The sequence below is a fragment of the Erithacus rubecula genome (assembly GCF_903797595.1).
Source record: "Erithacus rubecula genome assembly, chromosome: Z".
Taxonomy (NCBI): Eukaryota; Metazoa; Chordata; class Aves; order Passeriformes; family Muscicapidae; genus Erithacus; species Erithacus rubecula.
Window position 1 is genome coordinate 6,009,861 of NC_136661.1, and position 53,933 is coordinate 6,063,793.

A 53,933-nucleotide genomic window follows, 5' to 3' on the forward strand; every position below is an offset into this window, starting at 1 on the left:
GTCTGTTGTGTAAGAAGCCAGCCAATACATTTACTTCATATTTGAGATGAACTCACAGAACCAGCTACAGTCAGGCTGCACATTTCTACTTTGATAACACAGAAGTACAAGCATACCTGATTTCTAATTGCATGCCTATTTAATAACTACTGAACTCAAAGAAGGGAAATTTGGGTTAGATATATAGAAGAAATTCTTTACTGTGGAGATGATGAGACAGAAGGACAGGTTGGCCAGAGATTTTTGGATACTCCATCCCTGGAAGTGTTCAAGGCCAGGCTGGATTGGACATTGAGGAATCTGGTCTAGTGGAGGTGCCCTTACCTATCACGGAGAGATTGAAAGTAGAAGATTTTTAAAGTTCCTTCCAAACCAAGCCATTTTATGATCTTTTGTCCCTTTAGATGTAAATGTAGGATATATTTTAAATTTATTGCTCACATTCAGTGTATGAGGGACTTCAGCAGGAGGTGGATAACCTAAGCTTTTGAAGTGTGATTTTCATGCAATGATGAGCTAAATTAATCTAAAGGACACAGATCTAGCTGATTTTGCTAGCTTGAGTAAAATGTATGATATACTGCCAGACACAGTTTCCTACTTATCTGAATCTTCATGACATTTGTTATCAATTATTCATTCTGCAAATATTTTCCTTAAGTCATTCATCATTCATGATTCTCCCCTTTGAGACTTAAACTTCTTAATCTGAATATGAGACCATTTGTGCCTCATTTGTTTTATCCAAAACATTTCTTGTTTTCTCTCAAATTTCAAGGGATTTTCATCCACCATCAAGTCCCACTGTATCTTTTCTCTTGCAATTATGGTGGCACTCCTTTTACTGTTCTTCATATTAATTGAATTTGAGAATCATTTATCATTAATACTTGCCATCATCATTATTGGGTATGTTCTAGAAAGTACATTTTTATGTGCTTCTATACGTATATGTATACACTTAAGACACAGTAAACAATAAGTTCCACTAGCAAATGGATAACTAATCACCACAATTGTTTCAGCTATCCATTATTTGTAACCATGCTTTTTATCACATTACATGCAAGTCACTTAAAGAGTGTGGTAACTCACTGCCAATCCTGCTCCTGGGATCAAAAAGAGCACCACATTCAAGTCTGCAGGCTAAAAAAGAACAACTTCCAGCTCACAGATCAGATTTATCTGATATATCTCACTCCTTGGTCTAGACAGTTCCATTTAAAATTCTTCATCAAAATCACCTTTGAAGGCATAAGTGCATGGGTTGCCTGTGACATTTATACAAATAAGCTCTGTGGTCACATATCAAAAACCGTCTGAAGGGTAGAGCCACATGTGCCTTTGCAGAGCTGACCTCTTATAATAGAGCCTAAGTGTACCAGGAAGCTGGTGAGGTTTTTGCAGCTGTTCATGCAATTTACAAATCTTACACACATCTCTGCTGAGAAAAATCTCTTTGCTTTCATCCCTACTGCAGGGAAAGTTCCTTTACTTCTCGATTTACACGGGCTGGACATTTTGGCAGAGAAGAACCTTCTGAAACTCAACGAAGGTAAATGCAGGATCCTGCACCTAGGGAGAAATAGCCCTACGCACCGTTGCAGGCTGTGGGCTGACCTTCTGCAAAGTATCTCTAAGAAGGAGCTGGGGATCCTGCTGCACAATTTTTATAAAAACTGATAAAAATGAACTCTCCTTAACACCATTGTAGTATTAAGAAACTGGCATTCTTTATTCAGATGCACAAAGGGTCGTGTCCTCTGAAATATTGTGCAAGCTAAGTACAGCAAAAGCTCCTGTTTTGCATAATATGTATTGATTTTCCCAGAATAAACATACATATGATAGTCATTTCCCTAAAATCATTAATATATGTTCCCTCTCCTTTCCACTTGTGTTCTTCTTTCATTGGGTTTGGTGTTCCCTGCTGGTCACTGACCCCAGTAGTACCTGGCCACCTGGTGAACTGGTAAAAAGTTGGCACAACCAGGCTGGTTGCTTTCCATTCTTCTTCCTACAGAATAAGTATTGCGCAGTTTCATAGGCCAGTGGTTTTTGAAGAATAAGCATTGTATTAAACCACCAGGTACAAATGATTTTTCATCTGGCAACTTTCCCACCCTTTGAGGTTTGTGAAGCTTGTCTTCCCATCAAGCCTTCATAAGCCCCACCTCACCTTTTTACTAACATCATGTAAGTTCCTTGTCTTGCATGAGGAATCATGGTTTTTTCGGGAGCTTAAAACAAATATCATAATCACAATTATTAATATGATTGTAATTATACTTTGGAAAAGAGAGGCCCACCAACCAGTCAGAGAAAAATCTAAGTCCTTTATGTATGTAATTCAACCAGTTTCTTTCTAATCCTGCCCTTAATTCTCTTCTAGATGCAGCAATATTATAATTTTTGTCTGATCATCCAGTTAAACAGTAGCATTTGGAATGTGCACACAACATTGTTTAAATTCAAGCAAGTACATACTTTGTATAACAGCAATAGGTCTAAAGCCAATCTGTTTTGTATGATCATTTTAGCGGTGGCTTGCAATGGTTCATTTATTTCAGCAAACCCCAGGTGAGTTGCTTTTGTTAAGGTTTCCATTTGTAGAGTCAAATTATGTATGACTACTTTATTCCTAAAGGCAGATAATTGAGGAGTAAAGATAGAATCTGAAGTCCATCTCATTATAGACTGTATACTAGGGTGTTTCCAAGTTACATCATGTTTGACTTCTCTCCATAGCTGGGTTCCCAATGGTGACTCCTTCCACAAGGGACATAATGTTAGTACTCCTAATGTCCACTGTGCTCTTGATTCTCCTAATGGTAAATCTGTGGTCCAAATTCCATTATTTCCTACCTATGTTGTGAGTCCTAATGATTTTACGATATCCTGCAGACAGTCTATATCTCTCCAAGTCTCATTATTTGTTAGGTGAGACTTGATGTCATTAAGAAAGGAGAATAATTTCTAAAACGCATCCCAGCCTTGCAATCTGGGCCACAGGCATGAGCTGCTGTACCTCAGGATTCCCAGTGATGCAAGCAGATATTTGAGTGCAGTTCCACTTTTTCTTTCTATTTCTCTATTTCTTCAAGTGTTTCCTGATGTTTTAGTTCTATTATCTTATACTTTAATTGTGGAGGTACAATTACCTGCCCACATGAAGTTGCCAGTCAGATGCTAGGATTTTCCATAACTTTTAATGATGGGATTAACTGCCCATACTGATTACTATAATTTGTTTTTTGTTCTAAGAATTTCAACTTTTTGCTAGGTATTTTTCAGGTACATCTTTTGCTGTTTTGTCAGCTAATTGTTTGCTTGTATTAACTGGGGAGTTTCCAAACTGGTTTATGGACTTCAAAAGTGCTTTACAGACACTTCTTTTGGCTTTTCCACACTCTATAGCAATTAACTAATTTCTTTTTTATGCTTCATAGGAGACCCTTTTGCCTATAACAATCCCCTTTTGTTTCATATGGCTCCATGGGCATGCATTAGTCCAAAACCATATTTTAAATCAGCTGATATATTTACCCTTTACCAGCACTAATTGTAAAGCCATCAATTCTGCTTTTTGTGCTGACACATTCTTAAGTAAAACCTGGACTTCTATTACCTGGGTCAAGGTTACCATTCCATATCTAGCTGCCCATCTTCCATTTCATACCATGCTGTTTCCACCAACAGCATACCATGCAACACCCATGGAGTGTATAGCTCCAGTTCTGAGTCCAGTCTTGGGTTTAACATTCTCCTGCTCCAGTAAAGCAACTTAGTATTTTAGCATTTTGCTAAAAAGGTTCATGAATCTTGTACAGTTCTTGGCTCCAGAGTCTGACAAATGGCTTCCTTTTGGCTGCTTCTCAAGGTTTTTGGCTGCTTTTTTCTTGGAACATAACAAAACCTTAAACAAAAGTTATAATACTACTTTGTTTTTTTCCTGTTTGTGGTGTTTTCTTTGATAACCCGTATCTAGATTGTGTAAGAAATTTAACAGGCTTGTAGTAGCCCAAAGGCACTTCCTTCAGTCTTGGCTGTTGGTAGAATATCATCTATACATTGTAGTAAAATTCTGTTCAGATTTTCTTTTTCCAACTTTCCATTTTCTTTTGTCTTCTGATTGCCAGACATAGTGGGACTGTTTTGAAGCCCTGGGATAGCAGAATCTGTGTTAGCTGAACCTTCCACTCAGGGTTTGGATTCTCCCACTCAAAACTGAGCAACTCTCCAGCTTTGATCATCCAGACATCTCAGTTGCCCGTGCCAAGTGAGTTACAGCACTGTCTACTTCCTCTGGGATTTCTTCTACCTCATTGGATTCCTGTAACATAAAAATCTTTATCTCAGTGGCTTTCCATTCAGGTATTTGAATCTAGATTTCCCTGTCCAGGAAAGTTATTTGATTATTTAATTTTCTCAATAAATCTCTCCTCAACAAGGGAGTTGGTCATTCAGGCTTATACAAAAATTGATGTGACCCCCATTGTTTTCTTAATTGAAATGCTAACAGTTGTAGAAAAAAAGACCTGTTGTCTTTCCTCTCTCTCACATCCACAACACTTACTGGTTTCAAGCTAAGTTTTCCTCTGCATGTATTCAAATAAGGTGCTCCTATAAAATTTTTTTTTAAATTACCTGATCATTCCCCAGGAATAAAGCAACCAGGGGCTCAGCTGAGGATGATTCGCCTGCTCCTCTTCATAGGAATTCTTCATTTATGGTCATGAGCTTGATGATTTGAAGATCTAGGTTTAGGCTTCCTGTGTGATTTCCCCTGGCCTGGAAATACTCCCTTTTCCAGTGTCCGCTTTCTTTGCAAACTGCCAAAGTATACTTCAGCCACCGATTATTACAATACTCAACCAATTGCTTCCAAGTGAGCAGGGGTTTTGAGCCAATGTCTTGTGGAAAATAAGCATTGCATTAACTCACTAGGTGCAAATTATTTTTGCAACACAACAAAATAACAACACAAGAAGCTGTCCATGAGCCAGCAGTGTGGGCTCGTGGCCAAGAAGGCCGATGCTATCCTGGAATGCATTAGGAAGAGCATTCCCATCAGGCTGAGGGAGGTGATCCTGCTCTTCTACTAAGCCATGACAAAGCTGCATCTGGAGTGTTGTGTTCTGTTCTCAGCTTCTCAGTATTGGGGAGACATGGGGCTCCTGCAGCAGGTCGAGTGAAGGGTCACTGAGATTATTAAGAGATTGAAGCAATTCTTAAATGATGAAAGTTTGAAAGAGCTGGGTATACGTCCTGGTTTGAAGGACAGGTGTCTGCCGATAAAGACAGAAGCTTCTCTTGGAAATGGAGACTTTAAACCACCTCCCTCCAAATTATTATAATATTAAAATTAAGAGGCTCTCAGGTGAAGATATGGGAAACAGAAATAACAGTTCTTTACTAGGAAAATTAAAACAGAAATTCATTATTAAAGAACAATTCTGACAGAGTGAGAATACAACCTGACACCGTGTCAGTCAGGGTGTTGGTAGCAGTCTGATTAAATGGTGGATGCATTCCTCCTGCAGCAGCCTATGTGGTTCAGCTGAAGCAGTGCTCCTGTAGAAGGTGCAGTTTTCCTCAGAAGGTCCAGGGATGATACAAAAGGGTCTGGGGTGTTTTTTCTGGAATCCAGTGGAAAAAGGCTGCTCGGATGTTTCAAATCTCAATTTTTATCTAGGTAGGAAAGGCTTGGCTCCTCCCCCTGGCTGGAGCATCTCCCAATGGGATGATGAAATCTTATCAGTCATGCAGTGGGACTCAATGGCCCATTAACAGACGATATCGTCCTGGAGGGAGGATGGGTTGTGGAAAAGATAAAGATGACTGCCCCACCTGGTCTTAAAGATGGCCCATTAGCGGATAGTATGTACCAGAGAGATAAGGATCACTGCCCCACCCAGCTTCAACAGATGGTGATAGAATACACATATCTCGCCACATCCTGTATTGCAACCCAAGACAGTATATTTAGCCTGGAAAAGACAACTGAGAGGAGACATCATCAATGTCTGGATCTGAAGAGGAGGAGCCAAGAAGATGGAGCCAGGCTCCTCTCAGTGATGTTGAGGAATAGGACAAGGGATGATGTGCAGGAGCTGATGCATAGAAAGTTTAGTCCGAATACGAGGAAGATCTTCTATAATGTGCGACTGTCCACACATGAGAGAAGATTGCCAAGAGAGGTTTTGGAGTCTCCCTCACTAGCAACATTCAAGAGCCATCTAGTTACATTCCTGTGCCATGTGCTGTAGCATAGTCTACTTGGGAAGGGATGTTGGACCAGATGTCCATCCCACTGTAGTCTCCTCCAACCTGACCCATCCTCTGATTCTGTAAAGGGCTCAAAGCCTTCACGTGCTTCCACTTTTTCAGTTTGATTGGGCATTGTTTTGTCACCAGGTCTGCTCCTAGTTTGAGTTCTACTTTTAAGTGGAGTCATGGTGTCTGCTTTAGCTAGTTTCTTTGAATCTCATATAAGAGGAATTCCACATCAAATGTTATTGGATGCCATTCTCAAGTTCTTCTGAATTCTGAGTCATGAGTAAAACAGATTGAAGCCTTCCATTGCTTTTCTTGTGTATTGTATAGCTATACAGAATTTTCAAAAGTTATTTGAGCATTTAACTTGCATTAATAAATCACATCCTAACAAGGGAAGAAGATATTCTGACATATATAGAAACTAATTAGTCAGTTTATTATCTCAAACTGTAGACTTCATGAGTTGTAAACATGCAAGGCTCTTCTTTCCATTGTCTCAGTAACCAGTATTTTAACTTTGCTTAACAGACCCTTACAGATAGTTATTACTAAACAGGTGACCCCTCTACAAATCAAATCTCTCTTGTTTAATTCCTTGGTTTTACTGGAATTAGGGTATCTGCTGGAGACGCCTTGATATTTTTCCCCATCATCTTCAGTTGTCAAAAAATCCTTCAATGTTGCAACAATTACATCTTCTAATTAACCCTTCCTGCCTATAAATAATGCAAAGACATAGGGCAAAGGCAGGGCAAAAGCTTCTTTCAGACTTCTACCTAATTGCTCATTTCACCTTTTCTAATACCGTTCTCTTCCATAGTAAAAAGGTATTCAGTATAGCTTGCATATCTCCTCCATTTGAGTTATAAATCAGCACCATAATTTCTAAAATCTTCCTTCAAGATTCTCTTGGTAGGAGCCAAAGATCATTTGCAGTTCGACAAATCTGAAGTATTAAAAAAGACATGTGTAAAGGACTGACAGAGCCTCTGCTTCCGTTGCTTGATTGAAAGGTGGCTGTTTCACTGGGTGGGAGTGAGTCTGACCCAAGTCTGGCCCACAGTATGACTAAAATCCTCACTGTCTCTCGTGCTTTTTATTTTGATATACGTCCCCTTTATCAATCCCTGCCCCAATGTGTGTAAGCTAATGCTTGCACATGTTTCAGTTCTTCGCCTCCACAACATACTTGCCGGTTTTCCTCCTCAGTTCATGGCATCGACATGTCTCCTCCCATTTTACACTTTTCAGAATATAATCCAAAGGGCTACAGAAGGGAAAAAACCCAAATTATTTAGAAAGCAATAATGTCCTCTTTGGTCAATGGTGGTGCTGATGAGAAAATTATGTAATTCCAAAAAGGCAAATGGAGTGAGGTAGCACAGTATGTATGAGGGATGGGAGTGACAGTAGCCCAAAAATAATTAGAATTATTACAGCGAAGAAAGGGCTCATGGATAAGAAAGTGAAATGTTGGGGAAGTGAGCAAAATACAAATATGTAATTGGAGGTGAACTCAAGAAATTAGTGATGAAAAAGCATAGAGTTACACAGAAAGGAAAAAAATTTGACATGGTATTTTATGACATAAGACAAAGCTAAAAGTTTAAAATTATGGGATGAAAAGTGGGAACTATTAGAATGGGACCTTCACATATGTAGGAAATTTCATACTTTAGCATGAAAATAAAGATATTTGGTCACTTGAGATTATATCTGTGCTGGTATTTGAAATGCTGCATGAATTCTTAAAAACACTGTATATTGTTTTGCAAATTTCATATTTGCTCATAGGAGAGCTCTGTAAGGACTTTAATGTGAATAAAGTAATGGTGATAGCAGAAGCAACAAGTAATAAACTTGACAAAGAGACAAATGTGCAGGACCTGTGAGGACAGGGTGGAAAAATGGAATCATCATACTGAGCAAAGAAAGTAGAAAGAAGCCACTGGAAGAGGAAAATGTAAGCCATAGTTATAAGAAGGAGCTATGCAAGGGAAGCAGTCAACCAAGAAGGAAAAGAAAGGAAATATTTTTAAGGACTTTGAATTCTAGACAGCCTTGTAATGATTTGCTTGCAATGTAATAACCTGTGTGTATATTTCACTATTATCAGATGTGCTGGTATGTCTTCTGGAAAAGAGGAAGAGAAGAAGGAAATTGAAATTGTCCTTCTACTGAGCTTAGCAGAAGCGTGTCACTTACCTCCCATGAAGTCAATGTGACTATTTCAGAATGGAAAGAAGAAAGAACACAAAGATGGCTGGACATATTAACCCAATTTAAAAGAACAAAAGCAAATGAAGTATAATTATTACAAATAATGCAGACTGCCTAAGCATGGTATTGTATAGGTAGAGTTAATTGACTGCACTTTCCATCATGTCAGGGGAGTTATGAAAGACAGAAAAGTTGTCCCAGTATGAGTATATAACATAAGTATTTCTACTTGATTATAATGGAAACTGTTAACAATAAAACGGTATCTGTAGCAATGTTTCTTCCTCTGTAAGGGTTGAGGGGAAAGCTGCTAGCACAAGTGTGGGTTCTGTGACAGCTGGAATGAGAAGAAGTTTAAGCAAAGCAGCCTAAGAGTTAAAGACAGCAGAGAAGTGAGTGTTTTCCCTTGATTACAACCAATAAAGTTATTTTTATTTACCGTGAGAGGAGTCCCTGTGCTGAGGACCATACAACTTGAAGCACATGCTACCAGTTTACATTACACCTGTTTATGGAGTGGTGTACTTAAAGCCCAGGGAAGTAAAGTAAGCCTTAAATTTACTTTCTACCATCTATTTTTATGTATTTGCATACCATTTTTTTCTGTGAAAAAGGCAAAAAGAAGTAAGGAGACTACATCAGTCTAGGAAGTCCTTTCCAGAACTCATTCAGAAGTTTGCCCTGTTTCTTCACATATCTCTGCTGTTTCTAGCAAACTTGCTTTAAGATTTTACTTGGTATATACTTTTGTGTGTTAAAAGCTTCTCAATCCTGGTAGTAAAGTTGTTGATCTTAATTGTTTTAAATGTCATTAATATTTGCAGTGAAAACTAAAATTTCATGAGATGACAGCCTCTACTGTGTATATGATTTAAGACATTTTTCTTGTTTTGGATGTTCTTATCAATTTAGGTATCAGTATGATATATTGAAGCATATAGGAATCTTTCTTTTTTTTTAATGGAAGTACAGTGATTTTGTGAAATTACAGTTTTTAATTGTATTTCAAATTTGAAATTATTGAAATAGTTGAGACATTACGTTTTCTTTAAGTTTTTCTTTATTAATTCTCTAATGCTTTGGCCACATCTAAACATACTGCATTCTCTACATTCATCTTTCTAAAAAGATGCTTAAGAGCAAAACAATTGTGTTGAGTATAGCATTCATAGTTATGTAGTTTTTAGTTTTGATATAAATATTTTATGTGTATCATAAAACCAGTCTTCTCTTGCAAGACAGATAAAAGTATTTAATAACTACTTGAGAAATTTAAATGGTAATAGTGCTATTAATGCTTAGTTAGTCAGCTGGGGGTTTTGAAGCATTAAGGATGAACACACAACTTATCATGTGAGCATAGAAGTTAGAAAATGGAGACTAAAATTGGTCAATATTGCTCACATTTTGTTATGTAAAAGGAAGAGGGCATATCTATTGTCCATTCTTTCTCTGACTCAAAAATTGTACCCTCTGTAAGTCTGAACCTCTGTTATTTTGGAAATTATATGAAAGGATGACATACATGAGGCCATTTAGAGCTTTCCACAGTATGATTGTCTTTTATGGATGTGGATGTTTCTGTATAAAAGACAGAGTGGTGTAAACACAGTCTGATCCTAGAGTCGGATCCAAACTTCAAAATTTGTTTTGATTAGGAGTGCAAGCCAATTTTCTTTAAAAATCACCAGATAGTTTGGAGCCTAACTACCTAAGATTTTCTTACTAAGTTGTCTTGGGGTGATTATGATGATGCTTCATGCTGTAATTATCTGCATTATGCCCAGAAATGGCTGCTGCAGCTTTAAGATGGCCGCAGGGATAGGGTGGAGGGCCATCGTCTCCTGCTAGGCTTGGTTCAAACCACATTCTAGGGAGGGCTCCAGTGCTATGGACTGCGATGTTACATTGTTTCTTTTCGTCCTGGTTTGAAGGACTAAGAAAGGCTAAGAAAGGTAGGAGCCTCTTTTTGAAATGGAGACTGTAAACCCCCTTCCTCCAAATTATTATGATTTTGAAAATTTAGGGGCTCTCAGGTGAAGATATGGGAAACAGAAATAACAGTTCTTTAATAGGAAAATTAAATAAGAAATACAGTATTAAAAAGAACAAATCCAAAACACTGACAGAGTCAGAATACAACCTGACATCCCATCAGTCAGTGTGTTGGTAGCAGTCTGATCAAATGGTGGCTGCAATCCTCCTAGAGTGACAGATGTGGTTCTGTTGAAGCAGTGGTGCTGCAGAAGGATGCAGTTTTCCTCTGAAGGTCCAGGGATGACATTGAAAGGTCTGGAGTTCCTCTGGAATCCAGTGGAAGAAGGCTGCTTTGGTGTTCCAAATTTCAGTTTTTATCTAGGTAGGAAAGGCTTGGCTCCTGCCCCTGGCTGGAGCATCTCCCAATGGGATGATGAAATCTTATCAGTCATGCAGTGGGACTCAATGGCCCATTAACAGACGATATCTTCCTGGAGGGAGGATGGGTTGTGGAAAAGATAAAGATGACTGCCCCACCTGGTTTTAACAGATGACCTGTTAGCAGAGAGAATCACTACCCCACCTGGTTTCTACAGATGGTGATAGAACACATACTTTTGGCCACATCCTATATTACAACCTAAGGCACTTTTGTTAGATTAGATTTTGCTAGCTTGAAGTAAAAATCGGTGGGTTTTTTTCCTCCCCCCTAGCCTGGGGGCTGTACCAGGAATTGTCTTGGCAGCTTTGGGGGTTTTTTTCTCTGGAAATGTTTCAGCTTTGCTTAGTTGTGTTTGGGTTTTTTTTTGTTGTTGTTCTGTTTTGTTTTGTTCTGTTCTGTTCTGGTTTTTGTTTGTTGTTTTTTTCAGTCCATCCAGGGGGCTGGTGGGGGGCTGCACTGAACCCAAGACTTTGGAGAAGCTGAACCAGCATGAGAAAGGACACTAAAATCTACCAATCTCATCTGCTGAGAGGAGAAGGCCAGTACCAGGAATCCAGCAGGCACACAGCTGCTGAGTGAACTTTTTTTGCCCCCTTCCCCTGAGACAAACGGGCCCAGCTGCCATCTTTGCTTCCCAGCCACATGCTAAAGTGGGGATGGGATGTGACGTCCAATTTTTCTTCCTGCGCCTTGTGGGTATCTTGCTTAGTTAATAAACAGTTTTACCTTTTTTTTTTTTTTTTTAAATTTCACCCACTAATATTTATTACTGTCATTGGCAAAAGGGGATTTTTGAAACCCTCCTTATTAGAGAAAAACACTCTTTCCAGAGTGTTTTCTCTTAAAATTTGTCTCCAAACCAAGACACAAGTCATCACATCATGTCCCATGATATCACCACATGAGCCAGCACTGTGGCTAGGTGGCCAAGAAGGCTTGTGGCCAGCAGAACCAGAGCAATCATATTCCCTCTGTACTCAGCACTGGTGAGGCCACACTCCAAGTCCTCTGTCCAGTTTTTGGTCCCTCCCCACAGCAAAGACATTGAGATGCTGAAGCGTGTCCAGAGAAGGGCAACAAAGCTGGTGAGGTGTCTGGAGAGCAAGTCCTAAGAGGAGTGGCTGAGAGGCCAGGGTAGTTTAGCCTGAAGAATAGGAGGCTGAGGGGGGATGTTATAATTTTCTACAAATTCCTGGAAGGAGGTTGTAGCCAAGTGGGGATCACTTCCTTCTCCCAGGTAATATGTGACAGGATAAAAGAAAATAGCTTCAGGTTGCACCAGGGGAGGTTTAGACTGATATTAGGAAATGCGTGGATGTGATAATCAAGGACATGATTTAGTGGTGAGCATGGCAGTGCTTGGTTAACTGTTGGACTCAATAATTTTAGAGGTCTTTTCCAAACTAAATGTTTCTATAACCTCACAACTGAAGCAATTTCAAGTTCCACTTCTTCTCCAAACTAAATATGACGGCATAATGTTTAGCCAAACACAGCAACTCCTTGTGGATCCAGGTATGACTGAAGGTCAACAGTGTCTTGTCAGCAAAAACAGTATTAACCTTAATTCTCAGAACAGGTCCCAGTAAAACAGCAGTAAGATTAGCTCATCAGTCCTAAATCTTATTCCCAGATTAATATATCCTTAACCCTAGTACATCAAAATCTGCAAGTGCAAAGACTAGTTATAGAACTTGTCAGGACACTATTTTCAGATCTAAACCTAGGTGCAATGGCATGTCTCCATAATTTATATGTATTAGTATGAGTTGCAGCAGTCTGTTTCTAGGTCTTTCACCAGCTCAAGAATGCCACCTAATTGTCCCTCTAACGCCAATCCAGCAGAGCCATCTTCCAGCTTCATCTAGCCTTTCACCCATAGCAGATTCTGCCTTTACTGTAGAACATCATCCTTTACTACCCTTCCAAACTAAATGCTAACAACATTTTACTGCCTAATTAAAGAAAATTTCTTCTTTTGTGTCTGTTAACCTAGGAGTAAAGACTCTCAGTTTGCAATTGTGTTAATACATATGTTGACTTCTGAAAATGAGTAAAAAATCCTTCTACCCACTTGACTCCATTAAAAAACAAGAATAAAGTTGGTACTTCTCAAACAAGGTTTTCAATATTTGCTTAAAAATATGAAAGGGACAAATAGGAAAAACATTTCCAGTAATTATATGTTAATTACAAAAATGTTTACTTATGGAGGCTGAAGCAATTAACCATCAATTAAGTAATACACACATGCCAAATTTTACTGGGTTTTATTTGCATAATATATGAAGTTTGATCTGCTGAAAATATATTCATTTGTAAGGATGTATCTTTTCTTATATAGTGACCTGATTATTAATTAAATGTCAGAGAAAAAAGTATTTCAAAGCTAAAACTATGTGTTTCAAGGACAGAATTCTTTTTTCTTTTCAACATCATAAGCTCCAGAAAATACAAGTAAAGGAGCTAGAATGTCATTCATAATCAAATTGCCACTACAATATATTGTTTAAGTATGAGAAAATAAACAATAATTGCAAGATGATGGTACTAAAAATTACTAGGTGAGTAATGCGAGGTCAGTTGAAATTACACTATACTTATTCTTAAATGTTTTTGCAGATTCACCAAACCATAGAATGATTTAGTTGGAAGGAACATTTAAAGGTGGTTTTAGTCCAGCTCCCCCCTTGTAATGGGCAGGGACACCTTCCACTAGATGAGGTTGCTCAGGTTGCCCATCTAGCCTCATTTTGAACACTTGCAAGGATGGTGCACCTACAGCTTCTCTGGGCAACCTGTTCCAGTGTCTCACCATCCTCATAATGAACAATTTCTTCCTTATATCTAGTCTGAATCTACTCTCCTTTAAACCATTATGTCTTGTCCTACTGCTACAGGCTGTGCTATAAAATTTGTGCCCATTTTTCTTATAGGCCCCCTTTAAGTATTTAAGGCCCCAGTAAGATCTTCCTGGAGTCTTCTCTTCGTCAGGTTGAGCAACGTTTACTCTTTCAGCCCACCTTCATGGGAAAAGTGCTCCAGCCCTCTGATCATCTTGGTGGCCTCCTCTGGATTCATTCCAACAGGTCCATGTCCTTCCTGTGCTGGGTCCCCAGAGCTGGGTGCAGCACTGCAAGTAGGGTCTCACCAGAGCAGAGCAGAGCAGAGGGGCAGAATCCCCTGCCTGGCCCTACTGGCCCTGCTGCTTTGCATGCAGCCCAGCAGAGCAGGGCTGCTCTCACTTCCTTTATGCAAACCAGCCTGTGTTGATAGTGGAGGCTGCCCAACCCAGATACACATCCTTGTGTTTGTACTTGAGTAACATGATGTTTTGTGGGCCTATTTTTCAAGTCTGTCAAAGCCCTACTGCACAGCATCCTGTCTCAGGTTTGTCAACTGTGCCACTCAGCTTGGTGCTGTCAGTAAACTTGCTACACTCAATCCTTTTGTCCATGTCAGAGATAAAGATATGAAACAGTAGTGATCCCAGTAAGGACTCCTGAGGGACACCACTTGTCACTTGTTATTTGTCACTTGTCTGTTTGGACATGAACCACTATTCTCTGGATGAGATTCCTCCAGTGAGTTCCTTATGGAATGTACAGTCCATCCATCAAACCATATATTTCCACTTTAGAGGAAAGGCTGCTGTAGAGGCACCATGTGAAAGACCTTACAGAAGTTTAGACACATTTCATCCATAGCTCTTCCCTTTCCACTGATGGAGGCACTCCATTGTAAGAGACCAATATATTGTTGTGTAAAGGCATTTCCTTGTTAAAACAGTGCTGATTTTTTCAAATCATCTCCCTGTCCTCCATGTGCCTTAGCACAGCATCCAGGAGGATTTATTCCATAATCTTCCCAGGCACAGAGCTGACGCTGACAGTCTGGTATTTCCCAGTATCCTCCTTTATACCCTTTGAGAAAATGGGTGCAATGTCTCCTTTTATCCTGTCACCTGGGACTTCATCTTCCATGACTGTTCAAGTATCACAAGGAGTAGTTTGGCTGCTACATCCGCCAGTTTCTTTAGGTCTCTGGATGCGTTTCATCTGCCAGATGATGCACCCATAGATCTATGTATATTCAGGTTCCACAGGTGATCACAAGCTCCTGATATTCTCTTACAGCGCGAGAGGGTTTTCAATTCTCCATTTCCTCCCTCATGGTCCATCCACTCAATGTGTGTGAAGAGAGATTGCCAAAGAGGACTGAGGCAAAATATTAGTGGAGCATTTCAGTTTGTAGAGCCTACTCCTCATCTGTTTTTATCATTTTGTTCATTGGGGGTGGGGAGTTGCACTTTCTTTACTTTTTCTTTCTCTTCAGCTTCTAGCTGGCATGCTTTCAGAAGTACTTATTCTTTGTGCATCTTGCCAAGTTCAGGGCTCGGTATTTCTTGGCTGTAGCACAAACTCTGCTTATCTAAACATTTAGATTTTATGAAATTGTAACAGAGATTAAAATTTTACCCCTTGAAAGTTATTATAATTTCAACAAGTCCTTTTTGGTGGCAACAGGATTTATCTTTTTAGAAATATTTCTATTCCTGAATATCCATCAGGGAAGTGATTAATGAACTGTGTGCAACCAAAAACAGCAATGAGCAAGACATTTCTCAATGGTTCATATTTGTTCCTCATTACACAGAAAATGCAGACCATTCTTGTCCCAGGTTATCCTAGGGCCCTGTGAGAAGGAGAGCTTTCTTGTGCCAACAGTTTACTGGAATCACTGAACAGGGCAAAATTTTCTGGTTAAACAGCTAGATTTTTACAGTGACAAATAGGGTAAGTGGGAGTAATCTGACAGTAATTCAATACCTAGCACTTCTGGTGTCAAGTATAGACCTATGAGTGACACATTTCAGCTACTTGCACACCATGTCCTGAAATTAGATACTCAAGAAGTACGTCCAAACTGACAACATGATGTGTAGGGGGCTATTTAAAGTCAGGACAATTTGTGTCTGTCTTGATCTAGGACAGAAGCACTAAGGAAAGTCTTAAATTCTGTTTGGCAGCTAATACGAGCAGCTCAAAATAGTTAATTCTGGATAACAAACTAGTTAGTTTGCAATTAATAGGTTGGAATTTTCTTTAACTAAGATATCTACTAAGGTATTTTATACATAAATAAGGTATAATTTCCTAAAGGTAATGTAAGTCCATTCTTCAGGCTGCTTAATTGACTTGCTATAAGTGATTGTGGTTTTGGTTTGCTGTGATGGCATTTCTGAGCATCTATATGTCCAGTGCACTATCAGCCATATGTACAATATGACAGTCAACCCTAATTTATGAAAAAAAAAAAAGTATTTAAATCTCCGCACCCTCACATACCTGTTATGTTCAACATACACAGAATGACAATTCTACATATCATATAGAAACTATAATGTAAGAAAACAGTTAAGACTGAAAAACAGAGTAAAAGCTGAACTCTATATGAACTTACAGTATTAAGTAAAAACATTATTGGACATCAGTGTAATTTTTATATGAGTAAGGGATTAAGATGATTTCTCAAGAGAATGGATCTGTGACTGGTGACAAAATTGGTCCATTATCTTTATTGTTTTTGTTGTGCCTTTATTTTAAAAAGTTTTTTAGTTATCTGTATTTAGGGGGATTAGCAGAGAAAAAAAAAAGAAAGAATTTTAGTAATTTCATACTGCTCTGTGGGATATAGACTAGAAATCTAAAACGTTTCTAGAATTTTATAGGAGATATTCAGGAATCTTATAATTCACATTAGTGGTTTTTCACATAATAGGTCTTGCAATAAAATCTTTATAGGAATATTGCTAAAGGTGTAACCCAATGGCAAAACAGAGAAATAAATAGGGCTTTGGTTTTTCAACACAAGATGCAGACTTGAGTTATATTTCATCCTTAATAACTGAAGGCCCTGGTATGTAGTAACTTGTGTAGATCACACTGTTGCAAATGTTACCATCTGCTCTAAAGCTATTACATCAGAAAAATTCAGTGTAATCAGCTCTCTTATACATCACATCTTTTATACATCTGGATCTTATTAAAGAAAGGACCATTTGTTGTAGGATCAACTTGCTGATAAAAGTAATGTAAATCCTCAACTGCAAAACTGCTGCAAGGACCAGAGTGTACTCTGAATAACACCTCTCCTTTTTGATATCCTTGACTCCCCGAAACTGAGCATTTTCAACATTCCTCTGTTTCTTAGGTTTTTTTTTTGTCCTGTTGCCTTTACAAGGCTTCTGAGGAGGATGGATTACTCAGTGTTAAGATGACTATGTCTAGCTCTTTCTGTGATGCATAGTAAGAGGATGAAAATAAGTCCAATCCAAATTTGGTTTTGTTTTCATTTTTTTATTTGTTTATGTATTTATTTTAGTTTTCCTTTTCTAGTATACTATTTGAGTTTGCGATTTTCTTTGGGTTGGGTTGAATCGGGGTTTTTTTAGCCATTGCTTATAATATTTCAACCATCTTTTACACTCAGACGTTAGCAACCAGCTTTCTCTACAGGAAATTGTTGCTTGATGTTTTGGGAGGACACCTTGCACCTGCAAACCCACAGACTGTAAATAGATATGTTTTTTCATTTACTGTGAGCAGCTTCCTGAGGTAGTGGAGCTCACCAAATGCAGTTGCAAGGTGGGAATACACTGAGTGCTCAAAGAAGTACAAACCCTGACAGTGGTAAGGGAGCCATCCAGTGGGCTCTAGTGAGACACACAGCCATAAGAATTTAAAATTAACTAGTCGCTGGAGAGCTTTTTGAGTTGTAAGTCTTTTTGATTGCAAGATTTTGGGTGTTGTGCTTTTGCCCAAAACCTGCTTGTACTATTAAATGATAAGTTCTTTACTTTTTGTCTTCATTGTGGAGAACTAATTTTCCCTGAAACATAAGAATTTCTGAATATCGGTACAGGGCTGTATTTCCTAAATACTCATTTAATTAAGCTGTGAACACCAAACTCTGTAGTTTTCTTAAGTTTATATAATGGAAAGGGCAAAGTACCATATAATAATGAGACTGAAAGACATTTAATGAATCCCTTGATTCCGATTTTAAATACAGTTTAATCCTAATGGTTTTGATGTCAAGTGTGTGATATTTTAACTCAATTTTTAAATTTTCCAAATTCTTATTAAATATTTCTTTAGATTTCTTTAAAAGATTCTTACAGTTTATTTATGGATGATTTTTCTATTATTTGTTCCTTTACCAATACAAACCTAAAAGCAATGGAAACGATGACTTTGAATGCTTATAGCAGCCAAATATCTGGAATCCAGAAAATTTTACATTATAGCTCAAGGAGTAAGGAGTAATCACCACTCCTTTCTAAGCTTGGAGAAAATTTTTATGAAAGGAAAATTAATTTTTATCTTTATTGCAAATAATCTAGCACATAGTGGCTTTTTTCCCTATAACTTTTGCTCATCAGAACTGTTCAGGACGGATCCTCAGTAAAAACACTTGACTTCGTGGCTTGACAAAGAATGTCCTAAATAATTATAATGGGAGATATAATCACAAGTCAGAAAAAGATGCAGCTGAACAACTGTCAACTGAAAAAGTAAGAAGAACTCACCACAATACTAGAGATGGATTTTAGATTTTTGTTTCTCCCTGTATGGATGATACGCCAAGGCATCTTCTCTTCTGATCACATTCCTTTAGTACAGAATTTAGTTTTTCATTTAGTATAGAATTTTTAAATTTAGTACAGAGCATTTGCTGAAGTTCATCTGACATAACTGTAAGTTTAGTTTATTAAGTAAGGCTGTTCTTAATGTTTTTATCTTAGGCAGCTCCTAGAATATTGAGAGTTTCTAATTCACATTTTAATAAAGGATAAGCAAATAAAATTTTGGATTACCTTAGTAAGTAGTCTAGGTATGCATGCAAAACTTAAACTACATTATAGTATGAAATAATCAATTTAGTTCCACAATGAGCAAAAAATATAATGTAAAAATATTTATAAAATGTAATATTCTTGTCTTATGAATACAATATGAAAAGTAAATTATACTATTTGTTACTTCACTGTCTATTTGATACAAAATTTGAAATATTTCAGGATGTTTTAATCATTCTTAGATTTGTTTCTTTCTTTTACCACTGTGTCTGAAAGCCCGTAAATCTCTTACAAGCCTGAAACAAATGCACATACAAATTTGAGAACTACATATTCAGCAGCTGTGGTAGCTCAAGATTTAATTTCTTAATGCTGTAGTATACAAAAGATGCCTCTGATTAACATAACATTGCAAAGTCCTACATAATTTTTGTCAACAATTTCCTCCAGTGAATTTTGCCATATATTTGTCTATGCAAATTTGCCTGTTGGACCAATAAAAGTCCTGATAAAATTTGTTCCAGCTTTGGCTGGAAACCACTCAGAATTCTCCAAAATTATTGCAATTACGGTTTTTTTGCTGTTACAGTTGACTCTTAGACTGTTTTGTAAGAACTCCTTTATTTTATGTTTTCTGCTTGATGCGTCCAAAATATAGTTATTTTGTATTTCAGAGAGTAAGTGTGGATTAGAGAATTCTCTGTAGAGTTATGCATATAGTACTAATAACTCATTTTCATTGAGGATAAAACAGTTGGAAATAATGTATTTCAGGAGAAACCCTCCTTTTTCAGCTTTTTACTGACCTGTAATTTGGGGATGGTTGGCTGGGAAGTGAGCAGGTGCTGTTCTTAAATGTAGCTTTTTTCCTGTTCTTTACATGACCACCACAATTCATGCTGCTGTTTGAAAAAATTCAAAACAGATGTAGAATGTTTTCTCCTTTTCCATGGTGATTTTATTCCTTGACCTCATTCTTTTCTGGTTTTCTGTTTCTATTCCTTTTTCTTTTTCTTTTTTTTTTTTTGGGCGGGGAGGGGGGTGGTGGTGAGACTAGTTTTGGCTACAAGAATACAGTTTCTTGCCAATGCTGGGCTGTTTTGTATGTCGAGGGAGGAAAGATCAACAAATGGACCTTCTGTATTGATTTCCAAGAGGACTGGGAGGAAGCAAGTAGTCTAAAACGCATTCTTCCTGAATCCCTTTGCAAAGATCTGGGGTAGGTTATTAAGTCTGCCTTTAAAATACAAGAACAGCTTTTAAAAATGGCCATTTAAGAACATAAAATACTCAAACTGATAGACAAATTAAAATTACTATTCTGACATAGACACTATTTCCTTAATATATTTTTACTGCTAGAAATACACCAGAATGTTGTGTGATTCGCAGCTACTTTATGAGCAGCTACACTATATAAACTAGACTGCTACTTTCAAAGTAAATTGTCTTCAAAAATAAGGCAAAATTATTTCAGGTTTTACAACTGCATCTGACCTGCTTCTACAAGGCTTTAGTGCTGTATTTTTGTGTTTTGGTCATTCTCTTCTATTAAAAACCCATTCAAACAGAAGAGAATTCAACTACAGTGTTCATTGTGTAGCTGAAGTGGCAAGAGTTCAAAAAGCAGGACAGTTACTAGGAGATCTGAGAAACTGTAATTCACAGTAGCCCTGAAGCCTTTCTAGAGTCTGCCTCTGCCAGCACTAGCAGATTCCAAATGAAAAACCTCAGAGCTGCTGTTTTCCAAATGCCAGCTTCTTAGCCCTGTTACCCTGCGCTGGTTGGTCTGGCCAAGAAAACTATTGTCCTTATTTTTTAATTGTGTCTGGCATTAGTAGTGTCCATCGCTTTGGTAAAAGTGTGATTGTTGATTTGGCCTATTTAAGACCAAAGGAAGAGCAGAATTAAAAGTATTTGTATTCTAATGAGAGTGGAAACATAACGTTCAAGCTCAAGGAAACTGATAGTGGCAGTACTATTACATCAACTGGTATTGTTGTACTTAGCTGTTTTTAATGTAGCTGAAATGTACATCTTAGAAGTAGATTGTGAGGCAGGTCTTCCATTAAGGACAACAGAATTCATTGCCACCACATTTTTAATAGAAATCACCTTGTTAATATCTTTATTTGTTTTGTGCTGAACAAGATAGAAACAGTCTAAATGCAAGCAATAAGGTGGTCTTCCTAACCACAGAAAAGGATGATGCCATATTCCACCAGGAAGTGGGGACTGCCTAAAAAACATTTTAAATGTCACTGCTATATCTCAGGTTATAACTGATATTGCAATGTCTCTATCTTAATCCCCCCAAAAATACTTTCATCAGAATGCTTTCTGCACTCAATCACAGTTCAGTAACTCATATAGTAGATCTATGTAACAAAATATTAACCATTTATAAACTAATTATTCAGTGTACAGCCACTAACCTCTTTGTTTGCCAAAATCATATCCCACTCTGATAAGGTGTGTGATTTGGTATAACAGTGTGATTGTACTAGCATATCTGGCTCCTACCAGCATTAGACAAACAGTGGTTCTTGTGTTTGTTGGTGATAGTACCACAAAATTGCTCACAGATTAACTAGTTTGTGTAGGAGTGGGAGAATTACTCGTCAGCACCATAATTTATCCTGATTGTTAATAAATACATAATTATTAGAACTGTTAAAATAGTAAATACCTTCATATGTGTTTATTGAACCATTAAGTGTCCATAGTCAGAACTTGGACCTTGCTGAAATGTTACTCTGACAGAGTTTGTTTGGATGTTTAAGGTCAGGCATCATAAAAAGGTCCAACAAAGGACAGAGAGACTAGGATTTCAGGCAAGAAAGGATAGGGTTTATAGTGCATTTCTTTGTCTGACATGCTCTCTTTTGTGGAGCATTATACTTTTTGTGGATTTTAGTACATTTTCAGATTTTAAGGGAAGCATAAAGAATAAAAGTTCTTCTGGGCTAAATGACTAGAAACTGAATGTCTATTACATCTCTAATTTCATAAACATGATCTGTTGCTCAGCTGATTCCTTTCATGGTTTTTCTGTACTTACAATATGTAAAATATGTAGAATATTTAGTATATTTAGTATATATGTAGTTATAGGTAGTTCATAACTTTCAGCAATCCATGGTAAATTTCTGGCCCCATGAAATTCAATTTGTAAGTCAACTTCAAGACATATTACTAGGTTTAGGCTATTGCCAAAAGGAAGCTGAAAAATTCTGACAAACATATAGAGATTAGTCTTAGGTTTTAAATAAAAAGAATTAATCATAATGAATTAAAATAGCATTTTCAGAAATTGTACGGGAATGAAAGACAAAACAGAACCTAATTATAACATCTGTTTGCCCATAAAAATGCTGTATCCTGCCAATAAAGAATGCAGGACTGAAGCCAAAGAGGTACACACTTCAGTGCAGAGCTAAATATACCGTCACCTAGGTTTGCAAAAGTTTGTTATGAAAGAATATGGTGTAACTGTATTTCTGAACTGTATTTCAAAGTTATCGTTTGCTTATCACATACCATTAAATGCATTTTGAGTCATTACTCTTAATTACTGTGTAAACTTAAACTCATTTTCCTGATCTTTGTCACCTATTAGAAATTAGCTTAATTTGAAATGTAGTTTAAATGCTAAAATTAAAGTGAAATCACAATTAAACACATGTAATAGACAAAGAACATTAATCGACTAGTTGTTTTATACCAAACTAATTTTTAGAAATGTTTCTTTAAGGAAAATTGTGTCATGGCCTTGAAAACATCAGCAGGCTCTAGTTGCTATGAGAAGCCTGTAGCCCTCTTCCTCTGTATTCCCCTTGTGTAAACTCTTCCCCTCACACAGCGCTTGACTGCTTTTATTTAAGGCCAAATCACTTTCCCTTGTGGAGAATGCAGCCCCTGCTGCTCGCTGGCATGTTTATTTGCCACTTGTTACTCCAAATGTCAAAATTGGAGTAACTCCTCAAAAATGTAACCCAACATTTTAATAAAAATAAATGTAGATTACAATTAGAAGACTTATAACTACTAATTTCATAGCAAATGTCACTTGTTTTCTAGCATACATGAATCTACTGCTAAACTCACCAATTCTTTGGAATCTGAATTTCCATCAATAACAATTTTTGCGTTACAGTAAAAGCAGATAAAGTTTCTAAATTTAAACTGTTTGGGGTTTTTTTTGTGTGTGTGTGGTTTTTTTTACAATTAGGATTATGTATGAAACTTTGGAACAATGTTGGAAATGTTGGAAATGTTGGAAAACATTTTATCAGTATCCACAGTTAAAACCTTCTAAATTTATTGAGTTTTATATAGTACACATATACCTACATATACCTAAACATTGCTGATCATCTCACCTACTAAAACTCAGTTCCAAAAAATATTTTGGATTGAAGTTCTTTCTAGCTAATTGTCAGTGACTTGCTACATTTCACTAAAATAAAAAACATACAAAACTACTTTTTTTTCAGTTTTGAAAAAATCAGCTAAAAGGTCAAAATCAATCCTGACTGACACATTTGCAAGACATTTTGCTTTGGAATGAATCCTCTAAAGTACTTATTCTCTGATAGATGTAGAAAATCTGTTAGAATCTTACTGTTCAGCCATGAGAATGCAAATGGGTGTCAGACATATCATGGAGCTTCAATTCTGACTTAGAAAAAGACCAGAAGAATGTGCATAGGAATCTGGGAATCAAAAGTTACAATTATGGATTTGCCTGGTATTGGCAAAGTAATTTTTCTCTCTGCAGTTTATTTAAAATATACACAACTTACTTTGTATCTGCCTTTATTTTGTGAAACTGATTCAGAACAGAGTAAGGTACTGTGAGCATTATTGCACGCTATAACAGTGCAGGCTATGTCACTGTTTATAATACCACATCTTCAACCATCCTGCTTATTTACAATTCTATCCTGAAGAGTAAGTATGGATTTTCACTCAGTCAGTATGTTTGGAGCACAACATATACCTAGCTGTATCTTGGAAAGGTGTATATAAATGAATACAATGAGAGTTAGGGAGCTAAATTTATAGTTTTAGTACAGACAGTGATGCTACTGTACTATCATTGTACTATTACTGTACAGGATAAATTTTTCAGTTACCTCTAAAAAAAGTAGATAATACTGAAAACACTGACACAGAATGAAGAGGACATTGTAGAACTCTTACAGTATTATAATCTACAACAAAGAGATCACACAAGGTTGATATTTGAGGATTTATCTTAGTGTCCTTCTGAAAGGAAATTTCACCAAAACAAATGTTTTATTCTCACCTGAAGTACTTATATCCCATTTCCATGCCCTTGAGGCTCCCCCAAAAGCAATTTTTGCTGGCATAAATTCCTGTTACCAAATAGAATCACCAGCAGTTATCATACAGTAACTGAGTTTGGAAGAGACCTCTAGAAATCAACTCAGTTGTTCTAATCAGACTAAACACAAAAGTTATCCACTTCACGCTCACTTGGAGATCCATCTGACCATCAGTAATCAATCTCATCATTTCATTAAATGCAAGAACTGAGGTTTATGCTATATCCAGGTTACACTTTGTAACTTCCACTTTCAGTTGTATGGGATTTGGATGGCCTGGTTTTGGTAGCAGGGTGTGAGTGTGTTTATGTGTGTGCTTGTGTATGGTGTGTGAGTGTGTGCATTGTGGAGTACAGGGCTGTACTTCTGTCTGCTTTTGTACACGGCTGGCTTCTGTGAGAAGCTGCTGGAAGCTTCTTCCATGCCCTGCAGATCCAGTCCCTGGTGGCTCCAAAGACTGATTTGCATGGCTGGGCCAAGTAGAAATGGTGGTAACACCTCTGTTATAACAGATTTAAGAAGAAGTAAAGACAAAGAAATGTTGCACAGTTTTAATATTAGCCAGAGAAGAGCAGAGTGAAACATGTAAGAATAACAGAGACTTATATCAGCTAAGAAGGAGGGGGAGGAGATGCTTCAGGCACCAGAGATGACATTTCCACCAGCCTATGGTGCAGTCCATGGGGAGACAGCTGTGCCCCTGCAGCCCATGGAGATCCGTGGGGAATGCAGAGATCCATCTGCAGCCCATGGAAGAGCTCACGCTGGAGCAGGTGGATGCCTGGGGGAAGGCTGTAATCCCATGGGAGATTTCTGGAGAGAAGGGCTGTGCTCCCAGGCTGGAGCAGCCTGTCCTTGGAGGACTGCACCCCGTGGAAGAGTGACCCATGCTGCAGCAGCTTGGAGAGGACTGTGTGCCTGTGGGATGGACTCACACTGGAGAAGTTAATGGAAACCTGTCTCTCATGGGAGGGGACCCCACAGTGCAGCAGGGAAAAGACTTGTTTCCCTGAGCAGTGGGAGAAGCCATGGGTCGTGAAATGACCATAACCCCCACTCCCTGTCTCCCTCTGCCACTGGGGTAGGAAACAGAGCTGGGAAGGAAGGGGGCAGGCGACGGAGAAGATGCTTTTAAGGGGTTTATTTTATTTCTCTTTATCCTGCTCTAATTTTATTAGTAACAAGCACATATTTTTCTTTGTTCCCCCATATTTTGTACCTTTTAGCTATCCTTTTTTCTTTTCTTAGTGTGTCTTTCTTCTCTATACCGTGTCTTCTGAGTCTCATCTCTTCTGTTTCTCTAATTGATGAGAAAGCAGCAGTGACACACAAGGTCAGTACAGGTGTAAGGGCTCTGCAGATTGGGCTCTACAATGGGACTGCCAGCTCAGGAACCCCAACAGCATCCCAGAGCTCCATTAGGACTGGGAAACCCCCAAAGACAATCAGGCACAATGGTGTGAGAAGTAAAAGGACATGGGCTTCTACTGAATCAGCAACTGTGGTGGAATCACTCTCCTGGGACTCACATGTGTCCCATCCCAAAATTGCCTCAGGTACTATACTGAGCTAGTCATCCCCAAGGTAAGATCACCTCTCATTGTGTAAGACATAAGATTAAAGTCACTCATCATGTAAAACCAAAGAAGTAGTATAAAAATGAGTCAAGAATGAGAAATTAGGGAAGATTCCATTGCAACTTCTGATATAAGTTGGTGGGCCTAACCTGTTGCCTCCCCCTTAGGGATGCCAGTTGGATAAGAACTGTACTCTACGCATGCTGAATCATCATCTCAAGTTAGCTTTCATTAGGGATTAAAGCTTGTTAGTATACTGTTTTCAACTACTATATTGCTTTGAATATGTTTTTTTTCATTCAGATATTATCACCAGCAACCCTTGAACCTCAATCTGTCACAATTTTATAAATAAATAGTGTTACTCTGTGAATGGGTAATATGAGTCCTTCAAGGGCACTGGCAGTCACTTGCAGTGGGCAAAGGTAAGAAGATCCAGGACAGGGTGTCTCTGTTTGGCGTGTGACCCTAAACAAGTCAGTTGGACTGCCTTCCAATCTGGTGAATGGCTCAGTGAAGGGTCCCCATAATGAGACACTAACAAACTGGTGAGGCACAAGGGTCACAGCTTTCCTGAAGCACAGACAGATTAACCAAGCATTAAGAGTTTGAGAAAATCTCCCTTTTCATGTGACAAGGGCCAGTAGTGAAACTTTGATGGGACAAATCCAATGGCTGCAATGCAACTACCAATAGCTAAAGGATCTTGGGAAGAGATGGGTGAGGAAAGAGAGAGGCAGAGGGGTCGCCCTCTACATCAGGAGGTAGACTGAGTGTGAAGGGCTGTCTCTGAAGAACAGCCATGAGCAAGTCAAAAGCCTGTGGATGAGAACCAGGCACGAGGCAACAAAGGGAACCTTGTGGATAATTTTAAGTACAGATCCCTGATCAGAGGGACCCCATTGATGAAACCTTCTTGTTCCAGCTACAGACAGCATCATGCTCGCAGGATCTGGTTCTACTGGGACACTTCAACCATCCCAAAATCTACTGGAAAAGCTTTCTATGATGGGATGATGGCAGAGTGGACAAGGGAAGGGTGACAGATGTCATTTATGTCGACTTCTGTAAAGTCCTTGACACAGCCCCTTCCCACCCCCCCCACCCCCCCGCCCCAATATCATCTTTCTAGAACAGAAGGAGATGGATTTGTTGAGAGGATTGTAAGGTGGATGAGAAATTGTTTGTATGGTGGCATCCAGAGGGTTATGGTCAATGGACGTTGGGTGTCCATACCAGGACTAGTGTTATTTAATATTTTCTTTTATGATGTAGAGAAATGGATTGAATGCACCCTCAGATGCAGATGACACCAAGCTGAGTGGTACAGCTGGCACACCTGAAACATGGAGCATCATCAAGAAGGCTCTGGAAAAGCTTGAGAAGTGGTTCCTTAGGGATCTCATGAGGTTTAACAAAATGTACTGGTTTTGGCTGGTATAGAATTGACCTTCACAGTGGCTGGCATTGGGCTGTGTTTTGGATTTGTGCTGAACACAGGGTTGATAATACAGAGATGTTTTTGTTATTGCTGAGCAGGGCTTGCACAGAGCCAAGGCCTTTTCTGCTTTGGTACAGCCACACTGGGGAAGGGACTGGGGCTGCTTTGGGATGTTGGGAGGAGACAGAGCCAGGACAGGTGACCCAAAGTGACCAAAGGGATATTCCAGACCATGTCATAGGATGCTCAGTGTACAAAATGGGATGAAGAAGGTGAAAGAGGGGGGCATTAGGAGCAATGGTGTTTGTCTTCCCAAGTCACCATTATGCGTAATGGGGCCCTGCTCTCCTGGAGATGGCTGAACACCTGCCTGCCCATGGAAAGCCCTGAATTAATTCCATGTTTTCCTTTACTTGTGTGTGTGTATTCTGCTTTCCCTTTTAGACTGTTTTTATCTCAACCCATGAGTTCTCCAGCTTTTACCTTTCTGATTCTCTCCTCAGTCCTGCTGGTGGGAGGGTGAGGCTGTGGGGGTTTGGCTGCTGGCTGGGATTAAATCACAACACAAAACCAAGTGCAAGGTGCTGCACCTGAGTTGGGGCAGCTTCTGGTATCAGCACAGGCTGTGGTGAGCAGATCAGAGCAGCCCTGCCCAGAAGGGCTTGGGGGTGCTGGTGGGTGAGAGGCTGGACATGACCCAGCCATGGGCACTCACAGCCCAGAGAGCCAAACGTGTGCTGGGTGCATCCAGAGCAGAGTGGGCAGCAGGGCCAGGGAGGGGATTCTGCCCCTCTGCTCTGCTCTGGTGAGACCCCACCTGCAGTGCTGCACCCAGCTCTGGGGTCCCAGCACAGGAATGACATGGAACTGTTGGAGGAAGTCCAGAGGAGAACAGCAATATGATAGCAGTTTGGAGCCCCACTCCTACGAGGAAGTTGAGACAATTGAGCTTGTTCAGTCAGGCAAAGAGGAACCCTTCAGGGAAGCTGAATTGCAACCTACCTGAAGAAAATCTACAAGAAACCTCTTGTAGAGTATTTTTTTAAATAAGAACATATAGTGACAGGACAAGGAGCAATAGCTTCAAAATGAAAACCAGTTTAGATTAGATACCACGAAAAAATTCTTTACTGTTTTTTCTTTTAGTTACAATCCTATTTCTAGACTTCCTTGCCCCATTTTTTCATGTACATCTTATATTTAGTCTCTGTAAAACACCTTAGAATCCCTTTTTTAATAAACTGGCAGGAAATGTGTATTAAATAACTATTTAATTTCTCCTATCAATGTCTCTTAATTGCTTCTGTTACCTGCTTTGACACCAGGCTTGAAGCCTGTTACACCAAAAACTTCACCAGAATACTGAAAATCTTATGGCCTTGTCTTTGCAAATATTTTTATGAGAAAGCAGTGAAAATGTCAGGTTTGCTGGTATAGTGCCTAAAAATGTAATCTTGATGTATAAGAAAACATCATACATATATTCAGTCCCAACTTCAACATATATATGAGGAAAATACATTTGTTGCAGGAAATTAATTTTTCTGATAATAATTTTTGCAGTTTGTGAAATTTATGTGACAATTACAGCTAGGTTTATCAGATCTCTTAGTTTATGACACTGTTATATGTGTGGGGGCACACCAACATATAGCCTTAAAAATGCCATGTAGAAGGGGAAAATTTTTTTCCTTGACCTGCTAGTCTGTATCCTTTAGTCATTCCAGACACAGGAGATCTAAGCTCTATGTAATCTGGAAATTAATAATAAGGTTTGGAAAAAGAAATGTATGGTTTGTTTTTAGCTAATGAGATCTTTTTATAGGTTGCTGCTATACTAAAATGTGGAGAGCAGTTTACAGCAGACCACGAGATGGTGCTAGAGATGGACGACTTCAAGGAGCTGTACAATAGCAGTCACTGTGTCTTGTTTCTGGGCACCAATTAGCCATGTAATTTACCAGAAGGAATGAAGGGAGGGGCTGGTAGAAAATCTTTGCAGTCTCTTTATGAACAGGGAATATGAGAAATCATATTTAAAGCACACGGACTATGATTTTTTTGGTTAGATAAATTGTGGACAAGCAGAATAAAAACCAAAATGACACTAAAATAGTATCTGTTTATGTACACCTTCAAAATTCATACCAAGGATATGCAAAAGTACCAACACTCAGGGCAGTGTATACTTTTGTTGAAATCAGCTGGGAATTACAAGACATACACATATTTATAGTGATGGCATCCTGACCACATCATCCTATTGAAGAAAAAAGAATCCTTTACATCAGATTGTGAGTGCAAGGTGGGAATTTAACACCAGAGAAAAGTAATAAATGAGTTATTCTACTGAGATGTTGTGTTACTGAAGATTTTTAACTGGAATGGCACAATTTGGATTGCTCACAAGTTTTAGCAGTATTGAAATTGCATCAACCTGGGATTGTAATAATTTGTTTAGTCTGTAGAGACATTCAATATTCTACTGAATGTTGAACAAGAATTATGGCCCTTGGCTGCTGAGCAAAGTTATGCCCCTGAATTATGGTGTCTATCAGTCAGATGCACCACGAACATCACTGGAGGCTTCTGCTCAAGCAGAAAGGGGGAAGTGGGTACACACCATCACATGCAGACATAACCTTGAAAATGCCAAATAAAGGTAAGAAAAATGACAATTCCTAATTCCAATTTCTAAATTTTTGGCTCTGTATAATGAAGGAAGTGTATGGAACACAGAGAAGGATCACCTGCTTTACAGTTATTGTAGTTTTACTCACAGGTTTTATTGTGGAAAGTCACAAATATGGTCAAAATGCTTATATAAGAAGCTATATATGAAGAATACTTGCATTACATTAGTCTAAGCAAACAGAATGCAGTACTTTCCTCAAGGCACAGCTTTAGAAGGGCAAAAATACAAGAGCAAAATATCTATATTTTTATAGTAGTAATTATCACATCTGTTAAATGACAGTAAAATACTAACCATATTTCATATTCAAATGTTAGACATATTGGCTTTTTATTGTAAAGTGTTAGTAGCTGTATTTTTCTAAAAAAAGCTAACTGGCCTTAATTTTCTATTTTAAAATAAAATTTCTGTATGATTTACACCTCACATAATAAGAACTTGTCTGCTGATCACAAGACACTTAGATTATAGGGAATTGGAAAATGTCAGTTTGAAGAGATTTTTTGATCAAAATAAGACTCCAGCAAAGATTAAGACAGGAACTTTTGAGCTTGCTTTACTATGTGCATTTAGAGTTACAAAGTAGTGTGATATTACTGTGTTTTATGAGAAAAAAGTCAAATGATATTACTATCTCATATATCAAATGTGAAATTTTGCAAAATTATTGCTGCTATTTTCCATAAGGGTTTATTTTCCCTTGAATTTTTAAAAAAATACAAGACGGTAAAAGAACGAAATTCTGCATATAACCACAATTTCAGTTTAAATATAAAAAGATTAAAATTTAATTGAGGTAAATGTAACTTTTGTGGTGATATCAGCAATGCTGATTTAATTAATATGCTTTGCACAAGCTCTATGGTGACTTGTCGTCTTTTCATCAACTTGCCATCTAGCCCATTCTATTATTTAGTGAGGTGGTTACATTACCAATAATAAATGTATGAAGTGTTAGTGTATCAGATAGTGAAATTAATGTACTTACTACATGACAATCTATTTCTAGTGCAACATCTTAAGTAGTGCTGAAATAAATTGATTCTAGTGTAATAAATGCTGAAATTAATATCTAGAGTTTTGCAGTTTTTTCTTCACGCTAAATTTATTGAACTTTTGGCTAGTCCAGAAGTTTAGTATTATATACTAAAAAGCTCTCTTCAATGAGCATTTTAACCAACATAAAGATTCTCACTATTTGAAGTATGTGACAAGCAAGCCATGAAAGCTTTTAAGGTCTCACATATCTTTGGAATTTAGTTACAGCAGAAAATTGCCTTCTTGCACTGTGCATTGGTGTGATCGACTGACTGATGATAGGATTCCTATTTCAGAAGTGCATTGTTTATTATATTTACACAGGACTACTCTTGCAAGTGTTGTCTTATCTTGTAGGCAGCAGTCCCTTGGCATTGGTGCATTGTGTCTATCATTTATACACACATGATCTCTAATTACTTGCATCACAGAAAATTGCCACTAAATCAGAGTGGAATTCTATGTACAGCAATGAAGAACCAGATCTTTAACACCTAGTGATCCTGATAATTTTCAGGTTGTTTTCTCATGTATTTCAAACAGGTTTTCTTTGCAGGGTATGGTTTATGGACATTTAACTGTCAACATTTCCATTTGACACTGAAAGACCCTGCTGCTCAAGGGTAGGTACTCTTATGTCTCCTCCAGTGTACCCCACATAAACACCTAGTGTTTATTTTGTTTAGTAATTTTGAACATTATTATTTTTCTGATGTTGTTCTGCACTCTGCTTTGCAATTGAGCATGTGATTGCATTTTCCTCTATGACTCAGAAGTGGAGCAATTTTCTGCTGTGTTTGCAGACATCTGTTCCGGCGCATCAGTTCAATGTGTCTCCCTCCTTCTGCCTGCATATTCCACATCTGATGCTCCGTGTACGTTTTCTTAGAGAGCTGCTGTGCTGGAGAGATGCTGAAATTGCACGATGGACTGTATGGGCTGACACAGAGCTACAGCAGAGACACCTTCCAGCTTCCAGCATCTTCCCTTTTTCTCAGGTAGACTCAAGACTCCCTTCCTACCTCTTTCTCCAAGTCAGTCAGTCAGGATATGCACATATGCATTTAAAAACTCCTAAAAGTTTTCTTGCCACATTCAGGTGAGCTTATAAGAAACAGACTTTAAAAAGTACAATGTTTACCTCATGAAGAACTAATGGCACATTTTATGATCATATTCATGTATGTTCCTTAGTGTTCCTTGCCATTTTTAAAATATCCCCAGTATACTTTCCCACACCAGAATATTTTGTTTCCTTAAAAATATAATTGCATAAGTAGGAAACAGAGACTGATCAATTAGTATGTTTTTCAAATTTGGCCTTTCTCTTTTGCTATAGAATGTTCAGAAATAAAGGACATTGGTAATTTAGAAATTATGAAAATGTAAGAATTTTGCTCAAACAGAAATTAGTTGATCTCAAACACTCCCATCTTCTTAGGACTGTATGGGCACTTAGGCCCTGAAAGGTAGACAAGTTACTTTTCCTGTAAATACGACACCCTGAAGTAAAAATTTTTGTCCTTGTTGGGATCTCTGTTCTCCAGCTTGCGAATATCAAGTGAGTCGTCGTTCACACACAGATAGTAACTTGTGTCTTCATAGCATTGGAACTGCACTGAATCTCCTTGGTAATGCATGATGAAAAAGTTATTATCTTCATTCAGCTATGAAAATACACAAAATAAAAAAACATATTCTATTTTTAATGCCATTCTATAATGCTAAGTGTAACAAAAATTAATGTATGTTGTTGGCTTGTTATATTTTATGCTAGCTATGCTTTTCTCCAATGACTCAAATTTACCAATTTTTAAATAAACCTTAGGAAACAACTTATTATTTTGGAATAGATTCTGTGCTAACTGTAATAAAATAGTATCCATATCCCTCAAAGGACTGAGTAATGCAGGACTAATAGAGGCATTCCTTTGCTTCACAAAAACACCAGCACTGTTTCCCCAGTGTCATTATGATAACTTAGGCTTGTCATCCAGTTATTTTCTCACCTTAAGCCTACCCTGCCAACGCCACTAACAATAAAATGTCAATCCACAGTTTTTCTTGCCTCTTTTGAATTAAAATTAGAATGTTATATTACTATTAAACAAATGTTCTATTACCTATGGCTTTTCTATATAGCTCTAGTTTCCAATGCACTTTTAAAAAAGATCCATCTCTGGAGCAATAGCTGTTGTCTAAAGAGCTCCTCCGTATGTGTGTGTGTGTGCATGTGTCTGTGTGTGTGTTTTGGGTTCACTAGGCACCTCAGGGTGAGGATGGAGAAATAGTTACCAAAAAACCAGGAACGGCATGGGCTGAAATCTTCAGAAAGTGGTAAGCTTGGGGCACCAAAGGGTCCTAAGCTGGCAGCAGCTGTGGAACCTGCCTGTGGTCTCCAGCACTCCTGCAGTGCCTACCACAGGCTGTGCAATCCACGTCACTTTCCTTTTGAGTGACCTCGTTGAACACTTCTTATTCTGCCCATGAGACAGTTCTGTGACTAGTCTGGTCGTTATCACTGCTTAAGGAGACCTCTAAAAGGGAACAATGCTTGAGGAAAAGCGGGAGCAAATTTAAGGGTACCAGTTTGCTGGAGATTACAGCATTGGCAATAACCACCTTTTGACAGAGGCAACAATGTGTCCTTTAAGCCCATATGACAAGAGGAGATGGAAAGTAAATGTCTCGTAGTTATTGCGGAGTGCCTCCAGAAAACTTGAGGATACACTTTCTGTTTTCAGCAAAGCTATAATGGGAAGCAGCTAGAACATTCTGTCCTGATCAAGTCAATGTAACAACAGCGTATCTGCAGCTTCAGTCCAAAAGGTTTGTTTTAAAAAGGACTATTAAGAAAGTTGAAGAAAATTTCTGTTTAGTAAGCAAATACCTTCTAGGGACTCAGAATGGTAAAAAATAAACATAAAAGGAATAAAAATGTTTAGTGAAAGAAAATCAGTAGAAGCAAGGAGAAAGATTCATATATACAATGCAGAAATTTGTGCTAGAGCAAGGGAGATCCCAGTGGGATCTTGTAACGCAAAAAGTGCATGCTTGCAAAAGCAGATTGAGATCCAGAAATTTAAAAATGCCTGCTGTACCCATATGAAATGATGGAAAATTAGACAGAAAACTGTAAGAAGAAAATGATTTGGAGAATGACATTGTGTGACTGTGAAGAACTGTGAAGAAGAACTTGGAATAGAAGCATAATGAATCACCATTAGGGCTGGGAGGTGCAGAGGCTATTAAAAAACAAAATGTTTTGCAAGAAATCACAGCAGAGGTGATTTTCTATTATGACTTGTAAAAAAGGATGATGAGAAAGCCTAGAGTATGTGGTGGACTACTGCCAGGTAAAGTTCCTCCTGAGCAGTTTCTATAGTAACAGTCAAAATAATTTGCAAGTTCCAAGAAAAAAACTACTGATTTTTAGTTACAATTGGATAAATCTGTTCTCCATTGCATTAAATGAAGAACCAATTTACAGCTTAGGTTTCAAATTTTTGATGACATAAATTACACCTTTATTCATGTCCCACAGGTGATTCCCAGTGTACTAGAAATAGAATACCTGGGCTCATGACAGAAAAATGCTACAAATACTGCCTTCACAGGCTGAAGAAAAACATGTGAGTGATGGGAACTACAGAAAGAGATGAGAGAGAGTAGTACAAGTTTTAAGTTTTAAAATAAATAGACTCAAAATTATATAAAGTCAGATTGCCCATGGCACAATAATCATTACTCCAAGCTAGGTTCAAGTGCTGCACTCTAACCTAGGAAGAAGCTATAAGATAAAAAAGAATGGATATTAAGGCCAGCTGAAACAGAACATCTTGTGTTGTTATGATGTGTTACACAAAGGAGTATAGAGCACACTGCAATCTACATTTTGCTTTAGATAAAGCAAGGAAATGAGCACGTGATTAGAGAGACATGTGAGTTGTACAATGATGATAAACAAACTAGTAAAGCTGAGCTGCCATCTCAATTGCATCAGAGAAGTTAGAGATCTTGGAAAGCAATACAAATTAGGTTTGTGGCTAAAACAGGGTTGATGAAACACCAGTGAAAATTCTGGCTGCTGCTGTGCAGTGCAAAACAACAGACGTTTCTCTTTCTTCCCACTCAGCCTCAGTGTGTAGGAGGGGATGGGCAAGAGGCTGGGAGGGAATACAGCTGGGACAGCTGTCACAGAGAGGCCAAACAGATACTCTATGCCATGTGATGTCATGACCAGTCATAAAGCCAGGTGCAAAGGATGGAGGGAATGGGGTTGAGCAGATGGGTGTTTGCTTCTGAGAAGACTACTGCTCAGAGACTGGCTGGGCATTGGTCTGCTTATGGGAGGAGATGAATAAGTGCTTTTGTGTCACTTGTGTTTTTTTTGACCTTCATACATTTTACTTTTGAGTTTTCTTCTTAATTCAAAAGTTTTCTTATTTTCGCTCTGGCTATTCTGTAATAAATGGACAGTGTGATGTTGGCTCTCACCATGTTAATGTTAAATTTATGTTATAAAGTTAAATGATGCTGTGTTAAGATCTGTTGTTTTGTCATAAGTTTTGTAATGTTGAAAACTGATCACTGGCTGTTGGGAAAGTCAAAGCAAGAAGAGCTGCATGGACTCTGAGGGGTGGGACAAAGGAGGAACTAGGTGAGAAGAGTGACATCTGCAGGAATGTGAGGATCAGGTTAGAAGGGTGCTGGCTTGTCAGTAGCATATATAAGGGTTGTTATGAGCTTGGTGGTGTGCCTCTGGCAGCTGCACCCAGTGCTGTTCCCTTTTCCTTATGTGAACCCTTGTTGTGGTTCAACAAACCATTTGAGATTTTAATAAGCAAGGTGTCGTTTCTCACATATTCTCTCCTTCATACACTGGCAGGGAATGAGTCTGCATGAATATCTGGGGCAGGGGCTTGGATGCCTGCTGAAGCAACACACCTCAGTGTATATTTTTACCTGTTTTTTGTATTTTTAGCTGGTCCTATCCTGACAAATGATAGGGCTGTGCTTCCATCCCTGGGTCAGTCAGCTCCAGGTGTATTGAACATCCCTCCACTGAAAGTAAACTTTGGCCTGCATTACTGCGCCAAAGTGATAAAGAAAATTGCTTAGGCGATACCAGCTGTAGCATTCACTCTGCCACCTTTGATTCTATTCATACTGAAGGTGTTGGATCTGGGATGGAGCAGCCCTCAATGGCGGCGTAACCTTATTCAGCCCAGAACAGCCCTTTTTCATCCTCCATCAGACTTCTACACTGGCCATAGGTGACTACTGAAGGGTGAGTGAGGCTTGCTTGCTCCTTAATTTTTCAAAAGATGAATCAACTTTAGGAGAAAAAACTCCAAAACTTCAAGATGCATGCTGGGTGCCAAAAAGGCCTGTCCAAGCTGGCTGCCAAGCATCATAAACATGGAATTGTCACTACATAAGGTTAAAACTTGAGAACCTAGATATCTTGGTGGGCTTTGTCAGATTTTACCTGTTTAGAGTTTATTTTGGCCTACTTAATGGGAGTAAAGAGTAAGTCTCTTAATAAAGTATTTCATGACTGCATAGCCTCTGGTACAATCTCTGTCTTATTTGTCTTCTTTAAACTACTCAGTAAAATAGAGAGTTCCATGGGAAAAAAACAGCTCTTAATAGAATTTTTACAGCTGCAGCCCTTCAGGTCCCAGTCCACACAGGCTGGAGTATTTCAGCCAAAACTTTGTGAAATGCTGTCCAGATACAATCACCTAATAACCTTGCATTATCCAGCAAGGAACAACAGTTCAAAGAGAAGCAGCCAGATCCAGCAACTGAAATGGTTGAATTCTGTCTTTTACTAGTCTTTTAAGCAAATGTGTTAACTTGTAAAGATTTGAAATTGAGGGAAAATTGAGTGCTACTAGTACAGAAGAAAAGCTGAGAGGGTAAACAATGCATCTGCAGAAGTCTGAGAGTAGTAATGGGTCAAGAATAGTAAAATACTGTAGTTGAACCAGGACAGAGGTTGCGCCAAAGTGAAATACTACAGATATGTACTGAAGAGGATGCATATTTCTTTGATAACCATTATATGCCCACTAATTCCCATGCTTCTGGAAGAGTAAAGAAGAGAAACAGTAAAAATTTACACATAATTAATGCAAACAGTGGAATGAGAGCTGTCTTACCTACTAGGAGAATTATGTGCAAAGGGTAGGGAAACTGGGAAAACCTTTTAAGAGGACAATCTAAAGGGAAATACTGTTCAGTAGCTCTGAGGTTGTTCTGTTGTGTGGTTAACTGCATTTTCTTCTATGATATTATTAATTAAGATAAGCATGCTCTAATACAGAGTTAAAATAATCACAATTATAAGTAAATGCTCCTGAGTAAACTGGTTGTCACCCGTGTTGCCTTCCTGACTTAATCCCCAGTCAGAATCAGATGTTATTGATAACTAGTACTTGCTGTAATTTAAAAAAATATTTTATTGCTATTACAACCTAACTAATATTTTTTATTAAATTTGATAAAAGACATTTCAATTAATATTGATTGTGAACCACATTTTGATAGCCTTCGTTGCAGAAATAAATGTTTACAACACTATGTGCAGCTCTTCCTGGTATAACAATAGGGTCCACAGATTCTCATGTTTCTGCTTATTCTACTGGCAGTCTTCAAACGGAAAAAAAGAAAAGTGCCTGTCATTAAGATCTACTATTCAAAGCTAGCAGATTAAATATCACATTGCAGCCCCGCATAGCTTTGTAATTTTCCATAAGAAGTATTTCTTCATCTCACTCCCACACTTTCTCATCCTAAGGACAATGCAGGCATTATTCATCGCACTAGAAATTATTTACTGATCAGTACACTCATTTCAGAAAGTTGATTAAGAATCTTATGATTCAGAGTTGCCTATGATTTTGCCTCTTAGCCCAACTGGATGTGGTTCAAGGGGAGGTTTCTGATTTCTCCTATTCTCTCTCCAAATGGGTAATATTTTTTCTTCTACTTCAGGCTACCAGCAAGAAATCTCATGTGCAGATCACGATCCGTTAAGTCTTGTTAAGTAATGAGTGGGTTACCAGAAAGAATTTTTCATTTTAACTTTGTTTAAAACCCCAAAGAGATACATAGGTTTCTACAGGCAATTGTTACAGCTTTTTCCAGATGTCTCCCTAAAAGTTGCAGGCATAAAGACTCTTAAGTCTTTGTGAAGCTCCACAGAAAAGGGATGTATTTTTATGTTTTAAAAAGTATATTAAATTTTTTAAAAGTGTATTAAATATAATTTGCAAGATTCAATATGACTGTGATCATTTACAGCATACAAGGAGGGGACCAAAAGTTGCATTAAAAATTTCCTAAGTTTTCTCCTTCTGTGTGGAGCCAAGGAATACTAGGGGCAGATGAGTAACTCAGCAGAACTTAAACTGAAGGATCCACTTAGATTTTCCAGGCCCAGAATGCAGGAGATTTGTTATATAATTAGTAGTAGTATTGAAAACCATCTCAGATACACTTCAATTTACCAGAATTGTTAATTCAAAATTTCTGACTTAGGAGAAAGGTTAGCATTTTAGAAATTTTAGGATGGGAATTTCAGGTTTTCAGGGTTTCATAGTCTTTATTAAGAAGTTCTGAAACTATCTGGGTCCAGATAGCTCTAATTTTGCATATTGAAATTGGAAAGATTGTCATTTCAGTTGAATAGGAAACCCACAGGGCTACAATTCTAATAAAAATTATTGTTAGTTACATCACCTTAGTTTTGCATTTCTCTAGGTTATAATGTATATTATCCTAAAGCTTAGATATCCCAAAGAGCAATTTCCTTCATGTGCCTACTATGTTTTATCATTTCTGCATAGAGAAGTGATCACAAAACCAAGCTTCTGTCACAAAAACATGTTAAGAAACCACCTAGCTATCTGAATTTCTGTCCACAATGCATTACTCCTGATTTATAATCATCTGATGATTATTCAGTCTGAAAATATGACAAGGTTTTATTACTTCCCAAAATTTTATTATGGATGGATTATTAATTTTTAAAATATAATAATTTTTGTAATATGGTTTTTCTAGATCTGCTAATATACTCATCTAGATTTTCCCCATCTTGCCTAAGAATTTGTACCAGATAAAATCTACTTTGCATCTTTCATAAATACAAGTCAGGGGAAAATTTCTTATTTTTCTTTTTCTGAGAAAAATACAAAAAATCACTTGAAAGAAAAGTAGGTAATTTTTCACCTAATGAGTAACAGGATAAATTTAGCTGTCCTTTTTGGACACCTGTATTTGCATACACAGTCTCACATGTGGGTTTTTGTTTCTTCATCATGATTGTATACCTGTTTAAAGTCAGGATCTTCATGGCTGCATGTTTTCATATTGCATCTCCCCACTGAAGGATGATCTGGCTCTGAACAGGATGGTTTTAAGACCTGTGTTTACAATACACAGATTTGTTATTTTATAATATAATTTGCAAATTTTTTCTTCATACTTGGCTTTTTAAACCCATCACATATGGCATTAATTCTAAAGAAAACTGTATTTTTAGAAGTTCATTAATTACTATCTTCAAGTAACCAAAAATTTATAAATTGATAAATTCTTGAAAGATTTCTGTTAATATATTCCTCCTTTACCATTTGCAATGTGAAATGAATTGGATTAAATACAAGTACTCAAGCCAGTCCTTCAAATGTGTAATGCGCACGTTCTATTTGGAAATGCAGCCCTGATTTAACCACTGTACCAGGACACCAAAACCATTCTAGATAAGAAGCCTTGTCCTGTTCCAAACCAGAATCCCTGTTGAGATTAAGGAAATTATTTGTATTGTGGTGGAAAAAGAAAGGTATGTGATCTTTCCAAGGTTTTTACATATTTGGTGGACGCTAACTATGTCTTACTTCATCTACAGATAAGAGCTGCTTTCGACTATGTCAAGAAACAATCTGGTATGATCTGGAATTTTGAAATAATTCATTGGAAACTAAAATCCATTAAGGCTCAACATTCAGTTCTTTTCCTGATTTGGTGAAACACTCTCCAAATGATTCATTTTTTCAAAGGCAACTTCTGAACCAGAATATTCCTCTTAAAACAGATGCTGTTTCAGGGACAGAAAGGAAAATCCCTTTCTGTGAGTAATAGTGTATAAATATAATTTATGTATCTTACAACACACATTTCCCTAGAAAAATTCAGGAAATATATTTTATGGAGAGTCATTTATGAGTTAAAAACAAATGAAAAACATCTGGGACTTTTTGAGGAAACATTTGGTGTTTCACACCATCATGCATGGCTGCCATTAGTTGAAGTGTTATTCTTTATCTCAACATACCTGTGTAAACAGAGTTTCTTGGAACTTTACTCTGTTTTGTACGGTAAATTGCAACACAGCATTCTTCCTCAGACAGATTTTAGCAATGGTTATAATCCCTCACTGGAGAAGACTTGCCTTGCCTTCTCTTTCTATCAGAAATAAATCTTCACAAGACTGGAGAAAATGTGAATGTTTAGACACCAGATGGTAAATGTTTATAACGGGATGTTCAGCTGTGTTTTCTTTTCATCACATTCCTTATCTTGTGATGTGTGTTCATGGGAAGAAAGCAATTTCCATCTTAAACTCATTTCTTTCCAAGGCAAGGTTCCTGCTTTTTACTCCCCGCTTATTTTTCTGCATAGTTTCTGGCTGAGAAGCTCTCTCTTCCTCCACAGAGACTGGACCCCAACATCCCTGGCTGTCTTCTAGTGGCAGTAGTCAACTACCCAACCTTAAAATTTTTGCAATAATCCTCTCTGTATATATCCCAAGAAAGAATGAAGAGACATACTCAGAAGTTATGAAATGTGGAAGGTGGTAAGTAAAGTGAATTTGAAAAAGGCCTGCGTGGGAAATTTTCTTATTGTAAGAGAGAGCACACACAATTTATAGAGAAAATAAACAACTTCTTACCTTCAGAGAGAGTTGCTTCTTACCCTTGCACAGCAAGACAAATTCATTAAGCTTTGATCTCTGTGTGAGGATCACCAAATTTTTAGAATCTGCTTTATACAGAAGAGAATATTGTAATAATATGAATATCACTTTATAAAATGAAGAACAGCTGAATATGCTCTATAAAGAGAAAACATCATTTATAGCACAGGAGTAGAAATAAATACAATCAATCCTGATACCATTCTCTTGTTTAAAGTATTTAAAGCCTGTGACTGTGAGACTTTAAATTTGCCATATATATAATTTATTTCTTTACTGTTATGGTGAATGTATGAAATATCAGCTATACATTACTACATGTCATATGAACTACAAAGGCATGTATAGTAGTAGATAACACACGTGTAATAAACATGTTTATGGTATACACCTGACTATGTGTATGTGTATGTGGAAAATGTACCATTTTTTCCCTTTTATTTTCTGCATGTTGCTAGATCAAAATTCTTCTACTATCATAATTATGGATGCATTAGATTAATTCAATTTTTGAGGTAATACTGATTTTTCAGCTGCAGGAAGTAAGACAATATCAATAACACAATATCAATAATCAATAAAATAGTAGACTGTAGGTCTAATAATTCTGTAATTTTTATCTTTTGTGACATCATCTTAGGTTGCATCAGCTGCAATTGTCCAATTTCAGATGCAGCATTTAAGAGACATATCAACAGGCAAGAGAGGTATCTTATCCAAGTCAAGAGTGTTCTCTCTCGAAGATAAGAGTGATGACAAATGAGATATGCAGGTGTCCATCTAGTTGACACCTAGGGACATCCATCAACATGACTTACATCATAACTATCCTCATCTTCCTCCCTCTATAGTGGTTGTTGTGACTTGCTTATACATTGTTTAGTCTGAGTCCAAAGCAGCCCAACTTCCTCTATCACCTCTAAAAGATGTGACAGAAAAGGCAGCCAGAGAAGAGCAAGGAAAGTAAGGAACCTTTCTGTGATTGTATATCAGAGATATTTTAATTCTCTGATGGCTTTTAAATTAATTAGCTACTCTCTCTGTGAAAATCTTACCAGATAGGTATTTGTCCTCAATGGTTACAGAAGCCCTCAATGACTGGAATTAGAGTACATTTTTCTTCCACTGTAATACCTGAGTTAATAAATCTTTGATTTTTGCAATCATTACTTTAGTGTACAGTATGAAAGTTCCAAAAGTGTGCCTCCTCTTTCTTCATATTAATTTATTTTTGGTTTTCCACTCCTGCTAAAACAGGTCTTTGCTAGTTAAGAACTCATATGCCAGCAATGGAACCACACAATGGAACCCACACTTTTGTACAAAAATTTGCATATTCCAGTTGGTATACAATATATTCCTTTACATACATTTGCGTTCATTCCAAGCTACTACACCTAATTTACAAATATAGTAACTTTGAAGATTTCTTCTTATAGAACACAAAAAGGCTCTTTTATTTTTAGACCTGTCCAGTAACCCAAGCTAAGTGAAAAATATGATACAATATGTTATGTCTAATGTCAAGTCTATGTGTAAATCACTGTGACCTTCTTTTCCTACTCTCAAATGTATCTTCAAAATCAGACCCTAACAAAGAGATTATACCTGGTTTTCCCCCAAGAGGATCTCCTTCATTCCTTGTAAACACACTTAACCATGCAATATCTAAAATAGAAGGTATTGAACAAATATGCGGAATTAGAGAGATACATTCTTCAGATTTAAAAATAATACAAATAATTTAAAGAATTGTTTTGAAACATAATCTGAGAAGGAATGTGTAATGGCAACAGACATCAGATTTCTTTTCTTGAGGGTCTCTGCATTAATTTAACCATGGAATTCTGTACAGTTAGACTTGTGAACAGGTACACTGAAATCTGAACGCTGAGCCTAAAAAAGTGCATTGATGGCTTAATTATCGTTTGCAACAGAGAATGCACCTTAGAAATGAAGTTGGTGACCAGCTGTAAAGCCTAGTATGCTATTAAAGAGTAGTCTGAAATGCTATGACAGTGAAAGTGAAAACCCCAATGTGAAATATATGGGATTGGAAGGCAGCAGGTAATAATAGTAGGTGGGTTATGGCTTTTCTAACATCAGCCTGAATGACACAGCCAGTCACCTGGGGGAAACATCACCCACTTCAGGTAAAAATAACAAAAAGATCCTAGTTACCACTGGTTCCTAATATTATGTTGTCTTAATTGCATCATGAATGTGTGTCTGTGGTGCTTCCGTGCACAATAATATTACATAGCATTTCTTTTTGTTTGTTTTTTGTTTTGTTTTGTTTTGTTTGTCTTCTAGGAATATCACTATCTTCTACGTCAGGCTTATCAGACTACATATCTGTTCACAAACTGCTTCCATTATATACCTACACAGGTTTTGGTTCTCTTCATAAACTAACAATAATAATTGCCTGAGTGACCTCAAAATTTGATGGAGGTATCATGGAAAAGATATAAAAAATATATAAAACACACTTAAGTACCATATCAGTGTAGCTGTCATTATTCTCAATTTAATAGAATAAAAGTTTTAGTAATTCAATAGCTAACATAAAGATTTCAAAATTTTCCTAAATTTTGATTTAAAATATGTTTTATTGAGGTTTTTTTCCTACTTTCACATCTCTGTAAATGGTACCATTCTAGAATAATCGCATCATTCTGGAATAATTGTATTTTATTATTATTTAACTCTGCCAAAATTATATCCTCTAACAAGCCTTTGCATGATTATAGTTATGACAACATCTTTGGTGTCAAATACAGAAGCTCCATTTGAGACAGAAGAGTCCACTGAAAATTAAAATAACCCCACAAATTCCAAAATATGCTCTTTTCTCTCTGTTTTGCATTTGTTCTTGAGTGTCACCTTTCCTTTCTCTCTCTTTAGAGCTAAATGTCTAGATTTCCTCCTAATTCAAATGAGTGTGAACAATATAATCTTATCATTTAAAGATATAATATGCCTACTCTAAATCAGGTTAAAAGTTTTCTTGAATCATTATCAATATTCATACAGATTCAATATATTATTAGGTCTACAGAGGATCATAGAATCATTTAAATTGGAAAAGACCATTATCATTGAATATCACCATAATCTGACACTGCCAAGTACATCTTATTTCCGGTCATCACCAAACACCTAAATCCCAACAGGGGTGGAGGCACAAACACTTCCCTGGGCAGTCTGTTCTGAAGCTTGGCACCATTTTCAGCAGAGAAATTTTACCCAATATTTAATCCAAAGGTCCCATGGCACAACCTGTGGCTATTTCCCCTCATCCTGATTCTTGTTACCTAGGAGAAGAGAGTGATCCCCACCTGGATACACCCTCTTGTCAGGCAGGTGTAGACAGTGATAAGGTCCCTCCTGAGCCTCTTTTCCTCCAAGCTAAACACCCCCAGCTCCCTCAGCTGCTCCTCATAGGGCTTGTGCTCCAGAGCCTTCCCCAGCTCCACTGCCCCTCTCTGGACATGCTCCAGCACCTCAATGCCTTTCATGGACTCAGGGGCCCAGGGACACAAGACACTCAATAGTACATTTGAAAATGTCCTGAGCACTAAACATGCAGTTGATGAGTTTTGTTACATAAAGAATACTACCTTCATAGGATTGTGAATCCTTCGTACATATTTCATGATGACCATCTTCATCTATATCAAAATGCACTGTTTTTGAGTCTTCAGTTAGTATATAACATTTCACTGTTTCTCGCAGGCTAAACACTAATAAAAAAAATTAATTATAATTGATTTTACTATCAACAGTGAAATCACAACATTCCATTAGAAAAAGATCAAGTGCATTTTTAAAACAGTCTTTACTTGATTATCTATGTATATTTGAACTACGAGCAATATAGCCAACTAGAAGTTACCAGTGGGTTTAAGCAGCTGTTTTGAGGGCTGGTATGAAGAAGGAAAATAAATATTTTTTTGCTTAGAAGGTTATGTCAGAAAGCAGGAAGAATGTATCTCAACCTTTCAGAAAGACAACATGTGAAAACTTGAGTTTGACAAAATAGCTTCCAACTCAAGACCCTGAGGAATAGTGTAGGAAAGAGGGATGGTAGACAGCATGCAGATAGCTGTGTTGGAAAAGACTAATGACTAACGAGGACAGGACGAACTTGAATGTGATCCACATTTGCAGTTACGTGATGAATGAGCAGATTCAGAGTTGCCAATGGAGCTCTGTGGGAAGTCTGAGCCAAAACAAGCTTGTTCACAGAAGTTTTTGAATGGAGAGATGTGAAAAATAAAGTTGTAAGTTTCATTATGAAGAAAAGAGGAGATAAAGTAGGGGTGTTGCTCTGCAGTATACTGTTTATAGACTAGTTTTCTGTATTTCATAGGTAAGTACTTGCCTGTTTCATCCAGTTTTGCATTTTGAATATTGGATCTGGGTATAAACAGGATTTTTGGTTAGAGTGCTTATAGCTAACTAGAATAGTAGCATCTAGTTTGGGGGCCAGATATCTCATACTGAAAATTAAAAAAAAAACAACAAAAAACCATGTCTTTCTAACTAAAAGCTTCCAGGAGAGAAATTGTTCCCTTTAATTCCTGACTACGGCTTTGTTGTTCTGGATATATGAAGGACGTATGCCCAGACACTTGGATATCAGACACCTCCAGAATAATATTATAAGGCACAGTTTGGATTATGTTCAGCTGAATATTGTTTCACTGGAAGAGATTTGATACTTTCAAATGCAGTTAAGACACTTCAGAGAACACACAGACCTCCAGGGTATGCTGCAAAATAAAAAATCCTGTATTTCCCAGAATAATTAGTCAAGCTAAACAACAGGATACACAGAAAGCATCAGCAGTGGCATAATGTTTTAGGAATGCTTGACTTCACTGAAAACTTTGTTACTTCTTTTATAATGAGATACCTCCTCTGAAATATCTGTATTTTGGCAAATATATTGAAAAAAAATGCATTGTTTACAAGAAGCTTTCTTTCCACCCTGTTTAGGCTGAGCAGTTCTGCACATACAATGAAAGAGAAGGATTATGCACATTCTGACAGCCTGAGTGACACCCTCCAGAGGTGACAGGTTCTGTGTTGGACCTTTGATCATATGCATAGCTCAGTTGTGGTTGGACAAAGGTTTTATCTTCAAAGGCAGCTGGCAATTAGGCTTCCAGGAAAAAAAAGATGGGCTATTCTAAAAAGCAACAGTACAACCACAATAATCAATAAAGCAAGTCTTTTAAAAATTCTATATTGAAGTAGATACAGTGTAAGGTTTCTACTTATAATAGAATTGCAAGAACAAGTACAGTGCCCAAACTAAAATGGTTGGCAGGTCTGCTTTTATCATTCAGTCTTTTCCAGGGAGGTACATCTGTACATTAGGAATTACTGGTATGAACATGGTGGTGTGAAAATGTCAGTAATGTCAGTATTTTAAGGAATGTTTCTCTTCTAGTTATTTTAAAAGTAGCTTTTGGGGTCTATTTTTCACCAAATATTTTTATTTTTGACAGCATTATGGAAAAGCTGTTCCACATGGTTAATTTCGTTGGATTTTGCCTTGGATTGGAATATTCTTTTCAAGATTACAAACATACCTGCCACTCAGGTAAGAGTTACCTGTCTTTCTAAGATCTGTTCTCCTATTTGCAATCAGAAATTGCTTCTTCACAGGCTGCCTTCTACGGCGAGGTATTTGATAGGGCTTTTTACGGCCTGAGCGGAGGATCATTGTAGAGTCACTGAAGAAATACTGATGAGGATGATCTCAGTTGACTTCTTCCTTGAGTCCTAAAGTAGGAATTAGAATTTGTCACAAGATTTTGTGTTTCCATTGAGAAACAAGTTTTCAAAAACAATTTTGATAATTAAGAGTTAATGGAAGTAGATAAATTCCATAAATGTTTGGCTGCTTGTATGGCCTAAGCCTACATCTTGCAAAGCAAAACCAGCATGTTTCCAGTGAAAGCAAATGAGTTAACTATCTAAACTTCCATTAAGATGCACACTAACATGGATAACAGAGTTGTGTTGAAGGAATATATTTTGAGAGATTATCCCTTAGATAAGATATAAGCAGTGTTTGTGGCTTCAGTATATGTTTGTCAATCATAGGAAGAAAGCTTTATTTTGCTAACTGAACTGGAAAATCACATTCATTTTGTGAACATGGTCTAAGATAATTGTTCATAAGTGATTGAAAATGGTGCTAACTTCAAAACACCATAATCTGCCTCTCCGAGGTATATGCAGGTATACTGCAATCTTAAAACAAGGTTCAGGAAGTCTTGCCTTAGAAATGAGGACAGGAATTTGGAAATTTGAGAAATATATTAGAATTATTAAGGAATATCAGTTAGGATAGATACCTGAAGGAGAAGTTGATGTCTAAGAAAGTGAACCATGTTGATGGTGAAAAAATTCAGGTAGCTAGTAAAGTATCCTGAAATTGCAAGTTAAATCACTGCATTTCAGAGAAGCTGAGGACCTTACTTCAGTTTAAAAAAAAGGAAACTGAAATTTTGAAGTCTACATGCTCTTCTAAAGTCACCTGTTTATAGCAAGTGCAGACCAAAGAAAAAAATGAGTTTCAATTCTTTCTGGTATCCTGGTGAATGAAACAAGTGAAGATGGGTACTCTTTTAGCCCCATGATGCTTTGCACAGAATAACTAAATATCTGTCAGACCAGAGAGATTATGACTCTGACACAAGTGCAATGGCTTGTAAATTCACCAAAGGAAAGAAGTGCACCAAAGGGCACCTCTGTTTTCTGCTTTGGTTCACTTCCCTATGTAAAGCTTCATATTAAATTTTGCATGAAATGAAAGAATTCTATCCCTGTCAATTTTCTTGTTACTAGACTAAAAGGGATAACTAAGGGTCTTATTCACTCTCTGCAACTCTCGTTATAACAACATTCAGTTAGATCACTGAAAAGTGATTATTGCAATACTTACTGTATGGATTCATATAGGGTTTATATAATGAGTGATAACTTGCAGTCAGAGGCAGAAAGAAAAGGCTGGGTCTTCCTAATTTTGCTGAAACTGCTTTATCACAGAGCATTCTAAACAAAGGAAAGCATTCTTTGTGTTTTTTCACTAGGACACTGATCTCTGGAAACTTCCACCTGAACTGGGCTCTGTGGTATGTATGGACAGTAATACCACACTGTGGAACTTGAGAGATGCAAGTCTCCAGGTGCTCATTAACAAAATATTAAGACTTTGCTACTCTATGAGGCTCAAAACCAGATAATCACTTACTCAGGTTTCCTACTGAAAACAAATGTGATTCTAATTTGGCTGCTCTCGACCAGAAATTCTGAATATCCCAGTTCCCTATTTTGATCTATGTTCACAGCCTTGCAGCTGCATTACTTACACTTACAACAATAAGGAAAAGAGAATGTTCACAAGCCAGGACTCTGAAGAATTCCTGAAGAGGGCAGGCCAGCTCAAAGACATTTTCAGAATCATATTTAGGAAATGGATAAATTATTAAGAAGCTTTCTATGATGAATGATGGACAGGTAACCTTGATGTTATGAAGGACTTCATGAAAGTTTGATTATTTTGTCTTGTTTAAACAAGTAGAAAATAGAAAAGTCTGTGGTAGAACTTTAACTCTGTTGGTTCTCCAGAAGCCAATTAATTGTCCCCCATAACAATTAAAGTTCCCTACAATAAACAAAACAAGTTTTTATACCTTGAATTACCTCATCTATTCCTTAAGGCTGAGTGACATATAAATACTCCCATTTCAAGAAATCTTTCATGTCATTACATGTTCTTGTATGCATGTAACCTATACCCACATTTTGCATTTTTCTTATAGGTTTTTATGTTGTGTATATCTCCCTACTTTGATTTCTTTATCTTAATGTCTTTCATACCCGTTTCATCAGTTCTCTCTTCTATAAGGTACACATTGGAGAGGTCTAGGAAGGCTTGGATATTGTTCCTGGCTGCAGACCTATCAACCCCTGTTCTGGAAACTTGTATCTGATTTGTTTCTATTTGCATCTAAACTATGTATAAGAAAATTAAAGCTCTTTAAACTGCTGAAACTAACAGCAGTCTAACTACTCCTAACAAACTAATGAGTGTATTTGTGGCCTATGACAACAAGATCACACTAAAAACAGAGGAAATTCTTTTTTTTTTTCCTACTACATAGATTATATGAATTTACTGATATGAAGACAGCAAAGAAAATCTGTTATATAGCCTCTCTTACTCCCACTGTGATCTTGTTTGCTCTTAGCCATCATTCCCTCTTTCATTTAACGTCAAGACACACATGATCATAAAATTAAACTAAATCAAATTCACTACATGAAAACAACATTTAGAATTTTGGAGTTCATTAATACTGTGGTATGTTCCAAATATTATCTCATACTGTGTTGATAAATTCATAGCAAGATAAGTCTGAGATCCTTGTAGGGTCAGGGTATATTGGGTTGCAGCTGTCCTGCTAGCAAACATGGTAATTCCTTCAAGTTTATTCCACTTTAACAGTGGATTAAAAAGAATTGTTGGCATCCTATAGCTACTAAAAATGAGGTTGTAGTCTCTTTCAAATCAGACTTTACAAAATCTATCATCTAAACTAGGAACACACAACAATGTACATAAGCTAGATGAAGGAAGACTTCTTAAGAAAACTCTAAAGTCAACTGAAAAAAAATTGCTATTTCAAAGAATCTCAACAAACAGTCTGATAATATAATCTTAAATCATTTAACCTTGCTGTAATCTACCATTCTTGCTTACCTTATTTTGTGTGTTTTTGTCTCTGCTGGGATACTTCTACTGAACAGAATGCTAGAATCAGCTCTGTTACAGCCAATTTATTGCCTGAACAGAGGGCAGGAAGCCAAACCTCTGAATAAAACAAAAGTCTGACGTAGACTTAATCTTCTAGATCTTCACATACTCTCATTTATATCAGCATTCCAATGATTCTAACTACTCCTGAAATTACAAGAGGGTTGGAAGCCGCAGGAATAAACATTTAAATGTCTGTTTCTGTAAGATACCACTGAAGCTTTTCTGCCTCAATCTGCATGCAAATTTTTAGCTGCTAGTTTTATGTATTCTATTCCTATATTTTATGTCGCTAATATTGTTCTTGTTATCTGCCATTCTTCCAGAGCTGAGTCATGTGCAGGCGCTGGGTTTATAGTAATATATACATATTAGAAGTAGGAGTGTAGCCTCTGTTCCAGGGACCTGAAAACAAGCTTACTGCTTAAACATTTACCCAGCTATCAAATGGGCTTTGCCTGTATTGCATCAATGGGAGTACTTGGACTGCTTCTGACATGAGTGAACTGGTAAAAGCGGATATGATACATTTCTCTGCTACAAAGCCCTGGTAATATATAAGTTTTCATCATCAAATTTAGTATGTTCAGTTGGTCTTATCTATCTACCTGTTTACATTTCTAACTCTTCACACACCTATTGGTAAGTGCTCCCTATTCACACTGTCTAACTTTTTTTAATTAGCAAGCCTTGCATTTTCCTTGCACTAGTAAGGAAGCTGGGAGACACAAGTAGCTGAGAGGAGACACAGGTGACATAGCTGTGACTGACTGAAAGGATGTTCTGTGCTATATAGTGTAGAGGTCAGTAGTATCAACTAGAGATAAAGCTGGCTGGGGGCTACTGCTTGGGAACTGGCTGAATATCAGCTAGCAGGTGGCTAGCAGCTGCATTGTGCATTACTTGCTTTATATATACAAATTTTTTAATGATAGTTGGTTTTGTTTCCCCTCCTGTTTCTGGCTTATTGAGGTGTCTTTATCTTAAAGGGTGAATTTTATGGCTTTTCCCCCCAGTTCTCTCGCCCTGTCCTGAGGTGTTGACGGGGAAGTGAGCAAGTGGTTCCTGTGGTGTTATGCTGCCTGCTGGGTTAAACCACAACAGTCCGTTTTGGCACCCAACCTACGAGGTGTGAAGGATTAAGATAAGTACTGTTTTGACACGTTAAAACAAATTTGTTATAAGCAATTAGTTGCATTGGTTGAATAGCTGCTGGCCACAATGTTGGTTCATTTGATCACGTTGTTTTGCATTCTCAGAGTTGCATTATGTAACATCGCCATAGCTGTGCGTGTCCCCCGTTGTGTCTTTCCTCAGCTCTGGGTGAAGGTTATGATGTTGCTGTGCTTCACAGCATGGGTTTTTGATACGGTAAGATGCCTGTTGGCAGGACTGAGGCAGTGTGCCCGCACAGCTGGAGCCACCTGTTGGGATTGACACCTAACTACACCTCCAAGGGCCCATCCATGGGAACGACCCTCTGCCACCATTCCCTTCTCCTCCAGCTGAGTTACAACATTCTTGGAAAGTATCCCATGCATGTCCAAACTAGCACCTTCGTTAGTGTGTCTCAGGTCTTACATAAAGTTACACAACTAGGTAAAAGCATTGCCCAGGGATATGCCCTAAGGCTGTGGATACTTATCAGTACCAGAGAGTGTTGGGATCGGATGGGGAAATGCGTAGGACAGTGAGCACCTTCCAGTGTTTTAGAACTTCACCTCTGAAGAAGTGCAGAATCCAGAAAAAATTATTAAAATATTTGGAAAATATGAGCTGTCACCAGATAATTCCAGAGAGACACAAATCACTGCAATGTGCTGGAGCCTGGCCCAGGCTGACTGAGCCCTGTTCAACAGAGCTCAGTTCCTGTCACAGGGAGGGAAGGTCTCTGGGACTGAGAGCAAAGTGACAGAGTCCATGGCAGAACCAGAGAACCAACCTGTGCCAGTATTATCTGCCTCTGTTTGCAAGGAGAAATACTGGAAGCAGAAGAGGTCACATTTAATAAGGAATGAAGGAGCTGCCTCTAAGAGTGATCAGGAAGATTACCCCAAATCAGGCCTATGACAAGAAGAAGACGAGGAAGATAAGTAGCTTGGTGGGCATATGACATGTTGGGCTATTAAGAAAGAGATGCAATATACAAATGGGTTTGTGAATGAGGGATGGACTTATCATGGACATTATCCAATACCATGCATCATCTCTCCAGCCCAGAAGGTCTACTGCAAAAGAAGAAGCCCAAAGCCATGGACTAATTAACTCAGTGGACATTTTAGGGAGATGAACCAAAGACTAAGGGAATTATATCTGTGTGTATGTATCAAAAGACAAGGAAGGATGCATTGGGAAGAGTGGAACCTGGGCATGACATAAATGATACAGAACAGAGGGTGGCTATTGCTTTGGTGTTATCAGGGACAGAGTCAATTTTTGCCCTAGGTGATAATGTACTGTATGAGAATAATGTCGATAAAGCTTCATCATTAAGCTTACATATTTCTACAGTTTTGCTTAACATACTTTTTGAAGCCTATCTCTACACAGCATACAGTCCTATTTTTTCTTGTCCTTGCATCTTCAGCATTTTTGCATTTCTCCATCCTGAGATTTGCTTTCACAGAGATTTTAAGAGTTTTATGCTTTTTCTATTTCCCACAATTCCCCCTCTCAGTTTAACCCTAAGGAAATATTTTAATGACTTTGCAGTATATTAACTACTTTGTGTTACATAGTTTCACTACAGTGCAGTTTTACCTATCTGGGAAAGTATTGTTATTAGCTTTTAAAATAAGATTATATTAATAAACTTTACTTAATATATTGCTTTTTTGCTTGTTTAAGGTACTTTTTTGCTTGTTTTGAACTACAGTAGTTTTAAGGTTTTGAAATATTTGGTCAATTCCAAGAACATAAGTCAAATATAGTGGTAAATGCTATTTCTTGTTTTGCTACGTCTTTGATCCAAGACTTTAAATTAAAGCCTTTGTCATCCTTTACACTATTACACAGTCACTTGAGATCACAGACAATTGCATAACATTCTGTGAACTCTTTTTATCTTCCTTTCCTACATATTTTTCTTGCATGACAAAAACCTTCCTTGATGGTTGTGTTCATTAGTTGCACACACCGAAGTGCATAAGGCACTATTAGTAATATCGGCATTGCAACAATCAAAACATATAAATCTACTCTGCAAAGGACCCTTAACTAACGTGCAAAGTTCCATCTCGCAAACAAATTGTTTAACTATGATCCATAATTTCTTTTGATTTGAGATGTTAAATATTTTAACTTTTGTATACTTTTATGAATAGATTTAGAGTGGTTAGACAATACAAGATTTTAAACTCTTTAAACTATGTCTTTGTGCTAGTAAGAGAAAATTGATTGTTGCTTTATTTTGTAGGGTGGCATGTTTAACACTACTAATGTTTGTTAGCATATCTCTGATTGCAATGGATGTGGCATTGGTTTGTTTACTCAACTAATATTTGACTCAATTTAATTGTTCAAATGCCATTGCTGAGGCAAGTTGGTGTAATATAAAGTTTGTTGAAACTTTTTTGCAGCCTTCTAGGGCTTAAAATTACACCTACAATTTTTATTATACTGATGGGTAAATTTTTTTTCTCTTATGCTTCTTTTTAGCAACTGTTTTAGCACTAGGTGCTATCACAGGGAACGCAAATTGTCAAGAATTATCGCAAAAAAGCTATTTGTAATTGATACAATCTGGATGAATTAAGCCATAGAATTACTGAGGATGATACATTACAGCTGATCTTCCACCTTAACCTTTACAGTTAATTTAAAACTTTGTTGTTTTATTGGTCCCAACAGCAATAACAGCATCAAGAGCAGAAAAACCAAAGGACAATTTTGTGCAGATCCTGATGAAAAGTATCAAGTCACCATGTTAGAAGTGAAACAGAGGAGGACACTCATCTGGGCAATCCTGCACACTTATCTTCTAGGTTGGCCACTGGGAAGCATTTTCCATTCTCTTGTCTCTTTCCAACACCCACCCTACTTCCTCCACCAGCCCCACCTCTACTTCCGTTTCTCAGTTTCATGCTTTCTTTCTTTCTTTTCTTTCTTTCTTTTCTTTCTTCTCTTTTTTCTTTTTCGTTTCTTCTTTCTCTTCTTCTTATTTCTTTTCTTTTTTCTTCTTTTCTTTCTTATTTCGTTCTTTCTTCTTTCTTTTCTTTCTTTCTTT

The 53,933-nt window shown here is 37.5% G+C and overlaps 1 protein-coding gene across 1 annotated transcript; it reads right to left on the reverse strand.

Moving 5' to 3' along the window:
• Positions 1–30,599: 30,599 nt before the first annotated feature.
• On the reverse strand, positions 30,600–50,020 carry LOC306814537 (uncharacterized protein). The gene is made up of 6 exons (XM_079330671.1): positions 49,655–50,020; positions 45,047–46,665; positions 44,493–44,615; positions 40,846–40,934; positions 39,224–39,316; positions 30,600–32,548 (listed from the first exon to the last, which is right to left on the reverse strand). The coding sequence occupies exons 2-6, from the start codon at positions 45,240–45,242 to the stop codon at positions 32,360–32,362; spliced, it is 690 nt and encodes a 229-aa protein (XP_079186797.1). The 5' UTR covers positions 45,243–46,665; positions 49,655–50,020; the 3' UTR covers positions 30,600–32,359.
• Between the last annotated feature and the right edge of the window lie 3,913 nt (positions 50,021–53,933).

Excerpts from the sequence above, each read along its gene's own strand:
- LOC306814537 (XM_079330671.1), bottom strand. The coding sequence starts at position 45,242 with ATGAAATACAGAAAACTAGTCTATAAACAGTATACTGCAGAGCAACAC. Across the intron at positions 40,935-44,492 it reads GGATTCACAATCCTATGAAG|ATTCTAAAAATTTGGTGATC; the intron begins GTAGTATTCTTT and ends TGTATAAAGCAG. Across the intron at positions 32,549-39,223 it reads AAGATCCTGACTTTAAACAG|CTGAATGAAGATAATAACTT; the intron begins GTATACAATCAT and ends GTATTTTCATAG.